This window comes from Hemibagrus wyckioides, linkage group LG11, assembly GCF_019097595.1.
Source record: "Hemibagrus wyckioides isolate EC202008001 linkage group LG11, SWU_Hwy_1.0, whole genome shotgun sequence".
Lineage (NCBI taxonomy): Eukaryota > Metazoa > Chordata > Actinopteri > Siluriformes > Bagridae > Hemibagrus > Hemibagrus wyckioides.
This window is the reverse complement of record NC_080720.1, coordinates 25,011,200-25,074,573: the sequence shown is the minus strand read 5'-3', so window position 1 is coordinate 25,074,573 and position 63,374 is coordinate 25,011,200. Positions and strand designations below refer to the sequence as shown.

General features: G+C 39.1%; 3 protein-coding genes across 8 annotated transcripts in view; 1 reads left to right on the top strand and 2 right to left on the bottom strand.

Annotated features, from left to right (window-relative positions):
- Window positions 1–16,005, bottom strand: part of stx16 (syntaxin 16) — a 19,439-nt gene extending 3,434 nt beyond the window's left edge. The window contains exons 1-7 of one of the 3 annotated variants that reach the window (XM_058403038.1): window positions 15,530–16,005; window positions 6,629–6,640; window positions 5,836–5,943; window positions 5,362–5,502; window positions 4,851–5,013; window positions 3,855–3,943; window positions 1,739–1,882 (exon numbers count right to left, since the gene is read on the bottom strand). In XM_058403038.1, coding sequence (XP_058259021.1) covers window positions 1,739–1,882; window positions 3,855–3,943; window positions 4,851–5,013; window positions 5,362–5,502; window positions 5,836–5,943; window positions 6,629–6,640; window positions 15,530–15,661 — 789 coding nt within the window. In that variant the 5' untranslated portion in view covers window positions 15,662–16,005. The remainder of the gene's footprint in view (window positions 1–1,738; window positions 1,883–3,854; window positions 3,944–4,850; window positions 5,014–5,361; window positions 5,503–5,835; window positions 5,944–6,628; window positions 6,641–15,529) is intronic. The other 2 variants (XM_058403039.1, XM_058403040.1) reach the window with 2 other exon arrangements.
- Window positions 16,006–22,345: 6,340 nt separating this feature from the next.
- On the top strand, window positions 22,346–53,025 carry dzip1 (DAZ interacting zinc finger protein 1). 4 transcript variants are annotated; one of them, XM_058403502.1, is made up of 18 exons: window positions 22,346–22,501; window positions 23,624–24,222; window positions 25,005–25,086; window positions 27,563–27,693; window positions 30,998–31,156; window positions 32,025–32,162; window positions 36,122–36,184; window positions 36,310–36,438; window positions 36,913–36,961; window positions 37,055–37,096; window positions 43,546–43,605; window positions 43,926–44,077; window positions 44,170–44,356; window positions 45,013–45,142; window positions 45,251–45,573; window positions 47,621–47,754; window positions 48,443–48,596; window positions 51,044–53,025. In XM_058403502.1, the coding sequence occupies exons 2-18, from the start codon at window positions 23,707–23,709 to the stop codon at window positions 51,130–51,132; spliced, it is 2,538 nt and encodes an 845-aa protein (XP_058259485.1). In that variant the 5' UTR covers window positions 22,346–22,501; window positions 23,624–23,706; the 3' UTR covers window positions 51,133–53,025. The 4 variants fall into 4 exon arrangements, with proteins under 4 accessions (XP_058259485.1, XP_058259484.1, XP_058259487.1 ...); XM_058403501.1 differs by having other exon boundaries at window positions 22,348–22,506; XM_058403503.1 differs by lacking the exon at window positions 22,346–22,501 and adding an exon at window positions 23,084–23,350.
- Window positions 53,026–53,070: 45 nt separating this feature from the next.
- cldn10d (claudin 10d) lies at window positions 53,071–62,491 on the bottom strand. The gene is made up of 5 exons (XM_058403505.1): window positions 62,073–62,491; window positions 59,522–59,683; window positions 59,366–59,447; window positions 53,624–53,731; window positions 53,071–53,478 (listed from the first exon to the last, which is right to left on the bottom strand). The coding sequence occupies exons 1-5, from the start codon at window positions 62,299–62,301 to the stop codon at window positions 53,241–53,243; spliced, it is 819 nt and encodes a 272-aa protein (XP_058259488.1). The 5' UTR covers window positions 62,302–62,491; the 3' UTR covers window positions 53,071–53,240.
- Window positions 62,492–63,374: the final 883 nt, after the last annotated feature.

Genomic DNA, 63,374 nt, shown 5'->3' with positions numbered 1-63,374 from the left:
AAAATTGCAGGTTTTTTATGTAACACAAAAAAAATAATAATAATTCAAGATAAATCATGTCAGAATTTTTTTCCTTCTTTAATGTGATACACAACCCAATAAAACTGAAGTGACAACATATAAACATTTTGGGGGGAAAAAAGCCAAAAAACACATCCACAAGTGTGCAATCATTTAAAGTAATCATTTTTAATCACATGCTTCCTTCATGACACATGAAGCCAGCCAAACATATCTTTTCAAACTGCATCACAGGATGGTGAAACATTCTCAGAACGCTGCCCTATTCTGTGTGCTTAATCTCAAAGATGTGCATGCTTTGCTAGTTTCGCTGCGACTGTGGGAGAGAGAATGAGTTTTGCTCACATGGACTCCCAGAAATAGGTGTCTGTGACATCATGATTCAAACTCATGAACTCAAGACAATAGGGTGTATGATTTCTTTGGTGGAGCACTTGGGAGCACATCTAGATCTTGGCAATTTTATTCTACTCTTCCGTACAAAAATAAGATCTAGCATGTCAAGGGGATCTCTTGTGCATAGCCCTCTTGAGTCATTACACAGGTTTCCATTAAGATCTTGGCTCTGACCAGGTCAATCCACAGCAGTGATCTTCTACTAAAGACATTCCTTTGTTGAAGTGGATTTGTGCTTTAAATTGTTATCATGCTGGAAGCTGAAATTTTTCTTTGTCTTCAGCTAAGTGAGACCTGCAGGTTTTGTGCCAAAACAGATCTGTATTGAGAGCCATCAATGATTTCTTCTAACTTACTACAACTGCAGTCCGAGCTTAAGAGAAGCAGTCCCATAAAATGAAGCTACCTCCACCATGGATGTTCTTTGTGTAATAAGCTGTTGCAATTCTTGCTTTTGCAACAAAAATATCTTTTTTTTTTTTTAATTATACCCAAAAGGTCCTACCTTGCACCAGACCGTAAAACATCACATGGTTTGACAAAAATTAGGCAGGCTTAGGGTGTGTGTGTGCACGTGCTTGAGAAAGGGCTTACTGTCTAGCCACCCAGCCACAAAGTTCAGCGAGTGCAGTCACATGCAGGGAGAGGGGGCAATACTTGCCAGATATTTGTGCATTTCCTTTCATGTTGCCATTGGACTCTTGGTAGTCTCCACGAGACACGTCTTGTTCTTGGGATTGTCACTAATGTGCTGCATTTTCTCTATTTATTGATGATTGTACATAATGTTTCCATGTTTCCATCTTTGACAATGAGATCCAATTCATGCTTTGTAAGCACTTTTTAGATCATGGCATCAGCAGTCAAATAAAAGCACTTGAATTATTTTGGGTGATGAATCACCTTAAAGGTGGAAAAAATCTGCCACTATAACTTCATTCAATTATTTTACATCACAACAACCAAAATATTTTAACAGGATGGTGTAGACTTTTTATATCCAATGTATACTATCAAGCATCTAAATTTAGGGGAGAGCTACATTGGCCAGAATAAATTTTTTGAATGGTGGCAGTCCCTCTGAATCTATATCATTAAAAATCACTAACACACAAACACACAGAGACTATTAACACTGGACTACATGTATTTTATCAGAGAAGCATGAAGGCCAACACTATGAACTCTTCAGTACAGCATATGCAGAGCAAACAATTATGAATTCAACAAAACAAAAAATGTTAACTGATTGATCATTTAACTAGAAATTCTTTCTTAATCAGAAAGCAAAACATCTTGCATCAAATGCAAAATCACTGACCTGCTCTACCACCATGCCAGCAAGATCTCGAAAAATCTCATTAAGATCAGAGATGGACTGTACAATTTGCTGGATGTCTCGCTCCCTCTCTTCCACCATTACTGTGTTTTGCTCCACCAGTACAAGCTGGTCATCTGTAAAACCCTGAGACAGCAAGAATGTGTGTGACATGGAAAAAGAAAAATGACAAAGTTTTTGTTAATGTTCAGCAACATGGTAATATAATAATTAAAGTTAATAAGTTCTAATTTATGAATTGTTTTTTTTTCAACCTTAATATATAAAATATGTGTATTTTAAGACAATGTAGAGGAATGTGTTGCGAAGCCCTGATGGAGTTGGATGGTAAACAGTAGACATGACCAATGTCCTAACTGTCTGGGACCAGAGTATCTTCGAAAAGCACTTAAACAGCCTTGCTCTGAATAGAACATAATGGCAATAACAATGTGCCTAGCATGATATAAAAGAACTGCTGGATATTTATGTCACCTGGCAGAAAGGCCTACTAGGGAAATAAACCATACTCATCTGTGTCACAATGAAAGGAATAACAGCAGCCATCAGGGTCTGGCTGTTCAGCCAAGGCTTGGGATGATTAGGAAGTCAATAGATTCCGGTTCTTAAATATGGACTCTTAAAAATATCTTAAATTTCTTTTGGAAAACATGTAGCTTTACATTTAAAATACAATGTGTTTCCTCATAGGCTATTTTGTAGTCCATGAACTCTGACCTCAGAGCAGAGTAGCGAAATATCTTTCTCTGATGCATTTTATCTTCTACTGTCTGTGCTTGCCAAACAGAAAAAGGCTTAAACTGATGAAGTGAAACTTACTTTGACTATTGAGGTATAGTGTCCACAAACTTCTTCCATTTAATACCATTTGATAAATGCGATGACTACCTCCTGGGCAACACTATGAGCAGGATCATTGGTGGACATACATTAAAGTAACAGAGTTCACAGACTAGCTTCACTAATTTGATGGTGAGTTTGAATGACTCTTGCCCTCAAACAGGAACATTATATGACCCTGAGCAATTTTAATCCTGCATAGAAGACAGCTTCAGTATTGTATTTTAATTCTCAACAGATTGCATGAATGGAAAACTGCATGCGTCTGCAACTGAGATCAGAAAAAGAATCCTATTCTAAGTTCTAATAGTTATAATAAAGACCCTTGATTGTCTCTCATCCTCAGTAGGGCACAGTACTAACTGACTGTCATAATTTAAAGAGAGCGGTAACAGTACTGGAGTTCTTCATCCTCAATAGAAACAGAATCAACCCGTGAGTGATTCTTATTCTCCAAACTTAGATCACTATCAGCATTTTAGTGGATCTCACTGTTTCTAAGGATCAGAATCACATAAGCAATATCATCCCTCTTATGAGTAGTTATCATTCCCATAGAAAACTGTATCAGCACTTATTGTGTAAGGAATTCACTTAGTTTAATTTATTTATTGTGTAAGGAATTTTACTCATTTTGTGTGAATCCTTGTAAGAACTCTGAAATACCATCTCTACCAGTTCCAGAAGCAAACCTCCTAGCAGTCTGAAACCTAAGCAAGTTAAAGGTAGCTGGCATAAAACAATGAGAGGACTGCAAACATGAGTAATACTTTTGCAATACTTTGTGAGCACAAAGTAATGACTTTGTAGTATTTGGCTAGGGAAAAAAGGATGCAAGAAAACTATTAATTCCCAAAGGAAACATTGGTAGTCCTCCACTTAATCATGGAAACATAGTATCAGTTGTTTAGTGTTGTGTTCATTTGTTCAAACAGTTGAGAACCCCTGTTGTTACTTGATGGCACCAGTCAATATCTAGGATCATTATCGGGCCAATACCAGCAAAAATATAATAATTTGAGCCAAGCCTGTAACAAATGGTAATGAAATGAGTTTGAAAAAGATTTTTTTGAATCTCTAAATGGCATTTTGTGTGTGACAACTAGCATTTTATGTGTGTTAATTGTATATTTTTTAATGTATTAGTGATTTAGTATTAAAAAAATCAATAAATCAATATCGGCTGATATTGAAGGTTTCAAAAACGATATTAGTAGTAATGCGGGAGAAAAACATCTCTACTGCTTAGCTTTCTTACCCTGTCATGAAGTGCTATGCCTTCATCTTCCTCCATCAAAGGCCCAGAGTCAAAGAAGTGCTTGGACCTCTCTTCACGATTTTTCATGCCTGAAGTAGATATCAAAAATGGTTGCAGGAGACTGCACATAGCAAAGCTTTTTTTAAAGGAGAGTATAAAATTATTATTCTGTTTTGGAACCTGCAATTTATGATCATGCTAACATTTACACCATTTGGGAGACAGCCTTGTCGACCCTTAAGCAACTTACATTGTACGTTTAAGTTACATCTCATTTTATTCAAGTGAGTAGTTGAAGGTTAAGCGCCTTGCTCAAGCTTGGTGGTACTAGGATTTGAACTCACGACCTTGTGATCAGAAGTTCTTTTGAGATCTTTTGAGACATCAACTTTGCAGAATGTGATGTGATTTTGAACTCTGGTAATAAAAATAATAAAAGTTTAAAAAATTTATAACATTTGGCTGCATGTAATAGCTTCAATAAGAAGAACGGTCGATTACAGTCGAGATACTATGCATTGATAAATACAGTGACACCATTGTGGTACTAATGCAGGAATTGCTAGGGTAAAATTTTTGGATACACCTCAAGTGTTCCTGTCTCCGCTGATATTGTTGCACCCTCGGGTTTACATAAGTGTTACATAAGATTAAAAGAGTCTTATACGAATAAGAATATAATAGTCTAAAACAAAAAGACAGATCCATAGATGGAAAACGGAAGAAGCAGAAGCATTGATTGAATTACTCTGATCCAAGGAATACAACAAAACACTTCTTAAACACTATTTTTTCTGTTATCACACTAAAACAGTTTGCAGCATAAACTGACAAGTTTGCCAGAACATACAAATCATAGTACAAGTTGTTCTTTCCTAATTAAAGATAACGCAAAAACCTTCACTCATCTCAAAATCACTCATTCTAGTAGCTACTTGCTAAAATGGCTTAAAAATTAGCATGGAGAGATACATTAAAGTTTGCATGCACACTTACGTTTCAGGTAACTGGACTGTGTGTGTCTAAAATTGGTTGAGAGCTCCTGAAGGCTCTGTGCCAACGAGGCGATGACGTTTCTGAGCAGTCTCCCCTCCTGTTCTGTACAGTGACCAGACCGAGACTGCAGCCCCACTACTGCACGCTGACAACGATGAAACATCTACACAAACAAACATTATAGCCCATAGATGACGAACAAAAAGATTTATTACCAGTTGCTACTTAATTCAGAGAAACTAATTCAGAGAAAGAAAGAAATATGTAAATATTAGATTTTTTTTTTCTATCTGTTGCATTATATGCATGTTGTATAAAAAAAACAAGCTTAGCAGGGAATAGCTGGTAGAGTTCACTCTCTAATGACTAAAAATGATAAAAAAAAAAAATAATAATTAAAACTATTACAATGATCAGCAATCAACTTCTTTTTCAGATTTAAGACCCAAAGAACCAGGGACAGTTTAATTCATTTTATTTATGTTGTAATGAATTCTGGGTGGGATTTAACCTGTGTGATTTCCTGTGTAGTGATCTCAATGGCATGCTCCTCCTTGGTGCTGTCATCCAGTGTCGGCCGATTCATGTGTCTATCATGCAGACCTGCCAGCTCCTTCATTTTCTGCCGTATACGTGTGATCTCATACTGAATCTGCAGAAGAAAGAGAGCAGTATCTCAAATGATCTGGAACTCTGAGACTATAATAATGGTGACAGAAAAAGTTGCTCATTAAATGCAGTTAATGAAGCTACTGTTTAGCCTTCTCTACAAGATGGATGACCTATACATGCATTTTATAATTACAAAAGCACAGGATGGAAAAAAATGTGTTGATGAAAAAAGGCAAATCTTCAATTAAGAAATAATGACAAAATGTTACTGGGTATTAAATTTGCACGGAATTTTACTTATAATGTATTTTTGGAAAGAAAGAATGTTATCCTTGCATTCTACACTTTTTTTGCTCACAAAAATCTACTTTACCTCATCCACACCTTCTATCCATTTGGGTGAGAGCCTTTTCGTGACACCGATGCCAGCCTCTGGATCCAAGCTAATTCCAGATACCAGAGCCATTCGATCATCAACCAGCTATTGACAAAAGACATGGAAAAGGGTGTCAGTTTGAATGATCATGTTTAGTATTGGAAATTACTATGCATAGCATACACCGATCAGCCATAACATTACAACCACTGACAGGTGAAGTGAATAACACTGATGATCTCCTCATCATGGCACCTCTTAGTGGGTGGGATATATCAGGCAGCAAGTGAGCATTTTGTCCTCAAAGTTGTTGTGTTAGAAGCAGGAAAAATTTTCCAAGTGTAAGGATTTGAGTGAGTTTGACAAGGGCCAAATTGTGATGCTAGACGACTGGATCAGAGCATCTCCAAAACTGCAGCTCTTGCGGGGGGTTCCCGGTCTGCAGTGGTCAGTATCTATCAAAAGTGGTCAAAGGAAGGAACAGTGGTGAACCGGCAACAGGGTCATGGAAGGCCAAGGCTCATTGATGCACGTGGGGAGCGAAGGCTGGGTCTGTGTGATCCGAACCAACAGATGAGCTACTGTTGCTCAATTTGCTGAAGAAGTTAATGCTGGTTCTGATAGAAAGGTGTCGGAATACACAGTGCATGACGGGTCAGGGCTGTTTTGGCAGCAAAGGGGGGACCAACACAATATTAGGCAGGTCGATATAATGTTATGCCTGATCGGTGTAGTTTCTTAAACAATATCAAAATTTCTCCAACTAAAATGCAAAATGATTGAAAGATACCTCATCATACTCCTAATTTGATTGACAGAGCCCAGTAGAGTCCCAGCCAATGAGATAAGAAAGAGAAAGTAGAAAGGTGGGATCAAGTAGAGAAGTGACAGCAAATGAGTCCAAAGCAAAAGGCAGAGATCAGCATTGAAAACACACAATAGAATTAGGCCAGTCATTTATTATACAAAAAACAAGTAGAAAAGATTTATAGTTTATTAGTAATGTAAAAGGAATACTTCAAACAGTTAAATCAAATTCCAACACATATTCAAATTATTTATATTTCAGGCATTTGCCCTTATCCCTTATTTTACATAACTGAGCAATTGTGGATTAAAGTCCTTGCTCAAGGGCCCAGCAGTGGCAGCTTGGTGGACCTGGGATTCGAACTTACAACCTCCCAAGTAGCAGCCCAACACTTTAACCACTAAGCTAGCATATCCCCAATCATTAAAGATTCATTACTTATGCCAAACAAATTAAATACTGATCAACTGGCATGTAACTTTCAAGCACAAAACTAGCACTGCAGTGTGCAATTCAAAAAAGATAGAGGCAAGTGTAAGAAAATAATAGCAGGAGCTGCTAGACGACCATTACCCCAGACACACAAGGCTACATGGGCCAAATACTACCATCTCAAGTGTCTCAAGGATGCCTGATACAGTAAAAAAAAAAATCCCTTTTAAAATGACAGCAAGGTTTACTTACAAAGCTTCCAAGGTCAATATTTGGTTACCCATCTGGAGAATTAGGAGATAGCCCCATGGCTTGGTCTGTCTTATGAATGATTAGGCCTGGTTGCTTTTTTGTGTGATGCAGCCAAGCTGCTGGTAAGTTTGTAGTTCCCACAAATTATATTTGGTCCATGTAGACAAACAGTGCTTTAGATAGTACTACTGGGTGCTGTTTTGTTTTTCCACACCATTCTATGTAAACGTCTAGAGAGCATTATGTGTGAAAATCACAGATCAACTGTGAAATACTCTTCACTTATGAAGAATAGATCAACTTACTGAGACCACCTTGTCTGACACTAACTAACATCTACCACCATAAAAACCTTTTGAATTGTTTATGCCAATTCTTAGGAACATTCTGATTAACATTAAACTGACACTTTTGGCCTAAGCTCACATGATATTATTTATTGGGCTGCTACCTCACAATAAGCTCAGTGCATATAGATATTTGAATTTAAAATAAATTTGCAGATGTACAAGGTTTGCTAATACAGTGAAACCTTGACTTACAAGTTTAATTCATTTTGTGACCAATATATACCGTAACTCAATTTGTTCGTTTATCAAATCAAATTTCTCCATTAAAATGAATTTAAATACTATTAATCCATTCCAGCCCCCCCAAAACCACACCAATTTTTTGTTACGTGTTTTTAATGTACTTTATAAATAACAAATAATGTATAAAAAATAATACATAATAAAAGAGAACGTAAAGAAATGAACTGGTTTTATTAAGTGCACAGTATGTACGTTCAGACGAACATGCTGGCGGAGGTGGAGGAGATTCGCGGAGTTTTTCCAATTCATGCTCTATCGCATAACTTAACTTATTCGCTACACATGCTACAATTTATTGCTAAATTTTACTTACTTATTCTTCTTCACTGACTTTTGCCCTTTTCTTTGCCTCGCTCTCACTTGCTGGGTGTTTCAATAAAAACCTGTCCAAGGAGGTTTGTTTCTTCCTCCCTTCCAAAATGTTTCGGAAATGAGTGAGGCAAGTGTCGTTACACAGCGCCAACACACGACCTGTTGCAACTTTTTCAGGGTGTTTTTTTCAATAAACTCTGAAATTTTCTCCCACATTCCCAACATTTCCTTAATCTCACTTGTAGGGATAACCTCCTCCGCCTCTGGCTCCTGCAAAACCTTCGCATGCTGCCGCTGCTGCTGTAGCTCCTTTAATTCCTCCATTGTCAGTTCCTCGTTGTGCTTCTCGACAAGGTCGTTAATGTCTTCTTCATTCACTTCCAGGCCCATGGACTTTCCGAGGGACACAATTTCTTCCACCACTAACACTTCAGGTTAGAATCCTTCGAAATCCCTTTCGGAAACAACCTCAGGCCACAGTTTCTTCCATGCAGAGTTTAAGGTCCTCCTTGTAACACCCTGCCAGGCCATGTCGATAATTCTGAGGCAGGTCACGATATTGTAGTGATCCTTCCAGAACTCTTGAAGGGTGAGGTTTGTGCTCTCCGTAACCTCAAAGCAGCGCCGGGACAGGTGCTTGGTGAAAAGCTTTTTGAAATTTGAAATCACCTGCTGGTCCAGGGGCTGCAGGATAGGGGTGGTGTTGGCTGGAAGGTAGAGGACCTTAATAAACTTAAATTCTTCAAGGATGTCATCTGCGAGGTTTGGTGGGTGCGCGGGAGCATCATCAAGGACGAGAAGGGCTTGCAGGGGTAGGTTATTTTCCAAAAGGTACTTCTTGATGGCAGGACCAGATTTACCCACTGCACAAAGAACTCCCTGGTGACCCACGCCTTTGGGTTTGCCCTCCACATAACCTGCAGTTTTTCTTTAAGTATCTTATGAGACTTAAAGGCTCTGGGGTTTTCAGAGTGATATACGAGTAGCAGCTTAATCTTGCAGTCACCACTCGCATTCTTGCACAGTGCAAGGGTTAATCTATCCTTCATAGGTTTGTGGCCAGGCACGCTCTTCTCCTCTGCCGTTATATACGTCCTCCTCAGCATCTTTTTCCAGAAGAGCCCTGTCTCGTCACAGCTGAAGACTTGCTGGGGGATGTCCTTCGGCTTCTATCAGTTTGGCAAAAATTATCATAAAATCCTCAGCTGCCTTCACATCCAAGCTTGCTGCCTCACCATGCCTGACGACGGAATGAATGCCGGTCCTCTTTTTAAAATTATCAAACCATCCCCGACCAGCTTTGAATTACTCTTCCGATGCCTTGTCCATTGATGTTCACACCGTCTGCTGCACCAAATCCCTGTAAATGTCTCGTGCCTTCTCACAGATGATGCTCTCGGTCACAGTATCTCCTGCGAGCTGCTTCTCGGTCAACCACACCAACAACAACTTTTCCATCTCTTCATGAACAGAGGTCTGGAGCTTTGAAATAATCTTAATGCCCTTGGCTGGCATTATAGCTTTTATTGACTCCTGCTTCAAAATCGTACATTTCATAGAAGTACTACGATCGTACTGCTTCACCAAGTCGACAACACACAAACCTTGCTCATGTTTTTCGATGATTTTGTGCTTTATATCCAAGGACATCATCCTTTTCTTATTCTCAGCACTGATCTTGGCATTCATGGTACTCACTAGGACCCATGGTTAAAACTAAGAAATTTACGACAAAGATGCTTGCATGGCAAGATAACCACGTGAACTGAACGCTCGCTGGGCTACCTAGTGGCAGGTGGCGTAAGCTCGCTCACAACTCAGATCACGGCTCGTATCTTAAAGCAAAAAAATCGACCGAGCGATGGCTTGTATCTCATAACTCATAAGTTGAGTCACTCGTAAGTCAAGGTTTCACTCTACATTGGTGAGCATATATTACAGTCCGATAGGTGGAGCCCAATTTACTCAAACAGATGATTGCTTATGGATTTCTACAAAACTCTCAAGAAACGTTCAGCAATGTTTAATGAGCCTGTTGCACAAAGTTGGATTCAGCATCTACCAGTGAAAGTTTGTGTTTAGTTTGAGAAAACAGTTTTTCAGTCTCAATAAGGTGGATTGATTTTTAGAAGGTTTCAGTGCCATGGTAACTTAACTAAATAACTAACCTGCAACCCTTTAGTGTTTGCTATGCTAGTGTTTGCCGTCATATGCGGAGCGCGTCGAAGCTGCTCTCGCATTTTGAATCGTCTCAATCACCCTCGAAGGCAAACCCGCAACACTTAAATTCAACCTCTCACGAGCCAGGCCCAAAGAGCCACTTTGTCCGGGGCCGGGTGAAAAATCTCCCCGCGCGCTTGTGAGAGGAGGTCTCAGCGCACCGGGAGAGGCCAGGGTCGACCGCACAGGAGTTGGGTTATCTCCATCAGCCACAATTTCCCTGGCCAGTTCGGAGCAATCAGTATTACTGAGTGACTGCCTTCTCTTACTCTTTTTAGAGTTGGTACGATCAGACTCAGTGGAGGAAACACATAAAGCAGCACGTTTAGCCACGGGTGTGCCACCGCCATTGTGTTGTCTGATCTGACCAGAACGTGGTGATTCTGTAGGAACTGCACAAAATGTTTCAATGCTAGAAACAGTGTTAACAGTTCCAGGAAGTTTGTGTGTGCATTCTGTAGCAAGACGGGCCATTTCCCTTTCGCTATTCTGCCCTCGCACACAGCACCCCAACCTGTAAGCGACACATCCGTCATTACTTTTCTCAGAGAAATCGCCCCCAGCGAAGTCCCTGACTCGGGAAAAGCGTGATCTCTCCAGTGACGGAGAGCGCACATGCAGAGTGATGACACTATCACTTTGCGGTTGAGGTGGTGCTTCGGACATAAGCGCTGTGCCGCTACCCAGTACTGAAACTCTCTCATTCGCAGCAGTCCCAGTGGGATGACAGACACTACAGAGGCCATCAGCCCTAGAAGACGTAAACACAGTCTGAACTGGACTTTTTTCCCTTTCTGAAAAAGGGAAAGACATCCACGAATTGACCTGATCCGCTCTTCTGATAGAAAAGCTTGATAGAGGTCTGAGTTCTGTCTGAGACCCAGGTAAATTATTTCCTGAGTGGGCACTAAGCAGCTTTTTGTCTCGTTTATTTTGAAGCCTAAGCCCTTCAAATGAGACACGAGCTGATTCATATCTATCTCCGCATGCCGCCATGACGGAGCACAGATGAGGAGATTGTCCAAATAAGCTGACACTCTCAGACCCGCCATTCTCAGCGGTGATAGAGCCGCTCCGACACACTTGGTGAACACTCTTGGGGCTAATGACAGCCTGAACGGAACTGTCAAAAATTCATAGGCTGTGCCCTGGTAGGCAAACCTGAGGAATTTTCTGTGTGCTGGGTAGATACTTATGTGAAAGTAAGCATCTTTCAAATCCACTGATGTAAACCAGTCTCCAGGACGAATAACATTGTATAATGTTTTCACTGTGAGCATTGTGAACTTGTACTTTCTGAGGTGTTTGTTGATGATCCGCAAATCCAGAATGGGATGGAGACCCCCTCCTCTCTTGGGAATGACAAAGTACCGGGAGTAAAAACCGTGTTGGCTGTCCTCCCACGGCACAACCCGAATTGCTCTTTTGCTCAATAAAGAGGTTATTTCTTCCTCTAAAATCTGAGCTGACTCCCCTTCTGCTGCTGACATTAACACACTGTTGAAGAGTGGAGGTTTTAGAGCAAACTGCAGACGATAACCCCGTTTTATCGTGGATAAAATCCAAGGGTGTACTGCACATACGCGCCAACTCTCCGCGTGAGCAGCAAGCGGACCGCTGCAGCTCTTGCTCACTGATAGCACAACGGCGCCATCCAGCGGCAGAGCTGGAGTTTGCAGCTCTGATTTGGGTGTTTTTGTGTGTATTTTTGTTTTTATTTTCACACACTTCTGTGCCCTTGGCCCACTGCCTGGATGCACAGGGAACATTTTTATTTCTTTTACATGAAAACATTTGTGTAAACCCTCGTCCTCTCTCTTGCATAACCCTGCGGGTGGAGAGGGGAGGAACAACTTGTGGGGCACTGGATGAACTGGTGCCAATTCTCCAACAAGATAACTTTCCCCTGTTAAACATCTGTCCTGAATCACACCCCAACGCTTCTTTGCTAGTGGTGGGGGGGGAGCAAGACTCCTGTGATGTGTAGAGGGGTACTACAGAGACTCCGTGAGTGCTGTAGCCCCTCTTCTGATTCACAATTAGACCACAGGTTAGGTTGCCCGCCTCTTTTTTCCCCCTTGAGGGTTAGCTGGCCGCTGCAGCCACAAACGAGGCTTTACCTCTAAGCTGGGGCTGTTTTGGGTGAACCTCCATCTGCATTGACTGCTGAGGTGGAGGGGGGGCCTAGGGTTTCTGTACCCTGGATTTCCCCCCTTTGAAGCAGAGGGGAACCCTGGACACATGGGCTGGGAAGGTCGAGCAGCAGGCTTCCTGGGGAGGCAAGTTTCAAAAGCTTCCCCATCCTTCTTGCGCAGGTCACACTGCTGACGCCTATTTGTCACTGCAGCCCCAAAAAGGGCTTTCGGCTCCACAGGGGCATCAAGGAAGTCTGCCTTCTCCCTTTCTGACAAACCTGTCAATCCCAACCACAGGGCTCTTTCCCCCACCATGGCTAAGCCCATGCTGCGGCCACAGCTCTGGACTGCTCCCCTAGAGGAGCGCAGGTTGAGATCTGCAATGACGCATATTTCTTCCCATAACGCTGAGTCAGGCGACCCAGCATCAACCTGCCACCCCATCTCCTCCATAAGCTCAGCCTGATACGCTGTAAGTAAAGAGGTGGCATTTAGGGCTCTAACAGCCAGGGCAGAGGAGCGGTAAATTTTTTGAAAAAGAGAAGCAGACAGTAGTGAAGGAGAGGAGGAGGATAGGGCTGCCCGCCGATTAGGGTGGAGATGACTTGCCACCGTTAATTCGAAACTGGGGGGGGGGGTTGGACATCCCTTTAACAGGTACCCTGTGTGAAAAGGGTTTGTCCCAGAAACGCTGCATCTCTGCCACGCATGCTGGGATGGCTCGAATCAGCTGCTTGACTGGGGAAGTGCGTGATGGCAGCCTCATCCCATCATATAAATCCCTCTCTGCACCTTGGCCATCTTGCTGAGAGGGCCAGTCAATAGAGTGTTTAGCAGCTGCTCTCCGACACATTTCAATGAGGTCCAGTTCCCCTGGCATGGGGGAGGGGGACGCATCCATGGCACTGCCAGGCCTAGAGGAAAGATTAGGAGGGAGGATAGCATCCTCCTCATCTTCCTCCAAATCTTCCTCTAAAAGGCGAGCAATCACCTCATCATCTTCCTCCTCCTCCTCCTCCTCCTCCTCCCACGCCAAAGGGTCTGATTCAAAAAGGGGAGGAAGTTCAGGAGAGATCTCATCCATCAACTCTCCCCAGCTCCGTGTCCGAGGAGCAACCTCCATCATCTCTGCGGGAGGCGCAGAAAAACTCGGATCCCTTTTAGTCGCGGCCGCGACTCGCACTCGGTGCTCTAAAACCCTTAACGGGAACAGAGAGCAGTGTGGGCAGCACTGGGGATTAGCGAGCGCAGCCTGAGCGTGTCTGACTCCCAAACACGCTATGCACAGAGGGTCAGAGATCATAGACCCGCACACGCACGGTCGAGAGGGATCCTTCCCTTTCACTGTGCTACCAGATGGGTTCGCAGTCACCATAACAGAGATGCGAAAACCGGTGGATTAATCACCACAACGTGCCTCTCGATATCTTTCACTTTAACAGAGAATATTTCCCCAAAGAAGCAGCCGCGTTCGGTGACGTACCTAAAAATAACGGCTCGTCTTTGAACAGTTTAAGCGGCCACCTCTTACGAGGATCTGCTGAGGATAGCTTCACTATAGGATCTTCACGGGTAAGAGAACGAGACTGAGGCAGGGACCGCTGGCAGCGATATATATGAGGGAGGCGGGACTCCTGCATCACTTTCGTGATTGGTCTGTCAACCGACAGACGTGGTGTAATTGGTGCTTCCAGGATCGGTCACGCCCGAGGCGATTCCCATAGTGAGATACCGAACGGATGTTTGAAAGAGAACCAAGTGATAAAGGTGATGGGATTCCCACAGATCACAATCCCATGACCTTTAATTTTTCCAAAAGGAAATATAAATTCCACAGTGACTGCTAATGTCCCCCAAACCCAGATTACCCCAAACCCTTGCAACAACCTGAAACACAGTACCTCTTTATTTGTACCTCTTTTTTTCAGTTTCTTTCAGTTCCGCTTGTCAAAACATCCTACTGGAGTATCCAATTTGAGTAAAGTTTATCGATCTTTATTATCCTGTAAACATCTTAAGCTGTATTAATCATTAAGGGTTAATAATTCATAAAAAAAAAGTTTTAAACAGCTAATTTTAATTTAATTAGCTTACACATACAGTGCTGACAACTGAATATTAGCACAAGGTATGCTGTTTTTTTTACAGATAACTACAATAACATTTTATAAATATATATATATATATATATATATATATATATATATATATATATATATATATATATATAAATATATAAATATATACTCAACAACTTCAATTTCATCAATTCAGAATCATTCTCAAAAATATCACACTAAATTTCCATGTAGACCTTAATAGCAACACAAATGGACACTATTAAGAGTGTCCAGAAGTGGTATTGAAGGATATTAGTGTCTTCTCCTGTAATAAAATTCTTATAGGAAGCTTATAGGAAATAAATATGACCTTTACATTTTTTTTCAAGCACTGTGTACTGCTATAAACAGCACACAGTCTCTACCCAAACCCTCTAGGACATGCTAAGTGAAGTTTAAAAAAAAAAAGAAAAAAAAAAGGGGCTGTCTCCAATAATATTTATTAGTGTTTCCAGAAGATAAAGGCTCGTGTGCACACCAGCATTTATGCGTTAATAAAACACATTTCCGATAATCAGTAGGTATGTACCATAAGTTGATCTAAATCTACGAAATACCAAGGATTCCCACGACACATTTCACTCAGCTGGACCTCAAACCAGTGGTGGTTATGGGTAAAGCTAAATGTCATTTAAAATGATATAAAGGGCAAACAGGAGAGACAGATCATTGGCATGATATGCTACGTTGTAAATTATATATTAGGCAGTGTTTTTAAAGCAGAGTCAACTTACAACAACCTAGCTATTTACTAACTAGCAAGCTATGACACAATCGCATCCAAACCAAATCAATTCAGACAATTAACATGAGACTCACCGCAGCATTGCTACGTGTATTCAGAGTACGACGGGGCTCATATGTACTCACTTGCTCAGCCAATATCTGTCGGTTTTGGATCGCATTGTTCCGCATTAATAAGAAGGCATCGGTCAGGCGCCTAGTTGCCATGACTACTTTCAGTACATACGAGGGCAGGTTAGGGCGATCAAATAAAGGCTGTCTACCTCTGGCTCACTTTCTGTCTATAGATTTCGGCAGGTAGCTACACAATGCTAGCGATGTAGCTTGCAATACTGCAGACAGCCTCCGAATAACAATTTGTCCGGTGTAGTCTCAGTGGCCTCGTCAGCGCCGCAACTTCTACACGCTAAAACAACAATAAAGAAGTCATGTAATATGTCTGGGGTCCGTTTTAACTTAAAGCGTGACGAGACCACTTTATGGCCACTAAGATATGTAATACGTAAACATGAGATCACATCACATCCGCTTTCACCAAAGACATTTGAAGAAACAGAGAGAGGCCACAAACGACAAGAGCGTCATGGACGCTTCCGGGAAAAGCGCTAGCCGATTGGTCGAATTTCTTCTGATAATACGCCCTCTAGGTTTTTTGTCTGTGGTATTAAAGCAAAAGGTTACTAATACTTTTAAATGATTCATCAAAACAAATCTATATACTTTTACCTAAGCCTATTAATTACATATCTCTATAGATTAAATATTGTAGGAGACATATACAAAATAAATATAAAAAACAAAATAAAAAACAAGGTGCTTGGCATTCAACTGCTCCGTATATTCTCGCCACCTACTGGACTGGAGTGTGGGCAGAAAAGTCAGAACTACTCGAGTTAATTGTTTTTACTCCATAGTGTTTATTGACTACATGGAAACAAAATACAGTGAAAGTGCTGTGCTGCTATTTTGTGCATTGCAGTCGGTCCTTGTCGCAAAAAAAAAAAACCCAAAATAATTCCAGTAAGAAACTTGTAGAGGATTCTAATCAGAGTTTCTAATAGGGCAAGACATAAATATACTGCACGACTACTTCAACAGGATTTGGGAACTATTTTGTTTCTGTTCAGGTCCAAAGGTTACATGTAAAATTACAGATTAGCTCAACAATGCAATATACCCAATATCAATTCAGTCTCATTCAAGCAAACCTTAGAAACAGTTTGAGTTGTGAGTTTCATCTAATCCTCTATTATTGACCACACCCCTATTCTATTCAGATTTACTGAGAAATTGGTCTTGAACAAGGACTGATTGTCCATGGTATTTCTTAATGTCAAGTTCAGTATATTATAAGTAAATTAAGCAAATTAGGCTCCATCACTTAAATTGATTGGTATCAAGAGTCTCCTCTGAGATGTCTGATACCTATCTCCTAATTATAGGCCAAAATGTCTAGGACTAGTTAGCAAAAGTAGATTTTCCACAAAAGAGTCCATGAGTAAAATTGGCAGGACAATTTTTAGAATTTTATGACATGTCAAAAGTAGTTTTTTGCATATTATGCAAAAAATCATAAGAAGGTTCAGCTGGTTTATTTATGCAGCTGAAATGCATTATTGGTTATATGGATTTTATTGATCAATTTACAGTGGCCATATTGTTTATAAATCTCAGTGTTTAAATATTGTTATTATTGTTTGATATTATATATATATATATATATATATATATATATACACACTATATTGCCAAAAGTATTCGCTAACCCATCCAAATAATCAGAATCAGGTGTTACAATCACTTCCATGGTCACAGGTGTATAAAATCAAGCATCTAGGCATGCAGACTGTTTTTACAAACATTTGTGAAAGAATGGGTCGCTCTCAGGAGCTCAGTGAATTCCAGCGTGGAACTGTGATAGGATGCCACCTGTGCAACAAATCCAGTCGTGAAATTTCCTCACTCCTAAATATTCCACAGTCAACTGTCAGCTGTATTATAAGAACGTGGAAGTGTTTGGGAACGACAGCAACTCAGCCACGAAGTGGTAGGCCACGTAAACTGACGGAGCGGGGTCAGCGGATGCTGAGGCGCATAGTGTGAAGAGGTCGCCAACTTTCTGCAGAGTCAATCGCTACAGACCTCCAAACTTCATGTGGCCTTCAGATTAGCTCAAGAACAGTGCGCAGAGAGCTTCATGGAATGGGTTTCCATGGCCGAGCAGCTGCATCCAAGCCATACATCACCAAGTGCAATGCAAAGCGTCGGATGCAGTGGTGTAAAGCACGCTGCCACTGGACTCTAGAGCAGTGGAGACGCGTTCTCTGGAGTGACGAATCGCGCTTCTCCATCTGGCAATCTGATGGACGAGTCTGGGTTTGGCGGTTGCCAGGAGAACGGTACTTGTCTGACTGCATTGTGCCAAGTGTAAAATTTGGTGTAGGGGGGATTATGGTGTGGGGTTGTTTTTCAGGAGCTGGGCTTGGCCTCTTAGTTCCAGTGAAAGGAACTCTGAATGCTTCAGCATACCAAGACATTTTGGACAATTCCATGCTCCCAACTTTGTGGGAACAGTTTGGAGCTGGCCCCTTCCTCTTCCAACATGACTGTGCACCAGTGCACAAAGCAAGGTCCATAAAGACATGGATGACAGAGTCTGGTGTGGATGAACTTGACTGGCCTGCACAGAGTCCTGACCTCAACCCGATAGAACACCTTTGGGATGAATTAGAGCGGAGACTGAGAGCCAGGCCTTCTGGTCCAACATCAGTGTGTGACCTCACAAATGCGCTTCTGGAAGAATGGTCAAAAATTCCCATAAACACACTCCTAAACCTTGTGGACAGCCTTCCCAGAAGAGTTGAAGCTGTTAGCTGCAAAGGGTGGACCGACGTCATATTGAACCCTATGGATTAGGAATGGGATCTGTCATATGCGAGTCAAGGCAGGTGAGCAAATACTTTTGGCAATATAGTGTGTATATATATATATATATATATATATATATATATATATATATATATATATATGTGTGTGTGTGTGTGTATAGTAGTAGTAGTAGTAGTAATTATATATAAATATTAAGACATACCTTATTCTTAGTACTAAAGGTCCAAAGAGTGGGCAGAGCTAATTGGTTCAAAAATCATTTTTGCTGGTTGAGCAAAAGAATCAAGCTGTTACCTATTTCTAAAAGATGTGCTTGTTTCTGTGTAAACAAACATGAATAGTTTGCACCCTCCAGTGGCCAGTCTTTGCCAGTGTACATAGAACAATAAAGAGACCACACAAACAGCACTTTTTTTGTTTTTTGTGACATAAGCTCATTGCTTGTTGTATGAAAAGGCAAATAAAATCTCATTGGTGGCTGAAAGTAGACATGTTTTTGAAGTAATTCAGTGCTGATTAAAAATTCACTTACAGATTAGCATATTGATCCTGCACACCAAATAGCTATATCTTTCAAAGGTTATGCTCCAAACTTAAGGCATATCACCTCAGATTCTTTCCTAGGCATGCAATTCAAGCTTTGTGTCAATCTGTGCATTAGCCTCTAACTATTTAATACAAAAGTACATGTTCATATTTGAATCTGAACTGATTTGTGGCAAGTACAGGAAGATTTATGTGTTAAGTCATGGAATCAGCATTAATGAGAAGAAATATGCTTATCTTAGCAAGCAAAACAATTTATTAGAGAGATGAGATGGGTACCTACTTGAACCTACCTACCTATCTATCTACATCTGATTAGGTCATCATCAAAATTCACAAATCAAAAAGGACTTGCTGTTACAGAGAACCATTCCTGAACCATTTTTGCTTTGTGGCACGGCACATTATCCTGCTGAAAGAAGCCACAGCAATCAGGGAATACCGTTTCCATGAAAGGGTGTACATGGTCTGCAACAATACTTAGGTAGGTGGTAAGTGTCAAAGTAACATCCACATGGATGGCAGAACCCAAGGATTCTCAGCAGAACATTGCCCAAGCATGACATTGTCTCCGCCTGCTTGCCTTCTTCCCATAGTGCATCTTGGTGCCATGTGTTCCCCAGGTAAGTGATGCACACGCACCCAGCCATCCACAAGATGTAAAAGAAAATGTGATTCATCAGACCAGGCCACATCTTTCATTGCTCTGTGGTCCAGTTCTGAAGCTCACGTGCCCATTGTTAGTGCTTTTGGTGGTGTATAGGGGTTAGCATTTGAACCCTGACTGGTCTGTGGCTATGCAGCCCCATACGCAACAAACTGTGATGCACTGTGTATTCTGTCACCTTTCTATTAGAACCAGCATTAACTTTTTTAGCAATTTGAACGACAGTAGTTCGTCTATTGGATCGGATCACACGGGCCAGCCTTCACTCCCCACGTGCATTAACGAGCCTTGGCTGCCCATGACCCTGTCACTGAGTCACCACTGTTTCTTCCTTGGACCACTTTTGACAGATACTGACCACTGCAGACAAAGGGTAGAAGTATAGGTGTAGAACTGGCTGTGTGCTGCTTTGGCTTGCCTGCATCTCTAGGTTCCCTATCACTACACTTCTTTCTACAGTGATGTTCCTAATGACATAGAATGACACGATAATGCCTTTTCTCATCTCCCTGTATAAAAAGGAACAGCAGGATTTAGGGGCAACATGGAAAGAGGAGCAGATGGGTGTGGTGTTTTGAAAAAAAAAAATGCTAGATGGAGGGGGGGGGTCTCTGTTTTCTCTATCCCAGATAGGTTTCAATTCTACTCATGCATCCAGGCCTTTATTCATGTATGCATAATCCCAGCTGTCATTGCCCTGTCTGTCCCTTATAACAGCACACATTCGTATTCATGCACTACTGAAGGAGCTTTCTCTAGGGTATTTAGTACAATAGACACACAGCACACAACAAACATACAACAAAGGAAAAATGCAGCCCTGATGTTATTAAAATAATATTTAAGATTTTACAGACAGCTGGCTCTTGAAGCATTAGTCTAAAATACACAGTGGACATGAGAACTGAGAAATGTCCAAAACACATTTGACATTTATTAAAGTCAAATAAATAAACTGTTATTTGCTTTTTCTGTAATAAGTAATATTTGTAATACCATATTTGAGCACATCATGGTGTATATCAGTAGGCACCCAAGGAACATAAACAGTTTATAGATCAAACAGATTTGTGTTTCATTTTAATACATACAATTTGCAGTATCATATTACACCAGAAGATGAAAGCATGAGTTTATAAGTCTGCATAAATAAGCATTTTTGTAGTTCTTTCTATTACACATTTTATTACACACTTCAGATGTTCATTTATGTAAAATAATAATAATAATAATAATAATAATAATAATAATAATAATAATAGTAATAATAATAATAAGAAGAAGAAGAAGAAGAAGTAGAAGAAGAAGAAGGAGTGGGTAAATATTCATCCATATTGGATTTTATGCCATTTTGAATCTACAAAAAAACAAATTGTAAAATTTTGTGGTGTAATAGATTTTGACCAGTACTTTAAGGTGAGTAATGGCCTTCTTCTATGGGGTTCCAATAAGTTTTGTCTAAAGCCCAATAATTCACAAAGGATTATAACTACTCATAACTTTCAAACTTAATCTACTTAATATGCAATTAATTAATTTCCATTTTTTGTATAGAATTTTTAACCGAGCCCAGCCCAGGTGCCCAGGAAATAGAAGAATCAATACACTGTAAAGGTAGAAAAGGCTCTGACATGATTTGTCTTGGTTTAATTTTTTTTTACATCACAAAAACCTGCCTGAGAAAGCGGGGACGTGGTCGAGCACCAGTTTATGAACAGAGGTGTATTACTGGGCCTTAGGGATTTTGAGTGATAAGGATCACACACCTGTGCCGTATTCTATTAACGATTGTTTTCTGTTGCAATGTGCTGCAGAAGGGATAAAAGATGAGAGTGTGAGTGTAAGTGAGTGAGTGTTAGTGAGAGTGTGAGTGAGTGTTAGTGAGAGTGTGAAAGTTAGTGTAAATGTTAGTGAGTGAGTGTTAGAGGGAGTGTGAGTGAGTGTTAGTGAGAGTGTGAATATGAGTAAATGTTAGTGAGTGTTACTGAGAGTGTGAGAGTGTGAGAGTGAGAGTGTGAGAGTGTGAGAGGGAGTGTGAGTGTGAATGAGTGTTAGTGAGTGAGTGTTAGTGACTGTGAGTGAGTGTGAGTGAGTGTTAGTGAGTGTGTGTGAATGAGTGTTAATGTGTTGCGAGTGTGAGTGTTAGTGAGTGAGTTTGGCGCGCCGTGATGTGCTGTTCACCAGTTTCCTCTTTTCCTGAACCTTCACAAAACATGTTACACTTAAATTTTACAGGGGTGTGTAGACTTTTCTATCCACCAAAAGATTTGCAGCAAGTGTGTGAACAAGGGATTGGTTCAATCTCCTATCGAGGATCAATTTCACTTATGTATATGTATGCTACTGACAATGAAATGTTCACATGTTAAAGTACTGCTATATTTATAAATCTGGAAAAAAATATATATTAATAAGGGCGGTTAAGGTTGGGGTCAGAAGAAATCGTTATATATTTCCATCTTTAATATCACTCATATGAATCAGTGTTTTTGTAACATTATCACTTTATTAAAAAATCATAGCACATTCATATAATAACACACATAAGTATAATACTGAATAAAATGTGTGGGAGAACATAACCCTCTAGCAAGTTGAGTTACAGCAAATAGCCTGTATTTTAAACTTTTTGTTCGTTAGACCAACATTGGTTATGTCGTTCAGATAATATAAATGATTACTATACCAACATAATGTAACAACTTTTATCCCCACAGTGTGATCTGGGGAAGGAGACTCACCTCCCCATCAGCTGAGGCAGCTGGACTGTGCGCCTCCTCCTCCTCGTTATCATCGTCTTTTACGTCACGGCCGCCTCGCGTTGTCTTGGGGAAATCTGTTGCCCCAAATCACTTTCCCTTTGTTTGTTGTTTTAACCGCATCATCGCTGTATAATCCTCATCCTTCTGCTGAATCGATACGGACTAAGTCGATAGTTGTTCTCTGTAAGGTAACTAAGACTTTTTCTGGTTAAGGCTACTCCGTTCGTCGTTTTTTCGGGGACGTTAGTTAGCTTTCGTTAAAACCTTTGCTAAGTTGTTATATTGCTTATCTTATAGTATATGAAACAATATTTGGTATGGTATAAATACACCCATTATGTTAAGTCATAATATGATTTTTAGTTTTAAGTATCTGAAAATTGTTAGCTGCTGAAACGCACGCGTCTTTGTTTTTGTTCAATAACTTTTCCTAACTTGATGTTCTCTAAGTGAAGGAGCTAACAGTCTTTTGGCTAGCTCAATAAGGAATGGTAGGATAAAGAGAATGTACGCAATGGTAAAGGCTTATTGGTAGTTTCTAAGCTCAGAATTCAAAGTACGTAATTAACAGCACGAACGCAACAACAAGCCTTAATTCTTTCATTGTAGGCTAATCAGCGAATGGTTTAATTTGAAATATTGCTAGCTAAACTAACCACAGTGCTACACAATGTAACTACAGGTGAAGAATAATGTTAGAAAATAGGATAATATTTATATATACGGCCCCCTGATAAATGCTGGGTAATCGGCAGAGCTTGCAGCTAAGCTTGCGAAGCATGTACTCTGGTTTGTCGTATTGAGTTTAGTTAGTCTTTGTTTACGTTAAAGAAATGAGTATTGCTAATTCTCCTCGTTTGCAACAACGTGGGCCACGCGTTTTTGTTGCCATGGACACTGGCAGTACGTGCTGATTCAGTGTCGTCACTATCCCCGTAAAGGAACCGCTACAGAAATGCATGTGTCCCTGTTTGTCTGAAGCTTCGTTAAAATACAGCATGGTAAGAAGAGTAGTCGACGACGCAAAATAAGGTGAACGAACGTTGGTGATTGAAAATAATCATTATAATGGTTAATAAATGCTACCTGCTTCATTTTTCGTGTAGCTATTAGTACCATAGTGATCGTCCCCTTATTGACTCGATGCCATTTGCAGCTATGTACATTCTTTTGATTGCACATGCACATACACTATATATATACATACACACACACGCGCGCGTGTGTATATATATGTGTGTGTGTGTGTGTGTGTGTGTATACGCATGTGTGTTTCACAAAGGCTTTTTCCCCCCTTCTCTACAGCTGTTTAACAGCTGTGCCTACTACTCATTTTCATCAGAAGCCCACAACCCGGAACTCATGCCACAGCAGGGACCCAATCTTTGATGAATTCCTTCGAGTGCCAACCATCCTCAGGCTACCAGAGCAGACCTGCTGGCTTGGCCATGTCAGGAGCCTCTATTCCTACACCATTCAAATTTCGTACCCGCCGTGAGAGTGTGGACTGGCGTCAGATTAATGCAATTGATGTGGAGCGGGTAGCTGGTGAGCTAGACTTTCAGATGCTTCAGGAACACATTGCGGGGGTGACATTCTGCAACTTAGAGGGTGAGCGGTGCCTGAACTGTCAGAGCCATGTGGACCCGGCCCTGCTCAAGCTATTCAGGCTAGCCCAACTCACAATTGAATACTTGCTGCACTCGCAGGACTGCCTGGCTCTCAGACTGCGGGCTGCCGAGGAGCAGCTTCAGACTGAGGCTAAAGAGAAGCAGCATCTTCAACTGCATCTGCAGAAGCAGATCCAGGATACCAAGTCCTTAAAAGATGAGCTAAAGCAGCGGAAGAGGATTATTGCCTCTCAGCAAGCCATGATCAGTGCGGGCTTGGCTAATTACCATAAGGTTGGTGCATATTGAAGTTGAGATATGAGCTTTTCTTAATAATATTCTTAATATGTTAATCCCCCTCCCCCTTTCACAGCTTTTATTTCCTTTTGTTGTTCTGCTGAATGTGAGGAAAGTGGAGTGTCAGTCCCTTTTTGTGGGTTGAAGAAGTGGTGTGGTGCATCAGGTGTGGGATCCTGTGGGACCCACCAAAAAAGTTCCAGTTGCTTTTACATTCAAGTATGTTTTGTCAAGTGGTGACATTGGCATCAATCCACAAGCCTCAAGAGCAATATCCAATAAAAAGACACCCTTTCAGTTTAAAGGTTTGCCACTGTCATTTGCAGTGTGGCTACATTTGCTATTAGTGCCTGCCTACATTCTTGCTAAATATTTGATTAATTAATTTTTTATGATGACCCAGAATTACTGTGAGTGGATGCTAGGTTCTGGGAAGGTTCAGGTCAGTTGCATTTCATTGTCACTTCTTTGTGTATTTCAAGAGATAGCTCTTCATTAACCTGATCTTTAAAATACAAAGTTACTAGCTACTTGCTGTTGTTGTGTTGCCTTATGCTACAGGTAATTCTGTGATATTTCATGGTAGATTTGTTAGAAACTGATCAAATGAGACCCTAACCACCACTTTCCCACCACCAAGTCAGTGTTTTCTGGGGTTTTCCAACCTGATACTAATTCTGGGTATTATTTTGCTTTGCTTGTTTAGCTCAGACAATATAAAACATTATCTGTGATGCTTTTGACAATGTTTCTTGACTTCTTTTTTTCTTGACTTCCAGTGCCAGTATTGTGAAAAAGCCTTCATGAACACCTCATTCCTGAAAAGTCACATGCAACGTAGACATCCAATGGAGCATGACAGTGAGTTTCAGTAGCACATCACAAACTTTGCGTAATGTAGTAAAGGTGGGAATATAGGAAAATACATTCACCATCCACTTTAATAGGAACACATTTATTAAGTTCATGTGGCAGTAGCACAATGCATACAACCATGCAGATACAGGTCAAGAACTTCAGCATATTCATATCAAACCTTAAACCAGTCTATCTCTTCCAAGAAGAAAAGCCAACAAGCCATGACCTCAAAGAAGCAATTCTTGCTTTTTTATTTTTTGTTATATAAGAATATGAGAAGTGAGATTCTTTACAAATGGAGAGCCTAACAAATTCATTCAAAATTCAGGCTGCTCAAAAACATAAAAAACCCAAGAGCTGCATTCATGTGACCTAGTGGCCTTTGTAAGCACATTAAATGTTTATGTTCATGACCACACGTTCAGTAAAAACCTGAACAAGTATGGCTTTCATGGAAGAATGACCAGGAAAAAGCTAATTGTCTCCAAAACAAATATGGCAGCATGACTTTGGTGTGCAAAATTGCATCTGTTCAAACTACAAAGGATATCTGAAGGACAAAGTAGAGGTCATCATAGTAAAGCACATCAACATGTTCAGCAAAAACTAAGCTCAGCATATCACCACAAACACTTAATGCCAACTTTCAGACATGTACTGGAGGGGTGATGATTTGGGCTTGGTTTTGTAGCCACCGGACCTGGGAAACTTGCAGTTACTTGGCCAACAAAATACTCCACACCTCACACACCTGGACTGTAAGGACTCCTATGTACGAATGCTGTTCATAGACTTCAGTTCAGCATTCAACACAATCATCCCTCAGCAGCTGATTGAGAAGCTGAGCCTGCTAGGCCTGAACACCTCTCTCTGCAACTGGATCCTGGATTTCCTGACTGGGAGACCTCAGTCAGTCCAGATCGGGAATAGCATCTCCAGCACCAGCACACTGAGCACTGGAGCTCCACAGGGCTGTGTTCTCAGTCCACTGCTGTTCACTCTGCTGACTCACGACTGTGCAGCAGTGCACAGATCCAACCATATCATCAAGTTCGCTGATGATGCGACCATGGTGGGTCTCATCAGTAAGAACGAGGAGTCAGCATACAGAGAGGAGGTGCAACATCTAACAGCCGGGTGTAAAGCCAACAACCTGTCCCTGAATGTCGACAAGACTAAAGAGATGGTTGTTGACTTCAGGAGAGCACAGAGTGACCATTCTCCACTGTTCACCGATGGATCCTCTGTGGAGATCATCAAGAGTACCAAAATTCCTTGGTGTTCATCTGGCAGGGAACTTCACCTGACCAGCTCCATCACCAAGAAAGCCTAGCAGCGTCTCTACTTCCTGAGGAGGCTGAGGAAAGCCCATCTCCCTCCCCCCATCCTGACTGTGTTCTACAAGGAGACCATCGAGAGCATCCTGAGCAGCTGCATCACTGCCTGGTTTGGGAACTGCACCGTCTCGGATCGCAAGACTCTTCAGTGGATAGTGAGGACAGCTGAGAAGATCATCGGAGTCTCTCTCCCCTCTGTCACGGACATTTACACCACACGCTGAATCCGCAAAGCAAACAGCATTGTGGATGATCCCACACACACTTTTCACCCTCCTGCCATCTGGAAAGAGGTACCGAAGCATTCAGGCCCTCACAACCAGACTGTGTAACAGTCTCTTTCCTCAACACCCAGGACTGAACTGTACAAAACTCTCTCTCTCTCTGTCTCACCTGTGTGAATAGACTTATATTGTTCATTACTTATTGCAGTACCTCAGCCCTTGTTAATATTTCATCTGCTGCTATGTTTGTTTATCTCTTCTTGCACTACCTCAACCGCTGCTACTGCATTTTTACAAAATACGTGTTGTCAGGCCGCTATATATATATGTATATATAAAAATGTGTGTTACAATCATATGTTATTAGTTACCTGTTCATATGTTATTAGTTACCTGTACAGTTTCTCAAAGTTGTACATCATTTCATTTTATATTCATTTTCATTTCATTGCACATGTTCTTTTTCAGCTATGTGTCATGTTTTTGGGTTGTTTTTTTGTACTTATTGTTTTTGCCCTGTCTTGTCTTTGCTCTGTTTGCACCTAGTTGCACACTTCACACTTTATGTAGCTAAGACAAACTTATGTCATAGCTCTGTGTTGGTGTTTTTTGTGTTTGAACTATATGTTGTTTGTTTATGTAGAACCAGGGTCCTGGAGAAACGTTGTTTCATTTCACTATGTATTGCATCAGCTATATGTGGTTGAAATGACAATAAAAGCTTCTTGAATCTTCTTGAATCTTGAATCCATGTTATACCAAAATATTTTGAGACAGTTGCAAGACCAGCAGTTTAATCTTGGCTGAGATTAGGTATTTATAGTGATGTGATAAATGTATCTCACCAATTTATCACATTACCCATCCCTAATAGGCATTGACTGCATTTAAAATGTTTTTGCTATTTCTCTGTCATAGAACTGATCACTGATAATCAGAAGGATCTTCAGACAATGAAGTTACAAGAAGAGATAATCAAGCTGCAGGAACAGCTAACACTGGCTAAATCTGAAATGGAGATTCTGCAAAAAGATTACAACAGCAAAAAGGTAAGACCATAGCCTGAATAGTTTATATTCTCACTGTTTCTCACTGCTCTATCTTTCCTCATATAGTGACATATTATAGAAATGTAATTTGACCAAATAAATTTGAGAATAGTGCTGTGGTGTATAATTGAGTCTAAAAATGTATATACACCTAGGCTCAAAGCTTTCTTAGCACCTTCTTATCGCTTTTTCACACAAGTCATAATGCATATTTTCAGAATAACATTTAAAAAAAGTTCAGCCATGTTACATGTACCTCTATGCAACAGAACATCGTCAGCAAAACACATTTGTCCCTCTGACTCGATTCAGTGATTGTGATTGTATTTTTAAACTCCTCAAGGAGAGGGTATAACCTCTGTAGGACCTGATAGATAGATAGATAGATAGATAGATAGATAGATAGATAGATAGATAGATAGAAGAACACAGAACACATCAAACCAAAGGTGAATGGGCTACAACAGCCGAAGGCCAAATCAGATTCCTCACCTTACAGCCAAGAAACAAGAATCTGATGCTGTCCTGGGCACAGACTCCTAGAAACTGGACAGTTGAACACTGCAGCAAAAGACCAAGTAATTAAAACTAAACTGTTTAGTTTGGGTGATAATGTGCCCATGATGACCTCTGATTGTTCCTGGCTGATTTAAAAAAAAAAAAAAAAAAAAAACACCCCAGTGATGTGTTCTAATATTTTTGATCACTTGAAAAATGGATGGGTTCAAACAAAAGTGACCAAACGAGACAAAAGAGAAGTTGTTCAACACATTAGATGTAAATATCAGAAAATAACAGCTACAATTCTGATCCACCAGCTCATTTTTTTATTTTGGAGTTAATTTGTTAGGTTTTGCTAAGATTTTTGTCCAACCTTTACAATTTTGGGGTCATTTTGGCATCACAGTCATTATCACAAACATTTTAACCTCTATAAAGAGTATAGCTGCAATTCTAATTCTTAGGAACATAACTTGAAAAGCATGTTCTGAACAGGGATCTTAGAATGTCTGCAAAAGTTGGTATTTGTAAGCTCAATTGGCTGTTTCCCAGAATCCAAATATCTTTTTGAGCTGAAACTTGTTGTGCTGCAAATCATATTTCAGCAGGTTAGCTGACAAACGACAGTGTCACCTGAGCTCATGATTGCTGTATGATACAGCAATCATGAGCTCAGGTGACACTGTCGTTTGACTATATTTTTCCCAATTTTCTAGGACCAGTGGATCAATGAAATACATCTACACATCCTTTTAGCCCTATGTTTGGCAGTGCTAGACAATATATATAGCTAGCCCTATAAATACATGTTGCCATATGAGAAAAATAAGTTTGAATCTTAAGAAAACAACTGACTTTATAATATTAAGAGTGCAAGAAATAAAAATAAATGATAAATGGACATTTGTAAATAATAGTTTTTTACCTACTGTATTGAAATTACCTCTCAATAATGTATATACGCACATAGACAAAGTTGTTGGTACCCTTCCATTAAAGTAAGAAAAATCCACAATGGTCACTGGAATAACTTGAAACTGACAAAAGTAATAATAAATAAAAATTGACTGAAAATTGACTAATGAAAATCAGACATTGCTTTTGAATTGTGGTTCAACAGAAGCATTTAAAATTAAAAAACTAATGACACTGGCCTGGACAAAATAACGGTACCCCTAGAAACGATTGAAAATAATTTGACCATAGGGACATGTTAAACTAAAGTGTTTCCTGTAATTAGCATCACACGTGTCTTCAAACTTGTAATCAGTCAGTCTGCCTATTTAAAGGGTGAAAAGTAATCACTGTGCTGTTTGGTATCATGGTGTGCACCACACTGTATATGGACCACAGAAAGCTCAAGAGAGAGGTGTCTCAGGGGATTAGAAGGAAAATTATAGACAAGCATGTTAAAGGTAAAGGCTATAAGATCTTCAAGCAACTTGATGTTCCTGTGACTACAGCTGTACATTTTATTTAGAAGTTTAAGGTCTATGGGACTGTAGCCAACCTCCCTGGAAGTGGCTGCAAGAGGAAAAATTATGAGAAATTGAAGAGATAGATAATACGAATGGTAACCAAAGAGCCCAGAACAACTTCTAAAGAGATTAGAGATGAACTCCAAGGTCAAGGTACATCAGTGTCAGATCGCACCACCCGTCACTGTTTGAGCCAAATGATGGAAGACGGCCAAGGAGGACTCCAATTTTGAAAGCAAATCATAAAAAGAGACTGGAATTTGCCAAATGCATATTGACAAGCCACAAAGCTTCTGGGAGAATGTCCTTTGGACAGATGAGACAGAACTGGAGCTTTTTGGCAAGTCACACCAGCTGTATGTTGACAGACACAAAAATGAAGCATACAAAGAAAATAACACTGGAAAACATGGCGGAGGTGTTGGTTATGTTCTGGGGCTGCTTTGCTGCATCTGGTACAAGGTCTTGAGTCTGTGCAGGGTAAAATGAAATCTCAAGACTATCAAGGCATTCTGGAGCGAAATGTGCTGCCCAGTGTCAGAAAGCTTGGACTATTCTGAAGTGGCTTACTATGATCCCTGATCTAAATTCTACTGAACATCTGTAGAAAGAGCTGAAGCATGCTGTCTGGAGAAGGCACCCTTCAAACCTGAGACAGCTGGAGCAGTTTGCTCACGAGGAGTGGGCCAAAATACCTGTCGACAGGTGAAGAAGTCTCTTTGAGAGTTACAGAAATCACTTGATTGCTGTGGTTACCTCAAACGGTTGTGCAACAAATGATCAAGTTAAGGGTACCATCATTTTTGTCCAGGTCAGTTTCATTAGTTTGTTTTTATAAATGCTTCTGTTGAACCACAGTTCAAAAGCAATGTCTGATTTTCATTAGTCAATTTTCAGTAAATTTTTATTTATTATTACTTTTGTCAGTTTCAAGTTATTTCAGTGACCATTGTGGATTTTTCTGTCTTTAATACATGGGGATGGATTTTGTCCATGTGTTTATTCCATTATTGATTCAGGAAACCTATGGTAAGTTATTTTGAATATCTTTAGTAAAAATATATGTAAAGTTTTGGTTTCAATTTTAATAAGCTATGGCATGAAAAACAATATCTTACTACAGCAGTCTGCTTGCTATGAACTAGCTAGCAGATGACAATTAAAATATTTATCACTGACCAACAAAGTTGTGGCATGTTTGTAGGGCTAGAAGTGCATCTTTGCTTGATGTATGGTTATGATAACCTGATTGAAGAGATGCATGGATTACATTGTTTTATTGTGTTATATTGTCATCTAAACAATACTCATTCCTTGTAATTTAGGAGATGGATCTAACTCAGAAACAGGCAGACTTTATGAAACAGCTGGAATTCTGGAAGGAAAATGAGTATGTACGCATGAACAACAAAATAGATGAAGTAAAGCAGGCCTGTCAGAGAGACATGGACTCCATGCACCAGAAAAACAGAAACCTAGAGAATGTGAGTTCTGATATTTATGTACAAACATTTATTTATTTCTGCCTAACCAGAGAATTATTGCCAACTTTCTAAAAAAAAATTAATACAAGTTGGGATTCTATGTAAAATAAAAACAGAATGCAGTGATTTGCAAAACATCTAAACTCTATATTTATTTGAAAATAATACAAAGACAATATATCGAATCTTTATACCGTAATATTGTTTATACTGTTATACTTATACTGTTTATGGTAACATGATATATGGGTATACAAAGAACATTCCAGAGAGGCAGAAGTATAGACAGGGAGGGGTTCACTGCTGTGTAGGTAAATGGTTCAAAAATTTAAGGTTTTTTTTTTAATTAGAAAGATGCAGGGGGTTCTGTTCCTATGGTACATAATATTGAAAGATTCAGAGAATCTAGAGAAATGCATGGGACAAGGCTGAAGGTTTTACTCAGGAAGCACTACTTTACAAATAGACATGATTCTGTAGTAGATATCACTGCAAGGGCTGCGACAATCCATTGTTATTGTGTTTAACGTTTTACACAGCATTCCAACTTTTTTTTTTTTTAGAAATGTGGTTGTTGATAAAATATGACCAAAAGTATTTGGACACCTGACCATGACACCCATATGTGCTTGTTGAACTTTTATATGGATTTAGTTTCCTTTTGCTGCTTTAACAGCCTCTGTTATTCTGGGAAATCTTCTTACTAGATTTCCTTCAATATTGTAGTGAAGATTTGTGCTTATTCAACCTGCCATCCATTAGTAAAACTGACAAAAAGACTTGGAGTTACAAAATCCATTTATTTTCAACTGATTAAACACCAAAAACATATTCTCTTAAATGATGTGAATTTTCTTTTGTTCTCTAGCAAATGCTGATGTTGCAGCAAAGCAGTAAGATGCAGGAGAACATGCAGCCTGTGCAGGTACAGGCGAGTTCTGTGCAGAACAGCGAAGATGAACAAAACCAGGTGGTTGCTGAACTCCGACAGAAGCTCTGCAATCAGGTCAGCTTCTTACAAACTGGGTAAAACTAGAACTCTAACAGTTACTGATTGAGGGGAAAATTGGTTATAATTTTTTGACACCATTTTCTATCCATGCTCATATACATGAAGCCACATTTCTCAGAATCTGCCATGGTGGTGGTGTTCATCTACACTAGTTAACTAGTTAGCTAGTGTTACATCTTTATTAAACTAGACTTAATCTTTCATTTCAGCTGCCATTCACAAATCCAGTCCTATAAAATCTACAGAACATTAACACTAAGAAACATCACTGTACAAGTTCTTTTTCAAGCCTTCAGTAGCTTCGTTTACTTTGTTGACTTTGATACCAGATGTAGCTAACCTACGTCTTATATCGTATTGCAAGTACAGTTGTCTTGCTTACAACTAGGTTTGTTAGCTAAGTTACCAGTTTGTAAGTACACTATAAGTACTGGCAAGCCTATTTTGCACATGAGGTGGTAAGCGTATAAGAGGTGACCAAGAGGTAGAGGAGTAGGCTCAGTACAAAGCCGTGTGGGTATTCAAGATAGTCCATAATCCATCTGCATATGGATGTACAGATACCCTGGCCACTGAGCTTAGTGATCAGTTTAGTGGGGATGACTGTTAAATGCAGAGCTAAAGTAGATGATCAGCATCCTGATGTATGTGGTGTTATTATCCAGGTGGGTGAGAGCTAAATGAAGAGCAGTGGAAATGGCATCCTCTCTTGATCTGTTTGGGTGGTAGGCAAACTGGTGTGGGTCAAGTGTAGGTGGAAGTTTAACCAGTTTCTCAAAGCACTTCATAACAATGGGTGCTACATGCAGAACTCATTCATATGAGAATGCAGACGAATGCTTGGGCACCTGTATGATAGTTGTAGTGTTCAGACATATGGGAACAGTGGCCTGGGCCAGTGACAGGTTCAAAATGTCAGTGAAGTCTGTGCTCGCTTGGCCAGTTGGCCAGTACATGCCCTGAGCACATGCTTGGGTATGCCAACAGGACCAGTTAACTTAATTGCATCTACTCTGCTCAGTGCTGAGTATACATTTTTTGTAGAGAGTGATCTTGGATGAGCAACTGTGGAGGAGTCAACATTTGTGGTGTGTTTTCCTATGCCTTGGTCAAGGCGAGCAAAGAAATGGTTGCGCTCGTCTGGGACAAAAGCACTGCTGGTTGGTAGAGATTGTATTGTAGATTTGTGGTCAGTAAGAGTCTGGCTGCCTTTCCACATGCATGTGGGACCGGTGTTCTCTAAAAGTGCACCTTGATGTGAAGTTTCTATGTATGCTTGGCTTTCCTTATGCCCTTCTCATGTTGGCCTCTTTTGTAGTCCTCTGTATCACAATATTTAAAAACAGCATCTCTTGCTTTCAGCAGGAGGCAGACCTCAGAGTTCATCCACGGCTTCTGATTAGGAAAGTTTTTCATGTCTTTGACAGTACTGATGTCAGTACTCATGTTGATATGGTCCGGTACGGAGGATGTATAAATGTTGATGTCAGTGAAGTGTCTTGTGATGGTTTCGCACATTTGTTGAGTGGTGCGTATTTGGGTAGTTTGAACAAGGAGGTGATCAGACTGACCTAAGTGGGGGAGGGGAATGGACTTGTACGACTCTGCAATATTTGTATATACATGGTCCAGTGTGGAGTTCCCTCTGGTAGAGCAAAAGATGTTCTAATGATATTTGGGAAGTACAGTTCTTGTAGTGGTTCAAGTCCCATGCTACAATAAACGCTCCAGCGTTTGTTGGGTGTGCAGACTGTTGCGTTCTGATAGCTATATGCAGTTCTTCCATGGTTACCTTAGCATTAGCATCCAGAGGCATGTACAATGCAGTCACAACAATAGCTGAGGATTCTCTTGGTAAATAGAAGGGTCTGCATTTAACCCTCCTGTTATCTTTGGGTCAATTTGACCCGGTGTAAAAAGTAGGTATAATTTTATATAAATGAGATTTATAATACCAATTTTTTTTTAAAAAAAAGTGCAAAATATATGTTAATGTGTTGAAAACAAGCTGACTAAAAAGTTGAAACAAAAAAAAAAATGGTGATCATACATACCTCATTTTTTATAAGCGGTCAAAACAGACCAGGCCAATTTGGCATGCGGAGAGAATAAGTGTGTAATAAATGGAAGGTAAATAAAAGGGTTCTTCAAATACTCCAGATGACCCAAGCAATGACTTTCAATTACAGTCGAGTCACCACAGTTGTACACCATGAGTTGTTGCAAAAATGCACAGTCAACTGCCATTCTATCTGGTTAGAAAAAAATGTGATCCTCTTGCTCAATGGTGCTGCTGGGGATGGTATTATTAGCCATGTTTCTTTAAAAATCATGACATTGCATTCCTTATCTGTTTCTGCACTGCAGTCTGAAGTCACAGTTTGTTCATTTTGTTCACCACAGATCGTACATTTGCAAGAAAGATGATCAGAATCCCTATACCTGAGGCTACTTTTGATCATCAGGGTGTGCAGGAGTGTGTGTGCTGGGAACAATGATTGTGCTGTCCTACAAGTTGGTGTTTACAACCAACCACACTCCAACTCCCGTTGTCTTCCTTGACTCAATTGTTCTGTTCATGAATAAACCGAGAAGAACTAAGCTGGCTGAATGGCATGGTCCAGTACCACTGGTTTCATCCATGTCTCTAGATGCTTAGATTAGACATGGCTAGCTAGAATCTAGGTAGGGGAGCACAGTGTGACTAGGCCCTCAGCCTGTTCCTGGTGCTGGCTTGTTTCCATCAGGCGACCACTTTGGGTCATGTCCTATACATTTTCTCAGGATCTTGTTTGGCCAGCATGGACCTTGTGCTAAAAATGGCGGTAGGTGAGTGGATTGTAAATCAATACAAATAAGTTGTTCTTTTCATATCTGGTAGAAACAGTGTTGAAAAGAAAAAATGTTAAACTGAGCCAACGTGCAAAAAAAAAAAAAAAAAGAAAAACCAAAGTGTCAGCACAACCTCACCAGTGCCACTGGACCTTTTGTTTAAACTTACTCAGAAATACTGAACCACGTGACTGAAAAGTGCCTTGTTGCCCAGGTTTGTGCTGTTAGATTGGCGGTTTGAGGCCTGGATTTTGCTTGTGAAGACTGCATTTGTTAAAAATGGATAAACTAACAAAGACCGGAGGGCTGTCTATGTGAGGAAACCATACCATTTTGAAGCTGAGAAAAGAGCAGAAATCAGAGCCATTGCACAAGCATTGGACGTAGTCGAACCGTTTGGAATGTCCTGAAATGTACTAACAACTCGACATGGAAATAGTTGACCATGGAAAACAATAGTTGTTGATTAAAGAATCATTGTAAGAACTGTGATGGAGCAGAAATAGAAAGGCCATACCACAAGATCCAAACCACTCATCAGCGATAAGAATCTGAAGGCCAGATTGGAATTTACAAAGAAATTCAGAGCCACAAAATTTCTGGAACCAAGCCTAACCTCTATCAAAGTAATGAAGGTGTCATCTGATGACAGACTGCAGCTGATTTGTTGTTCTCAACAGTCTTGATAGAACGTTGCAGCTTTGTCGTTTTTCTGGAGGAGGCTGATCCTTTCTATAGAAGAAATGCTTCTTTTCCTGACCTTGCTGTTGGTTGAGATATGCATCTTCCGTTTGTGATCCCGCATGATTGTAGTTCCCAGAAACTTTGATTTTGTTTTTTTGTTGTGGTCTGAAGACCCTTCAAGACTAAGAATTAAATTTTAGCAGACTTTTTTTTTAGCTTAGCATATTGCTGTTTGGCTGCTGTATAAGCTTTCTCATGCCGACTTTACCCAATGCCTTGGCTCTCAAAGACTGTCTGTCCTGGTCACAGATGAGCCAGCAAGACATGCACCAACAGTTTGTCCGGTTCAGTTTTATTATTTAACTCCTGTATTAAATATGTCTATTTCACATATATCTATTTCACGTCTTATTGAAAAATATGTTTCTTTCTCTCAGGAAGTTAGGTGGACAACAGAAATGCAAAAAATTAAGGAAGAATATGAGGGTGAAAAAAATCAGGTAGGTTTTAAAATGATCTTACTATTCTGGAAAGATCATTTTGGGCAAAGTTTGAATATGACCATTAGAGAATATGTTTAATGTCTGTGTTTTTAACATTTGTTCTCACTTTGCTTATGTCTTAGCTCCAGACAGCATTGGCAAAGGTGAATTCCACTGTTTCCAAGGAGAAAAAAAGGGTAGAAAGGAAGGTGAAGGAACTGGAACTCAGGCTAGAAGAGCAGCAGCAGATCATCACATCCCAAAACATGCAGGTTTGTATAGTAGGGCAGCTCAGGAAATCAGGTCATTGATTGACACTGTAAGGCAGTAAATTAAGGAATTTTATTTTATAATAGATTCCTGAAGCTTGTTCAAGTGTAGCAGTCTCAGTTTCATTTTATTGTTTTCCATGTCCTAAATAGTACAGATGTGAATGAATCAGTAGCCCAGACACCCAAGTTAACATATCCATACTGTTTGTTCATATATTTGTATTTGTTCAACTTTCCATTGACTTTATTGTAATGCACCTCTATTCCGTAACTGTGATGCATATTAGTTACTATCTATATTTTTTTAACCTAGTCAATTGGGTATATTAGATCATTCATTAGCTGATGGATTTGTGATCTGTCTGCCCCTGTACTTTATACACTTAATTGCTCTATTTCACTTATTTGTTGGGTTGCTAAATTTAAAACATTTAAACATTCCGTTTCAATTGTTGAAATATGTGTGTTTTACAGATAAAAAAATACACTGCAAATTCACTTAAATCAACAGTACAACAAGAAGGTAACAGTCTATTCTTTATATGTACATTTGTTTATAATACTGCTAGTTAGATTTCATTTTAAAGATTTCAAAGTGTCTTTCATTTTTGTGTAGAATTTGCAGCTCCAGAACCTAAAACAAGAGTGGTGGTCAGTGGTATGTCACCCCCTATTTTGCTTTCTTTTTCCTTCTCCCCTAATTTTTCTACAAAGCCTCAGAGTTCATTATTTGTTTTCTATCACTATGCATTCAGGTCTATTGACAATGTTGTCCATCATAGTATATATGAGTTATGAATATGAGCTCAAGGTACAGATATTTTGCGTTAATTTGAGGCATTTACATTCAAATCAGGTGAACAGTATAGAAATTACAGCAACTTTTACATGTGGCTCTTCTTAAGGTAATTGGACAATTGTCTGTGTAGTTTCATGCTCAGGCGTGTGTTATTCCTCAATATTTTACTTACAAATAAGCAGATAAATGGTCTAGAGTCTAGAGTTGATTTCAAGTGTGGCATTTGCATTCTATTGCTCTTAACTCAATATGAAGTCCAAAGAGCCATCACTAAGAAAGAGATGGTAAACACATTGTGAAAACAGGTGTGATAAAATGAACTATTTGGAAGATTTAAAAAAAAAAGGCTCAGGAACACCAAAAGGCCCAGAAGACCATGGAAAACAGCTGTGGTTGATGTCCTTGTTAACAACACCCCTTTCATAACAGCTGGCTAGATCAAGAACACTTTCAAGAAGGTATCCTAGACATCTATATTAAAGTCAACAATCAAGAGCACAGATGGTTTGGACAATGACCTGAATATTTTTGAAAGCAACCAAAAATTTATGATAAAGAGGTTGAATGTAATGGCAAATTTAGCAAGCACTTCTCCCGCTGTAGACAAAACAAATCAAAAAGGAGCTGCAGTAAAGGTTTGATAGAGCATCACCACACCACTGACTTGTAATATCAGTAGCTTTAATTTGAGTATACTATGCTAGACAGCTTAAAACACAGTAGCTTTGTCACTTTCTAAATAGTTTTGGACCTAAATGTATATTATGTAGTAAATAAAATAACAATCTGTTTTCTCTAAGCAAAAGTACACTAATTTCAGAATTTCAAAGCTAGAATTCAGTTTAGATTTAAATACAACCCATAGATCAAAGATGTTAACCTTTGTGGCATCCTAAGCACTGTACATGCAACTGTACATTGATCTTAAGCAGTTGCATTTAGGTTTAACCACTACGTATATATGAGCTCTGGGCCTGTATTCACAAAATATCTCGGTTTTTAAGAGCTCCCTAAAGTGGCAAAAGATGTTCCAATCAAGGAGTTTTAAAAATAAGAAGAGTGTTTTAAAAAGGATAAGAATAGATGATAAGAACAGGAATGTGGTTGTTGCAAAGTTCATTAATGGTGATTGGTTCATGTGGTAGATGCCATGATAAAATTATACACACCTAAACCATAATTCACTTTGCCAGGTTACACAAAAACTTAAACTATCAGTAAAAATGCCAGTGATTTTCATATATGAGAAAAACCGAAAAAGAAACTATAAGAGAAACATGCATGTGTGAAGGCTTGGTTGGGATTGTAGAGAGGTACAGGGCAACATTTAGACAACTTTAATATTTTGAGATAATATCTCAAGCTATTATGATTACTACTATTGCCACAGTGAAAACACCATAGCAAGTGGATTTACTACTAGTTGTAGGTCAAATTTAAAATTGACACACATTTAAAACACAGATAACAAACTTTTTTAACTTTTTGAAGCAATGCCATATTATTTTAAGAAATTACATGCAAAAAAAACAGTTTACAGTGACCATTGCACCTTCCCTGGCCACCACCTATATAACAGAGTATACAAACAGATGTCAGCTAGAGAACTGTGCTTGTATCAATACCACAGCCATAGCCCCATTCTCCCATCTCATCATTACTCCCAAGGAAATGTTAGCAAGTTCAAGCTCCGCTGCTACACAGCTTAGACAGACAAGCCAATTGACCATGTAAAATTCCTTTTTCACTAGTTCCCTGTTTGCCTCCTACCTTCAGCAACATTTTTTATGTCTCTCCTACCTATATCCAGTTTGTTGGAAATGTTTACAGCATTACAGTTTATTAAGGAGATTTTATTTTTAATAGACTGAAACTTTCCTACTTCCAAGAAACTTGTTTCTCTAGAAACCTCTTGCAGTGCAGTCACTAGAGTTTTTGTTCATTTATGGTGTGTGTGTGTGTGTGTGTGTGTGTGTGTATGGAAAACTAGCTAAACAGGTAAAACACCAGGTGCATGCTACATCTTTATAAACACTCACTGACCTCACTGCATACATGAGTTAAGCACCAAATAAATGACTCAAGTTAGATTTGGTTTGTGATTTAATGTTGTGATTTTTGGTTTGATTTATAGCTCAGTACGAAACTCTGCATAGCTAGTAGGCCTATAGGCTGCCTCAAGTTCCCAATTTGCCTGGCAATGAAAATAGGTTTTTGGTGCAGTTATGCGCTAATAGAAAGCAATGCATGTGAAATGTGTGAAACGCAAAAACAACTCAAAATTGTAAGCACATAAAAATGAACAATGTGTTCTTAAAAGTCTTCCTTGGGCTGTTTTGCTTGTGGTCCAAAAGGTTTTTTCGTCATGTGGCATCCCAAGTAGAGTGGAGTCGAGAACAATTTTTTTTACATTCTAGTTTTAATTGCCCAATATCCAAAGTTAAATGCCTCCTCAACTGCTAATTGCTGCAACCTCTCAAGATAATTACCCCAAAGAAGTACCCCAATGACTGCTTAGCGCTATACCCATAAATACTATTTTACATTGTTAAAGTAATGCAAACCTCTGATTGGCCCAAATGGAAATCTAAATGTCACCCTGACTACTAATTGCTGAAGATTCCAAAAAGAAATGTCTGTGTGACTGTGTGCATATTGTCCCAAAACCAAAAATGTAAGTATCCTTGTGACCTTTAATTTCCCACAACTCAAATATAATTTTCATTTTTACTGGTAATTGTTCCAAAGGCCTAAAATAAGTATACATATAAATTGTAATTGCCCTAAACCAAAATATACATATTCACCTGTCTGCAAATTGCACCAACACCAAAAAATATGAATACCTTTAATGACCTCTAATTGCCCTAAACCCAAATATTAATTGCCTCATGACTGCTAATTGCTCCAAGTGCTCCAAATCTGAATATACATTGATCAGGAATAACATTATGAGCACTGACAGGTGAAGTAATTAACACTGATTATCTCCTCATCATGACACCTGTTAGTGGGTGGGATATATTATGAAGCAAGTGAACATTTTGTCCTCAAAGTTGATGTGTTAGAAGCAGGAAAAATAGGCAAGCGTAAGGATTTGAGCGAGTTTGACAAGGACCAAATTGTGATGGCTAGACGACTGGATCTCCAAAACTGCAGCTCTTGTAGGGTGTTCCCGGTCTGCAGTGCTCAGTATGTGTCAAAAGTGGTCCAAAGAAGGAACGGTGGTGAACCAGCGACAGGGTCATGGGTGCATGTGGGGAGCGAAGGCTGAAGGATCCAACAGACTGTTGCTCAAATTGCTGAAAAAGTCTGGTCCTGAGAGAAATGTGTTAGAATACACAGTGCATCCCAGTTTGTTGCATATGGGGCTGCAGACCAGTCAGGGTGCCCATGCACAATAGCCACTTGAGCATCAGAACTGGACCACAGAGCAATGGAAGAAGGTGACCTGGTCTGATGAATCACTTTTTCTTTTACATCACATGGATGGCCGGGTGCATGTGCTTTGCTTACCTGGGGAACACATGGCACCAAGATGCACTATGGGAAGAAGGCAAGCCAGTGGAGGCAGTGTCATGCTTTGGGCAATGTTTTTCTGGGAAACGGTATTCCCTGATGGCTGTGGCCTCTTTCAACAGAATAATGCACCATGCCACAAAGCAAAAATTGGTTTAGGAATGGTTTGGTCAGCACAACAAGAAGTTTGAGGTGTTGACTTGGCCTCCAAATTCCCCCGATCTCAAACCAATCGAGCATCTGTGGGATGTGCTGAACATACAAGTCCGATCTATGGAGGCCCTACCCCGCAACTTACAGGACTTAAAGGATCTGCTGCTAACATCTTGGCCAGATACCACAGCACACCTTCAGGGATCTAGTGGAGTCCATGCCTCAGTCTGTCCATGCCTCATGCCTGGAGTCCATGCCTCAGGCTGTTTTGGCAGCAAAAAGGGGACCAACACAATATTAGGCAGGTGGTCATAATGTTATGTCTGATCGGTGTATAAATGTGCAATTCCAAATATTAGAAATATTAGAGAAGAATTAGGGTGTGTTTGTGACAATTAGCAAATGCTGGAGATTGGTCATTTGGCATCACTATTATGATTAATAGAAAATGAACAGGGAATAAAACACAAGTTTTATAGCTCAGGCATTGTTTGTGGACATGCTCATATAACAGACATGGATCATGCCTAAAATCGGGAGATGGGAGATGTGTGCGATTACTATTTTGCCATTCCCAAGTATGTGTTTTGAAGTTCTTTGATCAAATTTCCCTTATACACACTCGCAGAGAAATCAGTAGCAGGACCCAAAAGACCATAAACTGAGTGTAATCACCAAACATCTGCAGCAAATACATCTTACATCATACATCAAAACACTGAATATTGGTGTCTAATTTTGCATGGGCAAGGACCACTTACATTTTCCTTAGAAAATATCAATTCTGGTTACTACTATTATTGTTTTACCTGATATTCTGTGTATATCCCCTGCCTACAGTTTTTGAGATATCAAAACCAAACCAAACCAACATATCCGGGCTGCTAAGTATATAGCATTTTAAAAAATTATTTATCCTGCCTGTTTTTTGTTTATTCTGTTTTTCCTCAATTCTTAAGATACAACCACCAGGAAACACCAGGACCTGTCATGTCAAATGACACTCATCCGCTGCATTTTATCCATCCTTCTTTGTTCTTCTGTCGTGGGGATTTTTTTAAATCACAAAAACTGTGAGGTTAGTTAGCAGCCGAAACAATTTGTAGAAAATTAAAATAATTATAAAATTTATTATATAACTTGGATAACCATACTGTAAAATTGTGTAGTCCTAATAACTAGGTGCATCTTCTGCAGAAATGCTTAAAACCCAAAATAAAGAAACCCCTGAATGCTTAATACCCCAAACCAAAAAATAAATACCCCATAACCTCTAAGTGCCCAAAGCAAAAAATGTTACCACCATTACTGCTAATTTCCCCCAAACCCAAAAATTAATGGGTTTACAGTGGATCAGTAGTGACCTCTAATTGAACTGTAGGGTGTACGTTCCTTTTTCTCTTGACTTTATAATATACCACCCATGTGCCGCAACAGAACTGCATTATTAATGTGTGCCCCATCTCAGCAACTCTAATTTCTGTCTCCTCTTGACTGTTTTGGGTCAGCATAAGGCAGAAATGGCATGACTAATACCAAACAGTTGTGTGAGCCGGCCAGTGCCCCAGAGATTGGCTGAGATAGCTGGGTTAGAGCTCTGACACTGAGTCATGGAGAACAAATAGCTACACTCTAAAATAACAGGTGTCTGTGCTACCTCTAAAACTCCAAATCAACTATAAACTTGTGAAGGGACATGATTTTGTTTACTTTGTTTGTTTCATATTTATACAAATTATCAGCTAATGGTTAAGGGCTTGCAGAGTCAGCTTGACTATAGTAAAAGTAAAGGACAATTGCAAGGATCTTAATTCAAAACAAAACTTAAAAACAAAAAAAAACTTCATACGTTAAATATAGTGCTCGGAGTGTTGGTAAAGATTATTGGTTTATTATGAAAGTTTTTATTTGGTATGGTTTGTTTTTTTTTTCTTTTCTTTTTTTAATGAGAATTCTCATGAAGTTATGAGAATTCTAAACTTAATGAAAGTTAATGAAAGGGGAAAAACATATCTAATACAATTATTGAGACCTCTGCACTTACGTTTATTGAGACCATTTGCCTAAATTGCAGCACTGAGTCTTTTCCTGTAATTCTTAATGAGCCTGGAGAATATAGAGTCAGTAATTCAAGATTACATATAAGATATAGGAGCTCTTGAGTACCGCAAAAGATTGATTCTGTAGTTATTAAACTATTATTGTAACTTGGGAAGTGTATTTTGATCATATGGTCACTGTCCTAAGATCCAGCCATGACCCAGCTGTAGCTCCTCGGCAGTGGCTAAGAGCTCTAACTTTTAGAGCTATGATTTGTGAATATGGCACAGACAGCTCTTTCTGTAATGAATCATGTAAAATCTTGGACACAGTATTTTAATGATTTACCTGATGGTTATGACATAAATTCTTTTTAATGATTGCCTCATATAGATCATCACCAGATCTAACAGTGTTAAATCTCTAAAATTGAAAAAGAGGATATGCTCACTTAAAAATTAACTGAGATATGCAATTTAGCTGTTGATGTCTGAAATATTTAGTGGTTCAGGCAAAAGTTCTGGTTAAACTTCTTATGGTCCACCTTTAATCTATACTCTTGTCTGATACTTTGCCTCCTTGTGATGTGGTATTAGAGCATTCCAGCTTGGTCTGTAAATTGGACCCTATAGTGGAGCTTTCAGAAGAGGACAAAGGTAAAAACAAATGATGTCCCATAGAAGTCATTGGCATGTATGCATGCAGCTCTGCATGGATGCCATGTCTTTCTTTCTGGTCTGTGTTGTAAAGTCATTGAGCATGTACCAGTATGTTCAAGCTATAATCAGGAAAGAAAGTTACATTGGAGTTGTTTTGAGCATGTTTGGGGGAATATGCTTCCTTTGCATATTTTATAAGAAATATGAGGAAGAAAATGAAGATGTGCTTTGCTCTGGGGGTCTGTGCCTCTTGTGATGGAGGCATTTATTAAATTTGGTTGTACATTAATGACATTTTAATGTTTTTTTCTGCCCAGAGTCATCAAGCTTCTCGGAAGGCCATGCTGACAGCCAGTCAATGCAGCAGAAAGTGAATGAGCTGCTGAAGAATACCAGTCTTAAGAGGGACATGAACTTGGCTGTGCAGCAAAGCCTCTATGACAAGCTGTTACACTTAGGCATTGAGCCTGTATGTCTTCTGTACCTTTAGCATACATATTTCTATATTTTTGCAAGCCATGAAATATAATAGTGCTGCTTATGTTTATGATTTTACTTCAGGCTGCTGGTGGGATCTCTTGGACAACATATGAGAGCGCTATGGCTCATGTGTCGTCTGAAAGGCAGCAGAGACAGAAGGTTTATGCTGAGTACCGAAAGATACACAAGGATCTCAGCCAAAAATTAGACAGGCGAGTTAAGGAAAGGAGCACACGGCCTGTTGTCAAGCCCAAACAATCAGGACAAGGTCAGTATCCTGCATTTTTTTTATACATCTGTAAAGTGAGTGTTGCACTGTGTGAACTTCATTCATTTATTATATACATTTTTTTTTGAAGACAGACAGAGAGAAACAGGAGTGACAAACCACATAAACTGTGTTTAGGTTTCTGGAATTTTGTGCTCTTGTACAGCACAGCAGGTGGTCAGGTATAAAGCTGACTTGAATATACTGGAAAATAAGACTACCTACGTTATCAACAAAACACTCTTTGCCCATGAACTCTCCAGAAGGCTTGTCTAAACAAATGTTTTCTGGCTGGACTTTTGTACTTTAATTCAAGTAGAAATTCAAATTGAGGACTTCCACATTTACTTAAGTAACATTTTAACTAGGGTATCTCTACTTTCACTTAAGTACAAGGGATGTGTACTTTGCCCACTACAGGTGATTCCAACCACTTACCTTCCTCAGCTTTGCTCTCCATAGTGGTCATTGTAACCAGCTCCAAAATTAATATCATAGAGATCAGTATTAAATGCCCATTGACAAATAAATTGTGTACCTTAACACAAAATGTACTGTTGTGTCAATTTTAGCACAGTTCATGAAAACAGCTGTTATTCATGCTAGTGCTTTTCTGGCTTTAGCAAGATTTTAAGCACTGACTTATTTTTATTCAGTTCAAACGCTACCTCAGTCCAGGCCGCGGTCCAGCAGTCTTCCCAACAGACAGCAGTACACACCGCAGCCGGCTCATCAAAACAACACTGCCACTCATTCCTCAACCTCCACACAAATGGCACATCACAAGTAAGCAGACTTGGAGTCGGCCCATCTGAGGTAGATACATAAAACGTAATTATGTAAAAAAACAAAATCTTACATTTTTTTTATCCACTGTCTCTCTTGTTTCTACAGAACCCCTCAATTCAGTCAAGTTGAAGACTCCTCAGAAGAAGAGGAGTTAGACAAAGACTTTCCTCATGTACAGAAAGCCACAATGAAAAGCCACTCCCCAGGAGTTCAACAGCACACTGCTACCCCAGCTCCAGCTTCATTACAGAAAGCAGCACAGAGCTCTGGATCTCACCAGACCCCAGTGTTTAGCATTAGCAAGATGAAAGTGACCATGTCAGAAAGTGAGAGTGAGTGGACAGAAGGCAGTGAGATGGATGAGATTTCCCTAGATCAACTGCAGAAGCACACGGACCAGAATGGAAATGTGACAAAGACTTTGTGCAGTAAGAAATTGTTTCAGTGCCTTGTGTTCATAAGATTAGGGCTCTAATATCATTTGGCTTTTTGTAATCTCAAAATAATAAACCATAACAAGGCCACCTTGTTCATTTATGGAAACTTGAAAAAGAAGAAACACCAACCAATTACTGCAATAATAACTACTCATTCTAAAATGGGGACAGACTATCAAGGGAAAGAGTGATTGCATGTGCAAGAGAGTGTGTGCCTTGGGACTATGGTTATTGTCATCATAGCTGTCTACCATGGTATTTTGTAGCTGAGATTAAATAATGAATAATGAAGTGCAGATTTTCAGCATTAATGAGAATCCTATTCAGGGGATAAATGGTCTTTGGTTAATTTTAATCAAAATCACCTTTATTGCCAGAGTACTGTGGGATTGCATGTACAATGAATTTGTTGTACTGGTGCATTGTAATAATGAAGCAAAGAGGCATAAATATAAAGAAACTATAAGCTCTGAAAACTATTAGTATAAATGTAAAAGTTAAAAAAAATTAGAGAAATATAAAAATTTTAGAAAATACAGTAAAATATTTATAAGCAAAATAGTACGGGATGTGCAAAAGTGGACTAGATGCAAGGAGGCAGATAAGAGACCATGGTGGGTCCTGGATATTGTTGATGAGAACAGTTGCAGATGGAAAGAAACAGTTTTCATGAGGTTTTAGCCTTGATGGACTGCAGTCTCCTGTAGGAGGGGAGTGCATCGAAAAGATTGTGTCCAGGGAAGTACCTTGATCTTCAGCACATACTTGAGGTCATGGTGGAAGGAGTTCACAGTATTGAGTGAGGAGTCGCACAGGCTGATGGGTCTGGGTCTGACTGGGGTCTACCACTATCTTCTCTTTTTTCAAAGCACTGAGCTCCAAGTTGTTCTAACTGCACCAGGTCACCAGATCTCCAGCCTGTAGGCTCCTGTAGGCAGATTCAATCCCATCAGAGATGAGGGTGATGTCTGCAAACATCAGTAGCTTGACCGACTGGGGACTGCAGCTGTTGGTGTACAGGGAGAAGGGTAGAGAAGAAAGAATCAGGCACACTCAGCTGGCAGTGCTTGTCCTGTTGCAGAGCTGGAATAATTATATTATAAGCAGAGCTGAATTCAATTCAATTTATTTATATGGTGCTCTTAACAATGGACATTGTCTCAAAGCAGCTTTACAGAAGAATAGAAACAGAATAAAAATGATAAAGTTTAAAGTGAATTTACTCTTTATCCTTAACATTTATTCCTAATGAGCAAGCCTGGGGCGACGGAGGCAAGGAAAAACTCCCTGAAATGATATGAGGTAAAAAGAGAGGAACCAGGCTCAGAAGGGAACCCATCTTTATTTGGGTTAGGGTTAGTATGTAAATGTAGGGACGCATGTAAATGTAAATAATGTCCACAAACAGTATCCTGGCAAAGGTTCATGGGGAGTCCAGGTGCTGGAGGATCTTCAGACCTGTTGGCCCTGTAGGCAAACTGCAGGGGGTTTGGAAGAGGTTTGCGATGAATTTGAGGTAGGACAGCACAAGGCACTCTAAGAACTTCATTACCACGGATGTCAGACCAACAGGTCTATAGTTATTAAGTCCTGTTGTTCTTAGCTTTTTGGGGAGAGGGATGATAGTGGAGGTCTTGAAGCATCAATCTAGTATGGTGTTTAAATATATCTGTAAAGACTGGAGAGAGCCGTTTCAAGTGGTATTTGGAATCTGTTGATATCAAATCTTAGTCCATAAAGTCCATAAAGCCATCACTTCCAGTGAAGCTAAGCTTTGTTAAGCTGGAAAATTAACAAACCCATCAGAAAGACAGCAAAGAATTGTGTCTTGCATAAGAATTATATTATCTATTTCATTACACTGAAACAGTGTTGAGTTCTAAATCATTATCATGTTGGTCTTGAAGATACATTATTGTTTTTGAAAATTTGTAAATTTTGGAACTTGCAATGCAATATTCAATACATTCTTTATTAAGATTTCAGAGACCCAGATGCTGAAATGCATGTGTCTGATCCAGTGTTTCTCTCTCCGTAGGTTATGTGAAGGCATTAAGCAATAATCTGCAGCAGCAGCTTGCAGACCAAAGCCATAAAAAAACAGCAAGAGTTGGAATCCCAGATAAACTTGCAGAAATCACCAACACACATGATGCCGTGTGGAAGATTAAAGTAAGAGCTGTTAGTTTAAATGATGTATCACCATCTGTAATTAGAGCTACAAAAATATTGACTATTTCGATATACTTCTAATGCAAAGGTTTCAATAAACTTCACTGCTTACTGGTTTGGACTGAAACTGCACAAAATGCAACGATATAATACGTCTGTTCAAGAAAATGATCATCTTTATTGTATTCTGGGATTCTAGTTGCTAAGACTAATTTAGTTGTGTTAAGGTGAAATACCCTCAATGACTTACCCGTTTCTGTTCCTTGCCATAACTTGGAACAGGCTTAAATTCCATGTTCAGAATAGATCCATCACAACAAAATAGTTCTACATTATCTTGATGTTTAATAAGAATTTTCTGCTGATAGAAAAATGTTATTAATATTGCCAAAAACATTGCAACATGACATCTGTTTATTTTAGAAATCACAGTATACAAGTATATGTTTTTGAAGACATATCATTTTAGTGTGGGGGAGCAACAGGAAATCTGACTTTTAATGAAACATTAATGGTTATCTGTAATTTGTGAAGGGGTGTACAGGAGACATCAAAATGTTTCTTCGTGAATTATACAGTTATTTATTCAAAAGATATTGCATATACTGTGAAGGATGTTTTAACATGTGGTTCTGTGCAGCAAAATTAATTTTGTTTGTCTTTGTTACTACTCTGTTATGTGTTACAGAACACTGGTTTTGAGGACGATAACGATGATGACTGGGATATTTCCTCTTTAGAAGATGTTCCTGCAGAACACAAGTCCACTGTAAGGAAGAGCATGGACAAGAGTACTGACACCAGCACTAGTGTATGGGGAACTTTTACTGAACCGGGACCAGGTATGGAGAGCTTATAACTTATTAAATAATTACAAAAATAAAGTCGCAAAAAAAAAAAAAAGATAAATCATTGCACTGTCATAGTGTGAAATTCTAAATCATTATGCAGTAACTGCAGAGTTTTAAATAACCCTTTGCTTTCAGAACAGCCTCACCTCTTTATGGCATGATTGTCGCAGGCAAATCCTGAGATGTTTCAGGTGCATTTCCTTGCATCTCTTGTTTTTACCACAGGTGTTTTGTTGGATTCGGATCTGGTGACTGGGAAGACTATTAAAGAACATTAAACTCACAGGCTTTTTTTTTTCAGATTCGTTTCTTCTCCCCACAATTGTACATAGTGGATATTTAAGTTAATGCAGCTTTTCGGTCAGTCTGGCCATCTTCAGCTGAACTCATCAACAAGGCATTTATTTCTGAACTGCCACTCACTGAATGTTTTTTTCTTTATTGCATCATTCTGAGTAAACCCGTTGTGATTTTCAGGCACAACAATTCTACTCAGACCAGCCCATGGTCAAAGTCACTGTGATCACATTTTCCTCATTCTGATGGTAGATTACCTGTAACTACTTCGCCCATATCTGTACGATTTATGCATTACACTGCTGACACACAATTGGCTGTTCAGATAATTGCATGAATATGAGTGTGCATTGTGTTGAATCATCTAGAAAGTCAAAGAAATCACAACTTGAAATAGATCTCGAATCTTACCATAATTTCCTGGTCAGTTTCTTTTCTGATGTGACTTCTGCTAAGACTCCACAACAGGGACCATCTGTAGTGGTCAGAAGGATATTCTGCAAAGGCTATAAGCATAAATTTAGATAGGAAGTCTCTAATTTAGTAACTGTCAAGGATGTGTATATCCCTTCTTTTTCTGTTGTTTTAGCAGTTCTTCTCAGCTGTATTAAACTTCTTATCCTCACTTCTGACTAGGATGTAGACATGTGCCTCGAAACAACCTCTGTTGTCACTGCTTACAGACGCAGATGCTCTCATCCACAAAGCCGAAGCCATAGTGTGGTCGGTGGGCTCAGAAATTGGCTGCTTTAAAGAAAGCATTTTTAAAGAATCGTTAGCTTCCCATTACTCTTGAGCTTCTGGCACTAAATAAAACCTGGATATCTTCACAACCCAGCTACACTTGGTACTCTATCATCTGAACATGTTTTCTCTCACATACCACAAAAAACATCTGCTTAGACCACCTGCTAAAAGAAAAAGCTGGAAAATTCTGCACAAGATCCCCAAAAGCTCCACAACATGCTCAACCTCTCAGCTCCTCCTGCTCTGTTCTCCCTGACTGGTGAAGACCGTTTTCTGACCTAGTATCAGAGGAGATCTTGCAATCCTACCACCTGCCCACTGGATCCAATTACTTCCACAACTCTCCAGACCATCTCGCAAGTCCTCTTCCCATTCATTGTTAATATCATTCCATAACATCTGTTCATGCACCAATTGCCTTCAGTGAGAACAGGTTTATTCCTATTCTGGCAAATCCCACTCTGGGTCTCTTAGACATCAGCAACTACATACCAGTATCACTTCTTTCTTTACTTTCTGAAACCTATGAGCGCATTAAGTCATCTGTCTGTTTATCTCTCACAGAACAACCTCCAAGATCCCAACTAGTCTGGCTTCAAAGCAGCACATTCCACAGAAACTACGCTTTTGGCCTTCACTGAAAAGCTAGTTACTGCCAGATTGGCCTTTAATCCTCATCCTCCTCAACCTATCAGCAGCGCTTGAAACAGTCAACCACAAGACTCTCTTGTCCACCTTCAATGGTTTGCTTCCTACCCTGAATGTCAGTCATATCAGGTGACTCTGTGGGGATTCAGATCTGCATCACACAACCTCTCCACTGGTGTCCCACATGGCTCAGTACTTGCTCCTCTTTTGTTCTCCGTCTATACTTGACCTCTTGGTGAAGTCTTATCCTCAAATGGGTTTTTGTGTCGCTGCTCTCCATAAGACAATATTGTTTCTGCTCAGATCTCAGCATTTTATGGATGGCAACTCATCTGTTAAAATTTAATCCCAGCAAAACTGAATTGCTGTTTATACCAGGTGAACCATGTCAGGATATTGTGATTTCCCTGGACAACTTGCTGATCTCACTTTTGTTCATTACCCACAACCTTGGGGTAACCATATCAACTGTCCGGTTCCTCTCACATTGCTTCTCTGACATGCTTATGTCGATTCCTCTTTTATGAAATCAGAATCCATTTTGTGGCTCATGTGTGCATTTTTATGTTTTATGTACACATCTCCAACACAGATAAATATAATTGCTTTTTTGTCTTTGGGACTTTTTGGTCTCTACTTTTGTTGGTCTATAATTAACTATAAGAGAATACTTGTAACTCCTCACATGAATTGATTTTAATGCATTTTTGTATTCATATGCATTTGAATGTGTTTGTGTGTTACAGGTCTTAAAGAAACTGGCACTGGCAGCACACTGAAGAGCAGTATTGTGACAGTTAGTGACTGGGATGACTCGGATGGTGCAAAAATATAATGCCACTTGGTAATAACCAATAATAATCTCCCAAAAATTGACACATGAAATAAAAGATGGGCAAAACCAGTTTTTTTTTATTATTATGAATGCTGCTGATTGAACATGTTCAGAGACATTGGTAATATGCTGGAAATTGTATACATATATATTGAAGTAGCTGTAATAATACTTGAATTCCTTAATATTTGTGATAAAGTTCAAAACTATTCACAGACCAGAAAAGCAATATAGTCTTTTCTTTGAACCTGACCCTGTCCTTGATGGATACAGTGTTAATCAGAGGTGGACAGTAACGAAATACGTTAACTTGAGTACTGTACTTAAGTACACTTTTTGAGTATCTGTACTTTACTTGAGTATTATTTTTTCTGGAAACTTTACTTTAACTTCACTACATTTGAAAGACAAATATTGTACTTTTTACTCCACTACATTTCTGTCAAGTTCATTGAGTAAAAAGTACTTACCTTAATCAGAGGATGATTTTTTTTGTAAGTTTGACTTATTTGACCATAGTACGATTTCTCTCTACTAGTGATCTGTTAGACATAGTATCACTGTCACAACTAATGGTTTGAAATTTTTGTTTTGATGGCAAATAAGTCTTTTTGTTAAAACAGTGTTTGTTGTTGGGCAGTTATACAGATACATTTATACAGATACAGTTTTACAGCCACAGTTGTGTAGCTGGGTTTTAAAGCAGGTTGGATATTTTATCTAATCAGTCTTGCATTTAGGTTTTGTAACATTCTAAAAGCTCTTAATTCCACAGATACTACAAACTGGTCAGTATATTCACTAGGTTGCTACAAAATGTACTGCAAGTATTGCATACAACAATGCAACAATAATAAAACAATGCGTTGACATTTACTTTTTACTTTTGATACTTAAGTACTTCTTAAAACAAGTACTTCTGTACTTTTACTTAAGTAAAAATCTGTCTTTACAACTTTTACTTGTAATGGAGTAATGTTTGACCAGTAGTATCTGTACTTTTACTCAGGTAAGGAAGTTGTGTACTTTGTCCACCTCTGGTGTTAATCATTTCAAACCTTATGTGACTTTGTAGCAAATATTCATTGATTTTTTTTTATCATAGAAAAAACAATGTAAACAGTACAATTTAGTTAAATTGTGCTTTACTTTTTGTTTATAAGACTATGCAGATATAATATGTATCAGCTGAGGTGTGCAGGGAACTGTTTTTCCTTAATGCTCTTGCAAAAAAGTTTGACCCACAGTTTATGTGAACCTGTAAACAAATAAATAATTCATACCCTAGTGGCCCTGACCAGGATGAAGCTTTTACTAAAATGATTGAGTAAACATAAACACATGCAGCAGGGACATTACTGTATCCAATACATGTTCTTGTTATTGTGTCCTCTCTTTATCCTGCAAGCTTCAGATTTACCTGGCCATGTGAGAAGAAAAAAAATATATATATGCTTCCACAACTTTTTTTGCTGGGTCCCAAGCAGTCCCATTCCTCTGACCAGAGAGTATGTTCATGTGCAGCTTTTCCTGTTATTACCAATGCTGCATTAACTAATATATAAAAGACTTTACAAAGACTGAGACTGTCAGTCATACATTTTTCTGTCAATGGGTTATGTGAATTCTTATTTTTCATTTATATTAATAATAAAATAAAATTAATTCTTTAAAAAAAGACACTGCATAATGTTTCTTTAATTGCAATAACTGTTAGTTTTTACCTGCAGCAAGAAGTGTTAACAGAAACTTAGTTTATTAAGAGTATCTAAAAGGCCTAGGAAAAAGAGAGTGATCTCCCTTTCCATATCTTACATAATACATATGACAAGTTGTACAATAAAGCACACCAACTATTAAATTGGTGAATACATTTTTTAAATGGCCAAAAAACTCTTAATCTGTTTTTTACTTTAGCAAAACGTGCACAACATGAAGGTTTTTTCCTGAAGGGGCTGATTATCTTTTTTATTGTTACATTTCATCCTAGATTAGCTTTTCCTGCATATCTGTTCATGCTGAGTTTTATACTACTGCATCACACCTTTAAGCCCCTTAAGCACCTTTAAGTCAGATCCACTCTGTATATTGTTTCCAAAACATGGGCTTCACACATATGAATCCATGTTAAGTGGCATGGAGGCTGTTGTCTTATGGGCTCTGTATGTCCTTGTCCTTCTGTTTCCTTTGCTTGCTCGGCTTGGATGGAATAAGGGGGGCATAATAGCTGTAGTGGGCCTGGAGTAGGCAGGCAACATATAGGTTCCTCTGGTTCGAGCTGTCATATATGTCCCTCTTGATCGAGCTCGTGTGTAAGTATCTGCCCGAAATAGTGTGTCATTTGATCTAAGGAGAGGATTAAAGAGTGACTTTAGAGATGTCATGGTGTCATGGTAAATGGTTAGATTGATCAAGGTTATCCATTTTCTTTATATATTATTATTTTCTGAGAAAGTCTGGTATTATTCAATTTACTATATATTAACCTTACCCTGAGTTAAATCCTTCTCTCCCAGAGAAATAACTCAAAACTGCACCTCCACATATAAGCAAACTGGAACCTCCCCATCCTATAAATAAAGCTGCACCAAGTTCAAATCTGCAAAAAGAATAAAATAAGTCTCAGAAGAGTGGACATGAAGAGTGAACACTGTGTTTGATTAAAAGATTAAGGCAATGAAATATAGATAGCTAATACAGATAAAAACAATTACTAAAATTTATATAGGTAGATGGAATGAGGGAAATTCTTGTTACGGCAGCTTAGTCAGTAACTACATTATGACCACCTGCCTAATATTGTGTTGGTCCCCCTTTTGCTGCCCAAACAGCCCTGACCCATCAAGGCATGGACTCCACTAGATCTGTGAAGGTGTGCTGTGGTATCTGGCACCAAGATGTTTGCAGCGGATCCTTTAATTCCTGTAAGTTGTGAGGTGGGGCCTCCATGGATCGGACTTGTTTGTCCATCATATCCCACAGATGCTCAATTGGATTGAGATCTGGGGAATTTGGAGGTCATGTCAACACCTCAAACTTGTTGTGCTGAACAACATTTCCTAAACCATTTTTTCTTTGTGGCAAGGCACAATATCCTGCTGAAAGAGGCCACAGGCATCAGGAAATACCGTTTCCATAAAAGTGTGAACACGGTCTGCAACATTGCTGCAATATCCACATGGATGGCAGGACCCAGAAGAATATGCCTATGAATTTTTTATTTTTTAAATGTTCTGTAAAATGTAATTTTAAAAAAATCCACATTCTTGTACTTAAAATAGATAAAATGACCTGCAGGTGTATCACATCAGGTGCAAACTATTAGAACATACATTAGTTACAGAGCATTTTGAAGGAGGCTTGCCTTATTTAAACCTTGGACATTTAGCTTGGTTTGCTCTTAATTGTTGAAGTGAGAGGTATCACCATGGTTAGAAGATGCTTATGAGTCTGGTAAGGGATATTAAAGATCTCAAAAGAATTAGTAATCAGCCATTCCATTGTCCTGAAAATCATTTAAAACAACTGCCAACCTGGCCAGGTCAGGCCGTCCAAGCAAATTCACCCCAAAAGTAGACCGCAAGATATTTAAAGACATCTCCAAAAACCCTAAAATATCATCATGGGACCTACAGCAAGCTTTTGCTACAGTTTATGCCAAAGTGCATAAATCTACAATCAGAAAGAGACAACATAACTTTAATTATTATGGGAGGTGTGCAAGAAGGAAACCTTTGCTAGACTGAAGTCTCCCAAAGAACACAAAGACAAAGGCCAAGACTTCTGGAATAATGTGCTTCGGACAGATGAGTCTAAAATTTAATTATTTGGACACCATAACAGGGCATGTTTGACGTAAACCAAATACAGCATTTTAGCTCATACCAACTATGACACATGGAGGTGGAAGTGTTATGGTTTGGGGATGCTTTGCTGCAGCAGAACTTAGCCAGTTCACCATCATAGAATCCATTATGAATTCTACATTGTATTAGAAAGTGCTTGAGGAACATCTGTCAAAAAAATTGAAGCTAAAGCAGAACTGAACCTTGCAACATGACAATGACACAAAACATACCAGTAAATCCACCAAGGACTGGCTGAAAAGTAAAGTATCCCTTTGGGGATATTTGAAACGGACTGTGCATGCAAGAAACCCCCCAAACATCACACAGCTGAAAGAATTCTGCATTGAGAAAACTTTCATTCAGTCGATGTCAGAAACTGGTAGATGGCTACAAGAAACGTCTCATTGAGGTTATTTCAGCCAATGGGGGAAACACTAGCTATTTTCCTCAGATGAAATACTCGTTTTTGTTGATTTCTTTTGTTTAATAAGTGAAAACAAAGTGATATTTTGTTGTTTATTTTGTTGTATGCAATTACATCACTTTCATCTACAGGTACAAAACAAGATCAGAAATTGACATGTTGACATTTCTTAATAAAGAACTGAATATTCAAACAGGTGTCCTAATTTTTTCACATGACTTTATATATACTCACACACAAAGTATAGTATAGGACTAAGAAGAAAACCTTAAATATACAATACAATAAGTTAAATGTTAAATGTAGTAGTGCAGATATATGGTGCAGAAATATTTACATCAGTATTTACATCACTCTACACATGCTAACTGGCAGTAGATAATGATATGAAGAACCTAGAATATATTATATATTCTATTGCATATGTGATGTCAGTGTTGACATGGCAGCTATTATCACTCAGCCGTAATTTACACTGAGTATGCCTTTATGCTTTTGTAAATTTGTGTTGTACAACCCCTGGCAAAAAGTATGGAATCACCACTCTTGGAAGATGTTCATTCAATTGTTCATTTAATTGTTCATTTAATTGTGTAGAAAAAAAACAATCACAGACATACCACAAAACTATTTTCATTTAACATTCCAGCCCTCTGGCTTTATGAAAACACTTACAAAATAAAAAAGAAAGAAAATTGTAGTCAATTACAACTGTTACAGATCAAACAGAGGAAAAAAATATGGAATCACTCAATTCTGAGGAAAATATTATGGAATCACCAGGTACTTTGCAGTTCTAAAACAAACACCTGTATCTGATTACATCTGCTAATTAGTCTGCAGTTAAAAAAGAGTGCTTGCACACCTTAGTGAGCTGTTGAACCAAGCTTATTGACATAAATCATGGCTCCAACACGAGAGATGTCAGTTGAAACAGAGGATTATAATCCTTCTGGAAGAAGGTAAATCTCCACGGAATGTTGCAAAAGATGTTGGTTGTTCACAGTCAGCTGTGTCTAAAATCTGGACCAAGTACAAATCAAAAGGGAAGGTTGTAAAAGGGAAGCGTACTGGTAGACCAAGAAGGACATCAAAGTGTCAAGATAGAAAACTTACAGCAATATGCCAGAAAATGCACAACAAAACAAATGAGGAACAAATGGGCAGAAAGTGGAGTCAATGTCTGTGACCAAACTGTAAGAAATCACTTAAAAGAAACGGGATTTACATACAGAAAATCCAAACGAAAACCATCATTAACATCTAAACAGAAAAAAAACAAAGTTTCAGTGGGCTGTGGATGACTGGATGAGAGTGATATTCAGTGATGAATCACGAATCTGCATTGGGCAAGGTGATGATGCTGAAACTTTTGTTTGGTGCCGTTCCAGTGAAATTTATAAAGACAACTGCCTGAAGAAAACATGCAAATTTCCACAATCATTAATGATATGGGGTTGTATGTCAGGTAAAGATATGGGAGAGATGACAGTTATTAAATCCTCAATAAATGCACATTTGCAAGTTTATATTGAGATTTTGGACACTTTTCTTATTCCATCAATTGAAAGGATGTTTGGTGATGATGACCTCATTTTTCAGTATCATAATGGGCAAAAGCTGTGAAAACTGTCAGTGGCATGGCCTGCAAATAGTCCGGGCCTCAATCCAACTGAAAATCTATGGTGGAAATTAAAGAAAATGGTCCACAACAAGGCTCCAACCTGCAAAGCTGATCTGGCAATAAGAGAAAGTTGGAGCCGGATTGATGAAGAATACTGTTTGTCGATAGTTAAATCCATGCCTCAGAGAATTCAAGCTGCCAGAGGTGGTGCAACAAAGTACTAGTGGTGTTTTTGTTTGGTGATTCCATAATATTTTCCTCAGAATTGAGTGATTCCATATTTTTTCCTCTGTTTTATCTGTGAAAACAGTTGCAACTGACTACAATTTTCTTTCTTTTTTATTTTTGTAAGTGTTTCATAAAGCCAAAAGGTTGGAATGTTAAATGAAAATAGTTTTGTGGCTTGTCTGTGATTGTTTTTTTTCTACACAATTAAACATTTGAATGAACATCTTCCAAGAGTGGTGATTCCATACTTTTTGCCAGGGGTTGTATACTATCTTAGATAAACTTATGTTTACTCACGAGAAACTCAATTCTACTAAAAGACAGGGGAAAAAATTATATAGAGGCTATAGTATACAATGCTTAACTTATAAGTAGGAGGTTATACAGTTAACTAAATGAACTTTTTGAGAGCTAAGGATTCAGCCATTTGGGAAGTCTGGGAACTACAGGGGATGGACAATGAAACTGAAACGCCTGGTTTTAGACCACAATAATTCATTAGTATGGTGTAGGACCTCCTTTTGCAGCCAATACAGCATCAATTCGTCTTGGGAATGACAGATACAAGTCCTGCACAGTGGCCAGAGGGATTTTGAGCCATTCTTCTTGCAGAATAGTGGCCAGGTCACTACGTGATGCTGGTGGAGGAAAACGTTTCCTGACTCGCTCCTCCAAAACACCCCAAAGTGGCTCAATAATATTTAGATCTGGTGACTGTGCAGGGCATGGGAGATGTTCAACTTCACTTTCATGTTCATCAAACCACTCTGTCACCAGTCTTGCTGTGTGTATTGGTGCATTATCATCCTGATACACGGCACCGCCTTCAGGATACAATGTTTGAACCATTGGGTTCGGAATGGTTCGGTAGTCCTTGGCAGTGACGCGCCCATCTAGCACAAGTATTGGGCCTATGGAATGCCATGATATTGCAGCCCAAACCATCACTGATCCACCCCCATGCTTCACTCTGGGCATGCAGCAGTCTGGGTGGTACGCTTCTTTGGGGCTTCTCCACACCGTAACTCTCCCAGATGTGGGAAAGACAGTGAAGGTGGACTCATCAGAGAACAATACCTGTTTCATATTGTCCACAGCCCAAGATTTTCGCTGCTGGCACCATTGAAACCGACATTTGGTATTGGCACGAGTGACCAAAGGTTTGGCTATAGCAGCCCGGCCATGTACATTGACCCTGTGGAACTCCAGACGGACAGTTTTGGTGGAAACAGGAGAGTTGAGGTGCACATTTAATTCTGCAGTGAGTTGGGCAGCTGTGGTTTTATGTTTTTTGGATACAATCCGGGTTAGCACCCGGACATCCCTTTCAGACAGCTTCCTCCTGCGTCCACAGTTACTCCTGTTGGATGTGGTTCGTCCTTCTTGGTGGTATGCTGACATTACCCTGGATTCCGTGGCTCTTGATACATCACAAAGACTTGCTGTCTTAGTCACAGATGCACCAGCGAGACGTGCACCAACAATTTGTCCTCTTTTGAACTCTGATATGTCACCCATAATGTTGTGTGCATTGCAATATTTTAAGCAAAACTGTGCTATTACTCTGCTAATTAAACCTTCACACTCTGCTCTTACTGGTGGAATGTGCAATCAATGAACATTGGCCACCAGGCTGGTCAAATTTAGCTATGAATCCTCCAACACTAAATTGGCCAGTGTTTCAGTTTCATTGTCCAACCCCTGTATATGCTAGTGCTTTCTCTGTGTTTCACTGCGTTTGAAGGCAGTATGTGATTGCCAGGGCAGAACAAGCACTTTGATTAATCAATCATAAATGCAGGCTCATCAGCTGATGCTGAAGTGATCAGAAAATCAACCACTAAGTACTATAGCCTATAATATAAATAACCATTGAAAAATTTTTTTTTGTTGTTTTCATCATGTTGTTTTTCCAAGGGACTCTCTATTTGGCACATGTAAATATTGTCTCACTCTGAACTTATTCTATGTTTGTTTTAATTTTATGTTATATGTTTGGTTCAAGGGATTTTGTATTTTGCACACATATAATAAGAAAAAATCAATAATAATAATAATAATAATAATAATAATAATAATAACAATTTACATGTTTTCTTTATCACTTACCTCTGTGGCTTAAAGTTTACATCCACAAATTCTGCCCGCATTCTGTTTCCCCACATGGAGTACACTGCCATACCACTCAGCCCTGTGATAAAAAGGTTTACATCAGTTCATAAACAGAATAGAGCAATATTTTTATAATTAAATATGATGTTTTACCTGATGCCATAAAGGTAAAGGCAGCTGCTAATGTCACTCTTGCATTAGCAATTTCAGAACCCCCAATCTTGGTGCACTTCATTCCAATCAAGGTGAGCACAGCCCCCCAAAATCCAAAAATTACAGCGACAATGGCCAGAGCACGGCAGACATGCAAGAAAACTGAGGAAAAGGTGCAGGGATTAAGCAACAAATCCACAAAATACAACAATTATGACATTGCATATAGGTCCATATTTAGGTTCCTTCAGTTATTTTAGCTGTCTACCATAGTGTAGACTTTCAGCTTTTAATTGGTAAATTTTCAGGGACCAAAATTAATTGGACAAGAGAGACAGCAAATTGTGTGATCTGAAGTATACCACCTTGTCTTTTGCCATGGGCATACAGCGGGCAAATTTTTCTCAGTAAATATATTTCTAAAGGTGCTATTGAAATCACATTTTCACAAAATGTTGGTAACAACCCATGTAATCCACACATGCAAAGAAATCAAATTATAGATGTCCATAACTTAAGTTATTTGTAGTTATTTGTGAAATGACACAGGGAAAATATATTGAACAAGTGTACTGAAATTTATTTAATACTTCATACAAAAGTCTTTGTTGGTAATGACAGCTTCAAGACGCCCCCTGTATGGAGAAACTAGTTCCATGCATTGCTCAGGTGTGATTTTGGCTCATTCTTCCACACAAACAGTCTTGAAGGTTCCTGCGGTCTCTTCTGTGAACTCCGATCTTTAGTTCTTTCCAGAGATTTTTAGTTAGATTCAAATCAGGTGATTGGATGGCCAATCTAGCAGCTATAATTTCTTTCTCTGAAACCAATTGAGAGTTTCCTTAGCTGTGTGTTTGGGATCATTGTCTTGCTGATGTCCAGCTTTGTTTCATCTTCATCATCCTGGTACACGGCAGCTGATTTATCAAGAATATATCTATATTTTGCCATTCATTTGTCCTTCAATTTTATGAAGTTTGCCAGTACCATATGCTGAAAAACAGACCCACACCATGATGTTCTCATCATGCACTGTTGGGATTGCATTTTGGGGCTGATGTGCAGTGCCATTTGTCTTCCAAACATGGTGTGTATTATGGCATCCAAAGAGTTATGGCATCCAAATTTTAGTCTCATCTGACAGGGCTATATTCTTTCAGTATTTCACAGGCATGTCCAAATATTGTGCAGCAAACTTTAAACAAGCTCCAACATGCTTTTTCTTCAGCAGTAAAGTCTTGTGTGGTTAGTGTGCATACAGGCCATGGTGGTTGAATGCATGACTTATTGTTTTCTTTGAAACTATTGTACCAGCTATTCCCAGGTGTTTCTTAAGCTCTCCACAAGTGCTCATTGGTTCTTTGACAACTCTTCTGATAATTCTTTTCACTTCTCTGTCAGAAATCTTGCAAGGAGCACCTGGTAATGGCCAGTTTATGGTGAAATTATGTTTTTTCCACTTTCAGATTATGGCTCAAACAGAGCTCACTGAAACATTCAGAAGTTTTGAAATCCTTCTGTAACCAGTGCCAGCAGTATATGTTTTACCCATCATGAGATGTTTCTTGTGTGACACCTTGGTAATGACACCTTTTTATAGGTCACCAGTTGGGACTGAACCAGCTGATAGTAATTTGCTCTGAGAAGGAGCAGGATTGCTTTCTAATTACTGATTGATTTCAGCTGAAGTCTTTGTTTGAAGTCTTTTTGCACCTTCCTTTTTTCATGCGTTCAATACTTTTCCCAGTGTTAATTCACATTATTACACATAATTATGGTCATCTATGTTTTGATTTAATTTAAACTTTATAGTTGTTTTTCATTCTCTGTTTCAGTACTTCAAAAGCTGCTTTGAGACACTGTCCATTGTTAAAAGTGCTATACAAATAAATTGAATTGAAAAATTGAATTGAAAATTTCTTTGCATGGGTTGTTACCAACATCTGGTGAACATTTCATTTCAGTAGCACCTTCAGAATTATATTTACTGAGAAAAATGTTGACATGTTCAATACTTATTTTACCCGCTGTTTCCCTTGTACTACCAAAGGAGCAGGATGAATTCTGGGATGCATATATTATGTATTATATGAACTTTATTATTATGCATTGGATGGCCATTTACACTGCAGATGGACAATGGCTCAAAGTCTACCTCAAAGTAAACCAAGACTTTTTTTTTACGGCAAATCAGGGAAATGTTCTGCAATGGCTAAATCAAGTCTGAAGGCAAAACTGTACGCCAATTTCATTTGGTCATTTAAAAAAGTGGAGACAAACATCAGATGTTTGAAACATCTATAATTCCCACACTATTCACCCTATTGGGATTTATATACCTTTATTTTAAAGCTGAAAGTAATTTGAGGGCATATTCAATATTGAATTTTTATTCATTATTTAAACCCCAGTATACTGTGATAGACAGCTAAAATAATACGTTTCTCAATCTCCAAATATTTAAGCACAAGACTGTATTTTACATTAGAATTTTGTTTAATTAAGATGCTAATATAGTTTATAGTGAGAATTCAAGAATGCAGCCCTTTACCTGGAAGGGCCATCAAGGAAGGATAGTACTTGCAGTCAGAAACACCAGTGGTGTCAGATACACAATCCATCCACAGGTTGGAGTAGTAGTTGACTGTGGTGAGTACAGCATCTCCTACCTCAGAGAAATTCCAGTACTCAGTAGGCAGAGTAGAACAGATCAGGAACCATCCACAAATGCAACACAAAAAACAACCAATTTCTATATACATCACAGCTGTGCGCCTCATTATGCTGGCTGCATACTACAACAGTAAGAGACTCCAAAACAAGGGAATAGCCTGCTTAATTTTATCAAACAAAGCTGTACGTGAATTGCTGAAGAGAAAAGAACTCTGAAGCATCTGGCTCTGAAAGACAACCTCTCTTATGTTGTTATGCATGCTGAAGCCTGAAAATGGAAATCTTCTAAGCTACTGCACAGTAAGCAGTATTCATATCTAGTGTGTATCTACCCAAAACTGAGTGGAGACTATCTGATGAGGGCAGTTTCTCTAATTACCACTTGTTTATTATGACAAAAGGACATTACCCATATGGTATAGAATATCATAGGGGTCAGACGGGGAACAAAGACGCCCTTATTTCTTTCCCAGGGAACTAATGTGTCAGTTGACCATGCAGCAATGTTCCCAGTGCCCTCTAATAAGAAAAGTTAAGCACATTCTTTAATTCTAGTTATCAGAGTGTGACTTGTCTAGTTAACTGTGACTTGAGTTAAAGCTAAGAGATTAATCCTAGTAATGAAATGTACCTTTCACAGCTGAAAATGCAGGCTGACAGACAGGCTTGAGTGGAACAGAAGAGCTCATCAGGAGATTACAAGTTTGGGTGGGAGTTCTGGTGGTACTCTCACCCCTGTCACTAACAAATTATGACATATGTGAGCTCATGTATGTGGAAGAAGTCTAGATGTGTTAATAGATAACTCTAAGGAGTTAAATAGTTTAGATCATGGCCCCTTCAATGGCAGATCACCCAATTTTTTGATTACATATTAGATTACAGTTATATTATCACACATCACAATATTAAGTAACTGTTGCATTCTTCTTTTCCAGGTTTGTACTGCAGAAAAGGTCATATTCTAATATAAATAATTGCGAAATACATATGCAGACAAAACTAATATGTGACCAGGAGACAGCCGTGGACAGAGCCACTTGGAGACTATCACACCGCCATCTGTTAGCTTGCGACAACAAGGAATTAGTGTCTATAATGAACTGAGAAACTACACTAACCTAATAGTTCCTCATGGGCCCTTGGTTGCTGTTGTAGAAAAGAAATTTACATTATTTAC

Bases quoted from the DNA above. Each gene is read 5' to 3' on its own strand.
- cldn10d (XM_058403505.1), bottom strand. From the start codon at position 62,301: ATGAGGCGCACAGCTGTGATGTATATAGAAATTGGTTGTTTTTTGTGT. The intron at 59,684-62,072 runs GTAAAGGGCTGC...CCTTTTCCTCAG, and splicing joins TTCCTTGATGGCCCTTCCAG to TTTTCTTGCATGTCTGCCGT. The intron at 53,479-53,623 runs GTAAGGTTAATA...TCCTCTCCTTAG, and splicing joins AGAGAAGGATTTAACTCAGG to ATCAAATGACACACTATTTC.
- dzip1 (XM_058403502.1), top strand. From the start codon at position 23,707: ATGAATTCCTTCGAGTGCCAACCATCCTCAGGCTACCAGAGCAGACCT. The intron at 44,078-44,169 runs GTATGTCTTCTG...ATTTTACTTCAG, and splicing joins TACACTTAGGCATTGAGCCT to GCTGCTGGTGGGATCTCTTG. The intron at 47,755-48,442 runs GTAAGAGCTGTT...TATGTGTTACAG, and splicing joins ATGCCGTGTGGAAGATTAAA to AACACTGGTTTTGAGGACGA.